The following is a 72089-nucleotide window of genomic DNA, read 5'->3' as shown; positions in this document are numbered from 1 at the left end:
CACCTGAGGTTTGGAACTCCCTCCCCACTGACCTCAGAGCTGAAACATCTCTCTTCTCCTTCCACAAAAAACTCAAAACTGCCCTCTTCAACTAACCTTGCTCTCCTAGTTACCTGCTTCTCAATGTATGTATGTAACAAAAGAATAATATCGTCCAATATAACACTGACGGACTTGAATTGTATGTAACTAAGTATAAGCAACACTGTAGCAAGCACCACAATGCCTTCGGTTTGGTGTGCGCTCAACAAATGTGAATAAATAAATAAATAAATAAATAAATAAATAAATAAATAAATAAATAAATAGGGAGATGGGGCAAGGGGGTGAGCAATCACCGGGAGAGTTTCAGTGTCCCTCGGGTGCAACAGTGTTTTGTGTCCTTGCTGATGTCCGCGCGGCACCTCAGTGGTTGGAAGGCATGTGAATGTCTTTCCTGTACCAAACTCGAAGTTGTCTTGTGTGTTCCATGGGAACTAACCACTGACAGATTAGTACTGTGCCAGTCGTCAGCACAATACAACCACGTAATGTTAATAAACATCAGTGTTGGGAGGTGTGGGAATGTTTGTGACTTCACAAGGACTGGTGTTGGATATGGGAATAGGAGGGCCCAAACCAATCACAACGTAGTCTCACCAATGAGCTTTGTAGGCATAGTCCAACCAATAAACTTTGTAGGCTAATCTAACAACTGATAACATTTTGTGTGTGCTGATTATGTGAGAAATACGTAAAAAATGTGTCCACAGGGGGCCACGTTGACAGCTCCTTTCACACAGTTATGATCCATCTTGTGATTGAACCATACTCTCCCAGCTGCATCTGGGCCTATAATAAATTGTACTTCCTGTTTTGTGTACGCTCCTTTTTGGATTACTTTAGTGGTCCAGTCATGACTTCCCTTGGAAGACCCCCTGATACACATCCATCCATTCATACAAACCCCCACCCATCCATCTCTCTACTCTCCATACACCCATCCAATTACACAAAGAAGGGTCATTTCCCTCCCAAGTTCATATTGCAAGGAGGATACCGGAGGAAACCGGTTCCATTTACACTTACATGCTAAACGGTCCTCCCAACAATACAATATTCAGCATGTATGAAACAGAGTGAAAACAAATGTGTAAATCCTGGCAGTTACAGTCAAGTTGATGTTCCACTGCGTGTCACAGAAAAACAACAACTGCAGGAAGCATTTACAAGGGATTCCTCTTGAATCATCTTGCTTTTACCAGGTGGTGTAAATCGGGCGGACTATAGAGGTATCCGTTGGATTGGCAGAGGCATACAAATCATGTGTTGTTTTGAAGAAGATCAGGGGTAGCATGATGCTCCCACTCCCCTTCACAACAAAAAGGAAATCCCTAGATCAGAAAAAAGGTGAAAGACTGGCATTAATGTTCAGAAAAAAGGTAAAAGACTGACATTAATGTGTAACACGTGTATTTAGAACTTTTTTTTCTCCTGATCTGAGGTACTTAGAATATATACCTGCTAAATTGCAGTGGCCCACTCTGCACGTTTGGTAATTTCCAAAAGTGGGTGGCCACGCAAACAGTAAAAACACAGGTGAAAGCGCCTTTGGTCCTAACATTTCCATTTGGTGAAAGTGAAAATGTTGCCTGCAAAATGAGATTTGCAGGTGACATTTACAATGGATTCATTTCGTATCTACCTGCTTTTATGGGAAGGCAAAGTCAGGCGGATTCTAGAGGAATCCATTGTTTTCACCAGAATGAAAAATCTCATTCCGTGCACCCACTCTACCTCCAAATCACATTAAAATCCCCATGAGCATAAAAGCATGGTGTGAAGAGTTTAGGCCTTGATTTTTCGTTTTACTTTGACTTTCTTGTATGTGATACAATGACACTACACGTCCGTCCGGCAGCCCCCGCCACACACGCACACAAACAGAAACACACACATCAGCCACCGACAAAGAAACAACAGTTTCAATATGAAAAAGGCTGTGAAAACATGTAATAGAAACAAGCGTTTAAAATGAAAAGTTGACTCTGTTTAATATACACATATCTCTTCCACAGCACTCGATCGGGCTTCAGACGAAAAGTGTTTCCTACCTAAGGAGATAGAATAATTACTTAGATTAAATAAACTGCTTAACCCTAAACGGTGAAAGGTGGTTTGAATACATTAAAAGGTTACATGTCGGATAGGAATCCATCACTGAGAGAGGGACCCCTGATTTTATTTTCCTGATTTACGAGGGCTACTACAGAAACACTTAAAGAACCTAATCATGGATAACTGCCAAGCCCAAGCTGAATGCCTTTCTTTCCACCTTGAACTGAAAGTTAGCCAAGCATATTCCTGGCTTTTTCGTCCCTATCTCCTCGTATGTCTTCTCTGAGCTCTTCCGCGCATGAAGAAGCAGTCATTTCAAGGAGTAGCCAGCAGCTTGACGATCCTGTTCATCAAATCCACTGCTCTGAACAGTGATGAGAAACATATATAATTCTGCGCTCGCTTCTCTTCCATAATGCAGCAAACATGCCTCGAAGATGCTCGGTTAAGTTTCCTAAAATAAATCTCATGAAAGCCGGTACTTGACGTGTGTTGCCCTACAGACCCCGAGATGCTCAAGGGGAAATGTCAATATAAGGCATTTTATAACTTGGCCAACTTCCTGAGCAGACAGCTAGAAATGCAAGAGCCAATGGACCTGGTTCACAAAATCATGTAGTGTTATTTGCACAATCCCAATGTCACTTGGCCTAGTAAGATCGTTAAAAATAATAAGAAAAAAATCACATTTATATAGCGCTACGAACCCTCAGGTATCTGAGCGCTGGTGTGCTGTGCTCATTTATGGACCTCGGAAGGATGAAAGACTGAGTGTGGCCCTGCCGGGATTCGAAACTACATAACCAAGCTCTGCACGGTATTACCCAAATTGTTTGTTCACAATTGTTCGAATGAACAATTGACCGAATTTAAAGGGTCACAATTGACCTTTTCACAATTGACCGTATATATATATATATATATATATATATATATATATATATATATATATATATATATATATATATATATATATAGGGGTTTTGGGGGGTTTGGCGTTGGGTGGGGGGTTGTGGGGGTTTCCCCCACATATATGTTACAATTGACTTTCACAATTCGGTCAATTGTGAAAAGGTCAATTGTAATTCGAACAGTTGTAAAATAAACAATTCATATACAACCCTCTGCACAGAGCAAGCGCTCTACTTGTTGTGCCACTTGATCGTTGTCGCTGTCCTGCCCCTGTTTCCACTTCCTTGCCTCCTTGCGCCCTGAAACACTTGTGTATAGGCGCATTACAAATGCCATATCATATCATATCATATCATATTGCGCCCACCCTCAGCCAAAGCACATTTCATCGATTCAGTACATTTTGTGTGCTCTGTATATACATCACGCTTGACCCTTGTGTGTGCCAAATAAAAACCAATCAATCAATAACTTTATTCGGCTAATAGGCCATCTAAGTACATCATAGCACAAATCAATAACAGTAACAAACATCATCCAGTGTATGAATACATCGTGTGACCACTGTACTGCACTACTTATATCCACAGGGAATTCACTTCTGTGGTAAAGGGTGTATTGGCAGGGAGCAGGTTATTTGCAGGTTATTTTCCCAATCAGAGTTTCTCAGAGTCCTGTTCCACAATGGCACAATGTTGGCGCCAGAGAACACAGGCCCAGAGGGACCAGTTAGGAGGTGAACTTCAGTGTATCCCCCATAATGCGCTATGATTTCGATCTCTGTCGTGGCCGGATTCTGGTATCTCCTATCGAAACCCAATATACTATTTCCCAGACTGAACACACTCATAAGCACATTCCCACTTTTCGGGCAACCTGGTCCACCTTAGGATCATTTTCTGTGTCACAAGCAGGCAGCCTCGCACTGCCCGAAACCAATGGGTGCACTTATTCACAAGGGCCTCCCTGGATTAATTAGAGTGTCGGGACAGTTTGTGCACTCTGTGTAAGTATACTGCCCTTCCCCTATTAGTGCCTGGTCCCATGCTGTGCATGGTGGAGTCATTCTATGGCACAAGGTATATTCCGCTAGTGGACTTACCCGTAGTGGTATTTGGTCTGGGGCCAACATTCCCCCTCCCGCTGATGCCCAATATAGATTGGGGTGGGATGGCATTCTGAGTACTTAATGGAGGATCCAACTCTCTCTGGGTTTTGGAAGCCAAGAACACATTATAAAGCAGGACACTTATTGCCATTGTGTCTTCATTATATTCTCTGAGAGGGCCCAGACTATCAGGGCTGGGGTTTGTATCTTTAGGGGAGGAAACGTGATGGACAAGTATTGCAGTCTCTAGTCGTTTTGAGCTGGACATCTTCCACAAAGTCTCTCTCCTCCCGCTCTGTTCCAACAACAATTGGAGCCGTTTTTTTAATTGAGGCCAATTCAAGCAGAACATCATTACATTTGCATCTGTGGGCCACTGTATCCTTAGTGCCATCTCATTGCGGATTGATCATAAGTGTTGGCCCGTGGCAGGGGAGGGGGGCTGGGCAAGTGATAAAATAGGAGGGGTCAATATTGAGGTTGGTGCTACCGTTGAACCTATTTGTTCTACTTGTAAGACGGCATGCCAGAGGTATTGTTGGATGGCTGGCGAAGACCCTCCTTCTTGCCGGTATTACCCAAATTGAACTTTTACTATTGACCTTTTGTCCTAATTGACCTAATTATAGTGGTACTAATTGACTTTCAGCACAATTGACCTTTACATTATTTAAGTTATTTTATATTTGTATTGGGTTGGTTTTGGATTCTAAATGATATAAGGGGTTTGGGTGGGGGCTTGCCGGGGGGTTTGGATTGGGTGTGGGGTTGTGGGGGGTTTCCCCACGCATATATGTCCAACATGACCTTTTAAATTAGGTCAATTCACCCGAAGGTCAATTCTCCCAAGGTCAATTGTGAATAGGTCAATTAGTATACCACCTTCTTGCCTACCCTTCCCTCAGGCTAATTTGAGTGGCATTCTGCCTGGATTTGGTCTTGCTTTCTTTGACAATAAAATGTGCCCCCTCTCTCCTCAGCCATTTACAAAAGAACCTGTGTTATCAAAAATAACAGGAGTGTCAATGTTGATGAGTGGAGGCTAGTTGAGGGACAATCCAGTGTGCACTGTGGGCATGCTGTCTCACTTGTCTCCAAGTACTGTTGGGCTAGCCATGGGCTTTGCAGAGGCCTCATGGACCTCAGAAACTTCATTATCCCAGTCCTTGTCTCTATTGCGGTTGCCTCTGTCTCGCTTAGTATCATTGCGCTTGGTTGGATGCTTTGTCACTTTGCCCCCCACAGGGGCCCAGGTTTACTGGGATATTCATTTTCCAAAGGAATTGATGAATTATACTGATCAATACATTGGCCTCCCCCGCTGCTTCTTGGATACCGTTGGGCATATTGTTCCCCACGACTAATAGCGAGCGAGGGTGGGCTGTCAACTATTTTCTCCTCAAAGTGAGTATTTTTCGTTTTGGTGAGAGCAGTGGCAGGTGCATTGTGGGCATTGTAGGCATTGTTGACATAGCTGGCAAGATTGCGAGGTAGGTGGCAGAGCTGCTGGGTGCTTGATAAATATTTGGACAATTGTCTCTGGGTGCTTACTGCCTTTAAAAGTCATTTGGGTCCTGTTATGCCTGACACCCAGAGCCCAAAACACAAGGGCCTAAGCGCATTTCTAAGTATACTTGCATGTGGTTTGCCAATTGAAAAGAAAAGTGTAACCCCCCCTGCCAAGCCGCTCACCTATACCAATGCTTGTATCCAAAGGTAGTCCTGACACACAGTACACAGTGCTCAGCGTCCTCTCTCCTCCTCGAGGATGCACTGGGCTCTCCGCTGCTCCATAAGAGGCTGCTTCGGCCTGCTGACTCGTTGGCTGTGTCCTGGTATCCTTATGCAGCGGGCACCGAACATCGGGCAAGGGGATTATGAAGGCAGCAGCAGCATGAAGGCTTCTCTCCTTCTCTGTGGCAGTCTTGACTGCCGGCATGTCCCCTCACACTCAACAGGCTTGGTTTCATGTCTATTGATTTTAATGCACGTATTTCATTGGCACTTTCTCCAAGTGTGGCTCCTGACAGAGAAAATAAACAGGCATGGCATGCTTTGGAATACTGTCTGAGGTCAGCATGAGTGCTGCAACAGATTTGTTTTATTAGGACACCCCCAAAAGAATGCAGTTCCTGCGGTACCAAGGAATCTTACAAGCAGGAGATAGGATGTTCATAAGATTGGTCTCTTCAAGTTCCCTTCAGGGACCAAGCGTGAATCATCTACATTTTGGGTGACTCCTCAAGCCTTTCACCCTCGATTTTCCTCTTGGAACTAATTATCTGAAGTTCATCTATGCGGCTTGAAGGGGGACAAAGGGTTGGAACTCCCATTCAGTGTCAGGCAGCTTTCGAAGAGGCAGGAGGCAATTGCTGGAAGCAGGTTTAGGATATTTAGGATTGTCCCATCAAGCTTGAGTGCATTTAAATTAGTTGTACAAAGAAAGGGCAGGGCAAGGAAGTTTGTGAAGGGGACACAGTCAGAGAGCAAGTTCTGTGGCTGATTTTGCTCATGCAATGTGTGACGCTTTCAGTGATTTGTAGTGGGTGAACAACACAAGTGCAGCCACCAAAGATTTGGGGAGGTAGCGAGTGACACGCCAATTAGTACTCATCTTTTGAAGTGAAGGGGCTAGATGCATGCCCTCAGGAGACAACTGGGAGGAGAAGCTGGTGGGGCTGGGAATCCCTGAGAGGTGCTTGTGGGAAAGTCATGCTCACCTGATTTTGCTGGGAGGGATCAGCACAGAATCATCAAGGAGGCATTAAGTGGAACCCAGTGAGCATTATTTTCTTGAATTTATATATGAGACATTTCTCATCAGGTAATAACTGGGAAGAGGAGTGGGCCTAGCTCAGAATCCCTGAGCCCAGCTTGTGTGAGAGAGAGAAGCATTCCTGATTTTGCTGAGATGGAGAAGAAGAGATTCAAGGATTTCTTGAGTGAAACAGCTATTTCATTTTCTTGAAGTTAGGATATGAGACATGTGCAAGCTTGTGGGAGAGGCAAGCTCGCCTGATCTTTGGGAGGGAATGGATGGCGGAGATTCAGGTCAATGAGTGACACCACAGTCAGTATCAGTTATTTGTACTGAATGGGCAAGTCACATGTGATTGGGTGATACCTGGGAGAAAGAGTGGGATGAGTTGCAAATCCCTGATGGTAGCTTGTACGAGAGGCACACTCACCTGATTCTGCAAGGAGAGGACAATAATGGTTCAGAGCATCAGGTGCCACACACCAGTAAGTGCTTGTATCTTGAAGTGAGTGGATGAGCCATTTTGATGGGAGGGAGCAACAGTTATTCAGGGAAGCTGTATGTGGCAATGATTTGGACACATTCGAAACAACATGTCAACACACAAATGGACCAGTGTCAAGGGAGACATGCTGCTAGCTGTTTTTTGTACTATTGAGCTGCATTGTGCTATGTGCACTGGGGTTACTAGAATGTCAAGTGGTCAATGGAGAGTATCATACAACACATGTGCCACATCTCTCGTCAAATGTCACTCTGGGGTATAAGCGCAAGTACGGGACAATGCAAGGGTATTGCACCACAGCAATGAATATCCACCAATACCAATGGAGAAGAGTCTACTCTCGGTTGCATACTCTGCCTCAGGGGATGAAGAAGGAGGTGCACAGATTGTATCTAAGGAATATCAGGGAGGTCAACAAACGGTGTACCTGGGGGGCGTGGCTAACCGCCATGTAGAGTGGACGCGTCTCTGGTGAGCTCCGCTCGAAGGACATCGATAAGCTGCTTTACGGGACACTTAAGCAACACTTGAGCCCGCAGAAACATCGAAGGAGTGGTGGAAGCCTGCAGGAGGCCCTTGGACTTCTCATACAAGGAAATCGCGGCCCTAAAAGACCTAAACGCGGCTTGCGAACAACGGCGTAATCTGAGACCAAGATGGCGGCCGCATCCTACTAAGCCCGTGGAGCCCCGCGCTGGCCTGGAGATCCGCGCCCCCATCGCAAGTGAGAGAGAAGAGGCTCCGGAGGAAGATCGAAGGAGGCCTCACCGGGTTCGAGACGGTCCCTGCGAGGGCATATATAGTGGCCCCGCGGTGGGGTCCGACGGGGACTGGAGAGTGAACCGGGCCCGCCCGCTGAGACGAGGGAAAAACACAGGCGCGCGGCCCTCCCGCCGGGGACCTGTAAACATGGCCAGCCTGGACAGATCTACGGGCAGGGGAGCCAAATCTAAACAGCGACAGACCACCCTGGATGTGTATGCGGCTAACGACCACCCAGCCCCTGGGTGCCCCGAAGCAACAACGGCTAATAAGGACCCGGGCCCCGCCGCGGCGCCGACCGAACCCAGCAATACCCAACTCATGGAGGCCATCGCTTCATTCCAAGCAACGATAGTGAACAAGATAGATGCCGTGGCCATCGACCTGGGGCTCCTGCGCCAAGACGTCCGTGCGCTAGCGGACAGGACCGAGACGTTGGAGACCCAGGTACGAGAAAATACTGAAGCAAAGGCCCAACTCCTACACGATGTAGACGGCCTACGGCAGAGAGTTAAGAATCTGGAAGACAGAGCGGAGGAGGCCGAAGGGAGGGCCCGCCGAAATAACATCCGGCTGCTAGGCCTACCTGAAGGCATAGAGGGCTCAGACCCCACCGACTACGTAGAAAATCTCCTGCTACAAGAGATCGGAGCGGGGAAACTTTCACAGGGATTCACCATAGAGAGGGCCCACAGATCACTCGCTAAGAAACCGCCACCGGGCGCCCCACCCAGGCCCATGATAGCGAAGGTGCTAAATTACAGAGACCGCGAGGTCATCCTGGCCTTCTCGCGCTCGGGAGGACAGATCCAGAGGAACTCGGCCAAGATTGCGATCTACCCGGATTACACGTTCCAAGTACAGATGAACAGGGCCCAGTTCATATACACTAAGGCTAGATTGAAAGCGGCCGGGGTGAAATACATGCTCCTGTACCCCTCCAGGCTAAAGGTACTACACAACAACAGGGCCCTCCTGTTCGACACCCCGGCACTCGCTCGTGACTGGATGGACGAGCAACAACTGCCAGACATCGAAGATAAGAGACGTAAGCAGAACTAAACCACCCATCGTAACTATAACGAAAAGAGCTCTTCCACAGATGCACAACGACACGGAATCGCGCCCTACAAGCAACTGAACGGATCATACCACGCGGAACACCGAAGCACCAGCTCCCTCAACCCCCTGGAGTTCTATTCCTCTTTTAGGGTACGTTTACCCGCCCGTAGGGCACCCGACGACCATGTTTGGTCCTAAGGAGCGGAAACGGGACAGTCATGACGGGGTTCCCTCCGTTAGACCAGTTTTTTGTTTGGGAAGTTTATTGGGGGGGAGGGAATTGCGGAGGAGTTGCACCCACGTTGGGACTTTGAAAGGGAAACGCCGAGACCCCAGGACATCCTTATCACAGATACATTGCCAACTAAACCCCCCGCCCGAGACAGTGGGGGAACATTGGACCCAACCATGCTCATGGCCGGAACGATTAAAATAATGACGTGGAACGTCAGAGGCATGAACAGTTACGTGAAACAACGCAGAATACACACATACTTAAGGCGCTGTAAAGTCAGGATTGCCATGATCCAGGAAACACATTTAACAGAGGAGAAACTAAAAGCCCTGGCCAAGACATGGCGAGGGACCCTGATTGGATCCTCCTACTCTTCATACGCAAGGGGGGTTTTGATATGGATAGACCCGACCGTCCCCTTCAGGATAACGGACACCAAGACGGATGATGAAGGTAGGATGGCCCTGGTGCGGGGTACGGTGGAGGGGAGGGAGCTGTGCCTGGTTAGCACCTATGCCCCAAACCATGATGCCACCCCCTTCTTCCACTCCCTATACACCAGACTAGGCCCTCATGCAAACTCCACGGTGATCTGGGGTGGGGACCACAACTGCACCCTCGACCCGCTCAGGGACAGATCTGATGCCAAACACTCCCGCCCGTCCCCCCCAGCCAAAGTGTTGCTCAAGCTAATGACTCAACTCTCGCTCTGCGACCTGTGGAGGGAGCTGGGCCCGGAGAAGCGTGAGTACTCTTTCTACTCCCCACCACACAAAGTCTACACTAGGCTGGACTACATGATGGTAAGTTGCGAGTGGCAGGCCACTTTCAGCGATGCACAGTACCTGCCTAGGGTCCTGTCGGACCACTCCCCCTTAATGGTCACATGGGAGATGCACCCGCCTAGACCCCCGGTTCCCACGTGGAGACTACGAGCTGAGGCCCTGCTAGACGTAGCCTTCCGGGACCATATACAGAACAGCACAGATGAATACTGGCGGGTTAACCTGGGTAGCGTAGACAGCATTGGTACCGCGTGGGAGGCATATAAGGTGGTTATGAGAGGGGACATGCTGATGGCAGTGGGGGGAGCCCAGAGAACTGTCGCGAACTCCCTGGCGGAGGCAGAGGGGAAACTGGGCGAGCTAGAAAGCAAAGCGGACGTAACCCCCGAGAGCCTGCGAGAAATGATTCAACTGCGACAGGCCTGTCTGACCCACTGGGAGACACTCGGGAAACTGAGCTACACTAAGCACGTTGAAAGGTCACACGCCCTAGGAGACAAACCTGGCAAACTCCTTGCCTGGCTATATAAAAGAGAGACCCCCAGCGCCCCTATCTGTCACGTGCGGAAACCTGATGGCGGCACTGCGCACACACAGGTAGAGATCAATGAGGTTTTCTCCGAGTTTTATCGTGACCTCTACTCCCAGACCCCCCTTTCGTCGGCCACCGGAATCGAAGACGCCCTAGACTGTATACAATTGCCCAGATTAGATCCACAGATGACGGAAGCCCTAGACGACCCCATTACACCTGACGAGGTGAAGGCTATAATCAGAACACTACCCTCGGGTAAAACGCCGGGTATGGACGGCCTTCCCGGGGAATTTTATAAGACATACGAGGAGACCATCGCCCCCTTGCTCGCACAGGTATACAACGAGGCCTTTGAGCGGGGCTCCCTCCCGGATTCTATGAGCGAGGCAATAATAATTCCTATACTAAAGCCTGGCAAAGATGGGACGGAGTGTGGAGCGTATAGACCGCTCTCTATGCTAAATGTCGATAGCAAAATACTCGCGGCACTATTAGCAAGCAGATTGCGCAGAGCACTCCCCCTCCTGATCCACCAGGACCAGACGGGATACGTGCCAGGACGCTCCATCACCGAAAATTTACGTAGATTGCACCACATCATACATGGCACCGAAGGGAAGCCCCAGAAGTACGCTGTGGCATCACTCGACGCCACTAAGGCCTTTGATTCGATCAGATGGGATTGGTTGTACGCCACCATGGTCAAGATGGGGGTTGGACCTGCCTTCCTTAAATGGACCCAATTGCTCTACACTCGCCCCACTGCCAGGGTCCGTACTAACAGGACCTACTCCGGTAAATGGCCCCTTCACAGAGGTACACGGCAAGGATGCCCCCTGTCCCCCATGCTCTACATCATAGCCGCAGAACCGGTGGCCGCGTACCTCCGCCAGGAGTACGGGGACGGAGGCATCAAGCTAGATGGGGTATCACACCTTATTTCTATGTACGCAGATGATATGCTGCTCTACCTGCATGATCCCGAGCTCCGCCTGCCCTACATCCTAGAGACACTAGACTGCTTCCACACACTTACGGGCATACAGATAAATAAAGACAAGTCCTGTCTCTACCCCCTAGCTGCTCTCCACAGTGAGGGGTACGGCTCCCTGCCTCCGCTAGCTCTCCAATGGCAAGCCACGTCCTTTAGATACCTGGGGATCACCATCCATCGCCACCCAAACACTGAACACATTCTTAATACGGTTAGGGCAAAGGACGCGCTAGAGAAATCCATGGGGTTCTGGGGGAAGCTCCCACTTTCAATGGCCGGGCGAGCGGGCCTCCTCAAGATGGTGGCGCTCCCACGCCTACTGCACTGCTTTACCAATGTACCCTTTAACATCCCCTCTACCTTCTTTAGAGATCTGTCCAAGCTCTGCAGGGGATTTCTGTGGCAGGGCGGCAGGCACAGGGTGGCACTAGACATTCTCCAGAGGCCTTACGAGAAGGGGGGACTAAAAATCCCCAACTTTGAGCTGTACTTCCTGGCTAGCCAACTAAGGCACGTAATGCACTGGATGGCAGATGAGACCACTGCTGACACTAGACTCCTCCAGCCAGCCCTGCCGAGACTGCTACTCAGGGACCTACTCTGGGTTAGATGGGGAAACACGCAACGCCTCCCTTACCTGATCAAACTTGGGACTCAGCTTTGGAGAAGGGCCTGCAAGGCAATAGGGGCAGCGGACCCGTATTCCCCACAGATCCCCATCGCAGCTGTCATGGCGAAATCCTCATGGGGTCACGTGGACACACGCACGCTGTGGGAACCATATGGTGTAGCAGTGCTTGGGGACCTCATCCAAGAGCAAGAATTTGTGGCTTTCGGCGACCTCTGCGAATCCACTGGCCTGCCACCGGGCCAGTTCCTGCTATATGGAGCAGTAATGACAGCCCTGAAGGAAAGATGGCCGGAGGCCGCCAATCGGTTTCAGGAAAACGAGGCTATCGAACTGTTGCTAAACGCTGCTGAAGGAGGCCATGAAACCTCCAGAATATACGAAACTCTCCTGCAGAGCACGACAAATGACGTATTGAAAAGCAAGAGTAGATGGGAGAGCGAATTGGGGATCGAATTTGAGGACAAATCATGGGGGAAAATAACACACTACCACAAGGCAATCTCTAGGAATGCCCGCCTCCAACTCATACAACTATATGTCACCAACAGAGCCTACCTCACGCCCGAAGTTATATCGAACTTCAAGGGAGCCACAATTCAAACATGCCCCAAATGCCATGAGCCTAGGGCGGGAATGACCCACATGTTCTGGAGCTGCCCGATAGTTCAGCAGTTCTGGAGCGGCGTAAGGGAAAAAATGGGGACCGCTGAGATCGAGCTGGTGACCGATGAGCCGGCAGCCTGCATATTGGGAAGCTACCGACGGACCAGCAAGAACAAGCCCCTAAATAAACTCAAGGACTTGGCATATATAACAGCGAAAAGACGTATCGCCATGAGCTGGAAGAGTGCAAGGGGACCGAACAGGGCCCTCTGGTGGAATGACCTCAAAAAATGGATAGCTGCTGAGACGGCGGCTTGGGAAACGGCAATCCAAACACAGAGACTGGACTCTAGCGCAGATTTGAACCGATGGGTGGCTTTAACGATGCCATTACTCCACCCAGTGTCACTGGATAGCACCCCGAACAGTCCAAGTGGCCCTGACGAGATATGAGCCTGAGACGCTTTCCTCTTGAGAGTTCCAATGGGGTCTCGGTGGGGGGGGGGAGGGACGGGATAGTTGGGATAGTTAAGACCTGCTGTTCAGGCCTACGAATATTGCACTGATTAATGATTGATTGTTCTGATGTTGTAAAACCAATAAAGAAATTTAAAAAAAAAAAAACAAACGGTGTACCTGAGCAGTAGGAGGGGGACCCACGTCTCTATTTCCAATGCTCCATCCTTTATGTCAGACAGTAATGATGATAAGATCGATGATGACCAATACAAAGATGATGTGCCATCAATGTCCAGATGGGATCAAACATTGCTTCTGGAAGGCAGTGATACTGGGGAGGCAGTAGGGAATGACACCTCTACCATTTAAAATCAGACTGCACATCACATTACTTGGTATTCAGAACACCACCACCACTGCCACTACCATCATGCGCAGATTAATCCAGCATGTGTGCTACCACACTACATAAGTCAAAAGTGTTTCAATACTTTTCAGAGAATAAACAACAACAGCATCTTGCCATTTGCACACTACCAGAAACCGGTGTGCCCAAATGATGCAGTTGCATATGAAGTGGCATAATGCACAGACATTGGAAAAAGGTTTAAACAATCCGAGATGCATCCAATCCCATAACATCAGACATGCAGCATTAATTTATTAGTCCACACAAGTTACCCAGAAATATACTTCAGCTGTATCTGTGCTTGGGAACAGGAAACCATACTCCAGTACCACAGTGTTGCATAGAGTAGTTCTACATTATCTCAGTGCAGCTTTATGCAAGTCTTTCGGAAAGGCCAACAATGCCACGTGTCCAATGACAGACAGTGCCTGCTTGATGCTGACCAGTGTAGAATTTTGGCAACAGATCATTTTCCATATTCATTTGAGGTAATGCCTAGATTGCAGTGCCTTATGGAAGAGTAAATCACAGCTGGGAAGTTCCCACCTGATGTTTTTTTCTCTTGCAAAGCGGTAGTGGAATTGTACAATGGTGTTATGGTTATAGTGCAGTGGGGAGGCTCTACAACAGCCAGTGGAGCAGAAAGCCCACTTCACCATGATGATGAGTACCAGTGACCAATGCAGTGACTACATGACTGTCACAGGACATTTGTTGGCCCTGCCTTCCTCCAACAGAAAGCTAGGTCCCGGAACAATTCAAGGAGGTGGCACATGTCTGATGTTTAGCACCCTCAAGAATAATTCCTGCAAGGGCTTTAGGGCAAACACCACTAGTGCCAGTAGATCTGGGAGAAGGTGTACAAGGTGGTAACACAGTGGTTAAGTCTTCATAGTTTTCATCTGAGCTATGTTGCAGCAAAATCAATAGATCAAGGGTCCTTTAATAATTATCGATACAATGCACACCATCTACTTGTCCTTAATCTCATGGTCACTTGCTATATCAGCAATTGTGAACCTGAGAAAGAAATTGTCACTGTAGCCCAGAAGGGCAGCTCTCATTTAAACTGGACCTTCCATTCCAAACATCTACCGTGCCAACTGTCAGTGTGCTTCAAGTTGCTTCTGCACAAGCTGAAGATCCCATTGGTCAATCACTGGACCTCACCGTTGTTATGACAGACAGGCAACGTGAGCAGTACAATGCCATCACAGATTAATGCAACAGCCATCGCAGATTAATGCAACACTCACAGCTGCAAAGCTCAAGATGGGATTATTGTAACATTGTGTCAGTGGCAGCTGCTGTCCAATGTATATTAAGTGGTGCAAACTTTTAAGGAGGTCACAAAGTCAGTTATACATACCACACATCCTTGAGTGAGTTTCTATCGCGTATGTCCCTGCTGGAGCTCAACTTGATCAACATGGGGGGGTCCCATGCCTTGGAAGATGAGGATCGAGCACACCTGATGGGGGCATGCTTTTAATCTGGCATGGTGATGCACAAGTAGTTGCATTTAAAGGTAATGGGGCGTGCATTCCCATAATGAGGAGACAACATACAAGGATGCTGTGTTGGAGTGCTTGCAATATCAGCCGGTCAAGTGGCACAGTGAGTAGAGCACTGGCATCATGACATCAGTGCAGAGCTTGCTAACAGGTTCGAATCCCAGCGGGGCCATACTCAGCCTTTCATCTTTCCGAGGTCAATAACAGATACCTGAGGGTTCAAATTATTATCATTTGGAAAAAGAATGCATGCTGAAGTAAGAACACTAACCATTGCAAATGTTGCCAACTACACCAGGCATTTCTAGCTCACAGAAGAGGATGACATCAATGGGCAGTGAACCAATGATAGCTGTTGAAAGCTTTGTGAGCAGCGTGGACACAGTCTATGGGTGGAGAGTTTGTGGGGCACCATATGAGCGACGCAGGCATCTTGAATATAGACAGGCCATCAACCTGAACCAACAGCAGTCCCACAGCAGTTCCCCAGCTGCATAGATGCTTCTTGCCTATTTGTTTGTTCCTTCACCCATGAGAAGGGTTTATAACCCATTTCTTTATTGGCTCAGCAAAGAGTGTGTGACCAGCATCATGTGTAATAGTTTCTGTAGAATTACTAAGCTATAACCTCCTGCAAATGGGCAGTCAGAGAGAGTTTTTGGTTTGAAAGGGAACAACTGTAGCAGAAGCAATGCCATTTATAAAAATGAATGAGCATTTCTTTGTGGAAAACTATGGAACAACCTCTCTGCATAGCCAAACACCAATTCAGATGATGATAATGATTTTTTGCTACCCGGTGCATGTTACAAATGAAAAGTGGAGTGGGTTATTTCATGGTGCATGTAGTTGGGAAACGGATAGTTGGAGTATTAGTAACTGTGAATGAGAGACTCTGCACCGAAATGACCAATGCTCTTCAGGAGTACACAGACTTGTAGTGATTAAACCACAGGTTCAGCACCATATTAATACAAAACCAGCAGTACTACGTTAATCTGACAAAGCCAGACGGGTATACCTCCTTTGCCTTTTGTGGCAACGTGGGGCGATGGGAGGCTATACTCTTCAAGAGGAGTTTGTTTCTTTGTTTATTTTATTCATATAGCGCGCCTGACCCATGGGTATCTGGGCGCTAGTAGATAAGATAATGGTTTCAAGATACAATCCTTTAGAAAAGTACAGAGGGCACTTAAAACATGTTACAGCCATTTTAGAAAGTGCAGAGGTCACTTAATATAGATCATACAGGATAGTACATGTGTGCAGAGGTCACTTAATACAGATCATGCATGATAATACATAGGCCATAGGATACGTGGCATTAAGTTCAATCCGTACGTTATTAAAAGCATAAGTACGATCATCCATGAACAATAGGGGGTATATATAGGCAGGGGGTATATATAGGCAGAAGGCTACGAAAGGAGATTGGGTTGTTTTTATTGAGTAGCCAGGTGATGGCACAACTTCTAAATTTATCGAATACTTGGGTAGTTTTTATTTCCTGTGGGAGTGTGTTCAATAGTTGGCAGGCCAGTATCGGGAAGCTGGATCCGCCTGCTCTTTTGAGGTTGTATCTTGGTACCAATAGGCAGGAGGTATTCGAGGATCTTGTGGTACGGGTGGATGATCTCAGGGTGAATTTGTCTGTGGGATAGAGTGCGGCTCGGTGGTTCAGTGCTTTATGGGTGAGGCAGAGAGTTTTCAAGTTGATTTTGTCTTTTATGGAGAGCCATTTGCAGAACTTTTTAGTTGCTGATATGTACTCTCTTCTGGGTATGTTTAGGGTGGATATGAGAGCATTATTTTGCAGTATCTGCAGTTTGTTCAAAATTGACTTGTTGGTGCCTAGGTAGAGACCGTTGCAGTAGCCCAGTTTGGATTGTATAAGTGTTCTAGCTAGTATAAGATAACTATTGGGTGACAGAAGGGGTCTTTACGCCCTGATCAACTTGCCTGTGTAGGCGGTAGCTGAAGCACCCATATTTACGTGTTTACATCTTTGGCAATGGGTATGTTGTTCCCGTCTGTGCAAATGCTGGTATAGTTTGGGTTGAGTTTCTGTGTGAGGTGATAACAATAGCAACCCAAAAAACGTAAGTAAAATACGCACAAATAAAGCAATGTCTAATCAAGGTTCTATACAAATATAGGCTTTTAATTGAACAATAAAAAGTCAAATACCTAACTAAAAATGCAAGAAAAAATATACTGTGTAAAGAAAGACATAAAATATGGGGGTGCTGTTGCGTGCAATCAAGATGGCCGCCTGATCGGAGAGCTCTGATCCCACGAAGATCCTGAGTGATAAATTGATCCTATTTGGGGCCAAGGCTATAGAAACTGGTCCTCCCAACTGGCACTTTATAACCCATAGCACATCCTGTGCAACTTGGGCCGAGAAACCCGGCGGCATGGAGGAGTTTGCAGAACTTACTGTGGAGGCAGGTGGGCCCGCCTGCTGGTAGCCGCTGAGGAGATCCAGACAGAACTGGGGCTGCACCGCGGCCACGCAACCATCACAAGGCCGCGTGGGGGGAGGAGCGCTATCCTCTGCGTGTCTACACAGTAGCACCAGATCTAAACGGCAATCAGAGGCGATTCAGACGTGCCACCGGAGGGGTTCCGGATTGGGTGGGGGTTCGCCCACGTGACACATCTGAATTTTATTCCACCATTCTTGGCCGCTATCCGCCTGGGGTCCCGGGCCGGCTCCGGCTGCCGCCCCAGCGCCAGTCGCCCCCCCCAGAGGCAGCGCAGCGGGGTGCTGCGAAAGCGACATCCATGCATAGCCCTACAAGTGAGGAAGAGGAACTGTGCAGAAGACGTACCGTGAGCTGTGGTTGCACTGGGGAGCGGGACACGGCCCACCGCCATTGTAGGGGTGCACGCCCGGCACCACGGGGGGGAAAGCCGGCACGAGTAGCAACAGTGCCTCTCATGCTCTCATAATACGTGGGAGGATACAGTCCATCCAGGAGAGAGCCAGAAAGCTGTGGACAATTTGAAGCCCTATATATTGATGCCAGGTGTGGGATATTGGTGGAACAGCTCAACAATACCTTATATCACGAGGGGCCAATAACTTTACATACTTGGGCCTGTGAAAAGAGAAAAATAATATGAGGCCGGGAAACCCAAAGGAAACACACCAAACACTGGTTACAAAGGAACATACAAAGTACTTTATTTTAAGGTCAAGCAAAGACAAAGTAAATGGCAAATCGGATAGCTATCGGCCCTCAGTACAACACAACGAACTTCAACGGGGTTCGATGTATTCAGTGAGAGTGTACATTGGGACATTCAGGCTTATATACATTTCTCCAGCCTGTTGTCCAACCCCTTCGTGGGTTAACCATTCCATGAATGTATTACTGGTCTAGGGTCTCTGCCAGGTCAATCTTTTAATATATACATCAGTATGCGCATAGATCAGTTCCGTTGATACAGGTAATCCATTTACACACAGGTCAACAGAAGGACAAGGTCTCAGTTCACGACCCTAACAAGTGGCTTGTAGGCAAGTTGTACATTAGCTGTACGGAGGTCATGTCGACCTAGATTCTGTTCGGAATGGCATTGTTCACCATTTTGATGTACAAGGTGATTTTTACACAGCAAGAGAACCTAAAATAGCGGCTTGATTCAAGATGGCGGCCTACATCAATTTCTAAGGTTAAGACCTTGCCGTAGAGAGTTATTCGCGTACAGTTTTAAGCAACTTGGCGTAGGTCAATATACATACAATCGTTACAATAGGAGGCATAATTTAATATCCAGTTTGACAGGTCTGCATTTGGCTATAAATCAAACTTGCATGTGGGTGGACCACGTCGATTACTAGAGCAACTCTGGCCCTTAGCACCTCCAGCAGCACCCCCGACCCGAATACAAACAGTCCATGCCTCACAGGACCACATATTTCCAGATAATCTTTTGATTAATCCTGAAGACTGGGGATCTTCGCGCTTGGACCACGGGGTGTCCCAACAAGAAAGGGGATCATAGCTCCCCCATCACCATTGACCAAGTCGAGGTGCTTGAAGGCCACAGGACAATTTACCCCTGCAAATAAGGTGGAACAAAAAGAGGGCCTGCCTCCAAAAAATCAACCAACATTGTCCTCGGCCCATAGCAGAAATCTGGCCCCTGTGAAGGCGAATCATACATGGAAGCTAAACAACTACTAGGAGGGCCCAGACGACACGGCCCAGGGACAAGGCACCCAAACACCTTGACTATAACGTCATCGGCCTGCAGAGGGGCCTACTGTGCAAGAGCCCAAATAAGTCGGGAAACGCTGGCAAGAAAAAATCCACCCTGTATTGACTATATCGAACCAGTATAAATTCCCACTACATTGCAAGAGACGGGAGAACGTTACCCACCCTAGCTGGACACCTGAGACACATGGGTCACCACGAGAAGAAAAACTCCAATGGACTCCTCTGCCAGCTCCCAGCTTCATGGAATGCCTGCCACCACATTGGTGGGGGAGGACGGCCCTGGCGAGACATCACCGGACGCGAGAGAGGATCGCCTCATGACTATGGTTCAGAATGGCTTCCTGGCAGTGAATGTCAAACTAGAATATTGTTGCAACGATTAGCTCCCTCAAGACTAGAGTTGACAAGGAAAGCTCCCACATCACAGAAGCCTAACATAGGATAAGCACAAACGAAGACACAATAACCCAATATGGCTGGGACATAGCACAATTGAAGGGAAAACTACGCAGAACTCAAGCTAAATGCGAGGATCTCGAATCGAGATCAAGAAGGAACAATATCCGCATTGTTGCCATTTCAGAATCCTTTTGCAAGGGCTTGATGGAGCGTCATGTGGAAAGCTTGCTGAAAACACTTCTGGCACAGAACCCTTTTCAGACCACTTTCTCATTGAAAGGGCACACCACACACTGGCACCACTTCCCAAACGCGGGGCACCACGCCATACAATCATTGCTCGTCTCCTAAACTACAAAGACAGAGACACGATCCTGAGAATGTCCATGGAAAAGGGAACCCTACAATATGAAGGAAACAGAGTACACATTTATTCGGATTTCTCGACCGGTGTCCAGACACAAAGGAGATCCTATGAACAAGTCAAGAAACTGCTTAGGCTCCGCCACATCCCCTATACTCTCATCTTCCCGGCTAAGCTGCAAATCCAACATGGAGGAAGGTCACATTTCTTCAAAAATCCCACTGAAGCGACAGTATATACTGAGGGATCTATCTCTATTCCCCCCAGAGAGCGAGAACGAGATCAGAACATGGGGGTCACTCAGATATTACACAGAATATTCATCCCATTCCAGAAGAGTTCTCACCCTGATACATCCGAAACTGGGGTTCCATCTCTGAGATACCAAAATTGATGTCCATGGAAGATATGTTTTAGTCTGGGAAGAAGTGGCGGGGCGGGGAGTGGTCATAGTCAATACATACGGTCCCAACATTGACAACCCCGATTTCTACAACACCATACATACCATGTAGACAACAGCTGATGACGCGGCAGTGATCTGGAGAGGAGATTTCAACACGATCCTTGATACGGCCCTTGATCGGTCCTCAGCTTCTCTTATATCCCCAACTAAGACCTCATTAGCCATACGGCAGATAATGCAACAAATTTCCATGGTAGATATATTGCGGGAACTACACCCCCAGGAAAAGCGTTTCACTTTTGATTCCTCACTGCATGATTCCAAATCCCGCATCGACTACTGGCTCATCAGCTCAGCCCTTTCGAGTGCGATCTCGAACTGCGAGATGTACCCCCGTACACTCTCGGATCACTCCCCAATATCAATCACCCTCAACATCTGTGACACTAAGCCACGGACTAAACGCTGGAGAATGCCCCCCGCTATCCTCAGAGACCCACATGTTTGTGAATCACTACCCTTTGAAATAGAGGAATTCTTCCAACTAAATGAGGGATCTGTTGACCGCTATGCCACGATATGGGAAACGTTCAAAGTCTGGGTGCGGGGCGCAATCATGTTTAAGTCCACTGGCCTCCTGCAATCTGTTAGGAGTGAACTAGATACTATAGAAGCCAAACTTGAACTACTTGAGTTTGAGTATACTACCACAACAGCAAAGAAGCCCTCTTCGACATACATACGACATTGGTTGAAATCAATAGACGCGCTGAGAGGGAAGTCCAGTATATGGCTGTCCCAGCCCGGGCTCGACGATATGGGGAAAGCAATAAGGCAGGGAAATTCCTGGCCAGATGCTCAAAGCCGAGAGCGGTCATGCCCCCATTGCTGCCATTCAGACGCCCATCAGGAGCATGGTAAATAGTGATTGGGAAATCAATGATATGTTCACCGTATTTTATAGGACACTCTATTCCAACCAAGACACCAAATCGAGGGAAGAGTTAACAGAGTATCTACATATACTCGATCTCCCAACTCTCACCCCAGAAATACGACTACTATTAGATAACCCCATATCATTAGAGGAAATAATAGAGGCAATTAAAACGTTAACCCCGGGTAGGGCCCTGGGATCCGATGGTCTGGAAATATACAAGGAATTTCGAGACCTGTTAGCCCCGGCCCTGCTAAAGGTTTGGGAGGAGGTGATGGATAGCGGTATTCTCCTGGACACTATGTGTGAGGCAGTAATAACGGTCCTCCTCAAGCCCCATCGGCCCCTACAAAACATGGGTTTATACAGGCCCCTCTTACTCATCAATACAGATGTGAATATATTTGCGAAAATTCACACTATTGCCCTACATGCCCATACTGGTTCACCCCAATGAAGCTGGCTTCATACCGACTAGGTCCACTGCCCTGAATTTGCGACGACTCTTTGGAGTGATGGCACAAATAAATCTGAGGGCGAATGCAGTTGTAGCAACCCTAGATGCCGAAAAAGCGTTTGACTCTGTCTCCTGGGAATATTTATTCTTGGTCCTTGAGAGATTCAGGCTGGGTAGATATTTTGTAAACTGTGTCCGATTACTCTACACGTTCCCCGGTGCAAGGGTGATGTCAAACCATACTACGCCACCATTGTTGTTGCTGGACAGAGGCACCAGACTGGGCTGCTCCTTTTCTCCCATCCTATTTGCGCTCACAATAGAACCTATGGCTGAATACATGCAACATAACCACACACACAGGGGACTCAGGATGACTGGAACACCGCAAATGATCTCCCTCTATGTAGACAACACCCTATTATACATCCAAAACCCTCAGGAAAACTTGGCACCCATTATGTCAGAGATCGAGAAGTTCTCCGAGTACTCAGGATACAAGATCAATATATCTCGGTTTGAATTGTTTCCACTTACCCCCAACACCAAAGACATGTTCAACACGCAAGGGTTTAAGTGGTCCCCTGAACATATCCGCTATCTGGGGATCATGATATCAAGAGACAAGAGCACCTTATATGCAGATAATCATGGGGAATTATTACAATCCCTCTCCATTAAATTACAACTTTGGACTAAACTCCTCATATCTCTTAATGGCCGAATATCGTTTCTCAAAATGGTGGCTCTCCCCAAATTACTATACCTTTTCTGTAATATCCCAATCTGTCCTGGCAGAACTTTTTTCACAAAACTCAATACGTTAACCACTGCATTTACATGGGGGGGGAGACGGCCAGGCTGAAATGGTCCAAAATGATGGAACCTTTTGCAAAGGGTGGGATCTCGGCACCTGATTTCAAACTCTATTATCTAGCATCACAGGCACACTTTGCGAAAACACTGGTTCGACTTGGGGGATATTGTAGCGCATATCCCCCTGGAAAGATACGCTGAGTCCCACTTGGAATTGCGAGCAGTAATGTTCGACCCCAAACGAAAAGACTCATGTGAATATGACCCTGTGAGTACTACTACACAAGCCTGGTTCAAGATATATAGGAGAATCGATCTTACGACCCCATATGACCCAGAAAACCATTATGGAACTTCCCTGGTATAACACCCACATTTGACAAGGCACTACAGAGTGCATGGGACCCGGATAAACAGTTTACGATGCGTGACATGTTCCTGGGGGGCAAGTTTTGTGAACTAGAAGACTTTAATGAGCTAGTGGGTGGGGGCTACCTTAAACAATTTCAATTCCACAGAATGAAAGCCGCCTTTACTGCCAAATGGCCCTCATTCCCAGCAGAGCCACCCATTCACGAATGCATCGCGACCATGACAGAAACAGGTGGTCACAGGAAAAGTGTGTCAGCACTATACAAATTGGTCCAAACACACTCCAAAACATGCAACAACATTAAAGCAACCTGGGAGCGTGATTTAGGAGTGGAACTGGACGAAGCCACTTGGCTAAGGTACTGCCAGCTGACCAAACATATATCTATGAACTCAGGGCTGCGCCTGATCCAATTTAAGGTACTAAATCTACTTCACTATTCCTGTTCTAAGTTGTCCAAGTTTGTAGACAATCATTCGGGGAGATGCCCCAAATGTGATGCCTCTGAGGCAGACACATACCACATGTACTGGGCCTGCGCACCCGTACCTAAATTCTGGGAGAAGTGGCAGAAATCCTAGAATACATTACCACAATTCCAGCCACACCCTCCCCACCTATTTGGGGACATTGACAAGGGGGCAGTAACCACCAGACTTCTGTTAAACGTAGCATGTGTTGTAGCAAAACGTAACATTCTGAAATGCTGGAAGTCAACAGAGGCTCCCTGGATGGTTGACTTTCTGCAAGACTTGTCAATGATTAACAAATTTGAGGAACAATTTATTATAACTTTACAGTCATTGTGCCGACCTAAGGACATATGGGCATTATTAAGACTTTATTTATGTAACATGCTTTCTGAGGAAGAAAACGACACGCCATTGCCTTCCTAAACACATGTGAATAATAATAAATTTGGGAAAAGTTGTGTGTATATGCCCCAATATTATTTCCATTGCTGTAATGTGCTGATTGTTGGCAAGTTTAGCCTCGATGTAACTCTCTTTGAACAAAAAAAAAAGGAAAAAAAAGAAAGACATAAAATGTAAGCTGATGTAGAATAGCATTTTGTATAGATGAGAAGGGGTGTTCAGGCACTTAATTGGCACAATGGGCCTCATTACAGGGTCAGTGGTAAAAACCTCTGGTAGGCGGTGGGATACCGCCGACCCCGTAACACTGTTTCCGCTGCCTGATATCCTGGTGCCAGCAGGATATCATAGGCGGCAGCAGAATGGTTATTTTCTATTCCTATGTCGTCCCATAGGACTCCATGGGAATGGGATATCTGAAGCACTGGCACTGTTAGTAATGGTGCTGGTGGTCCAGTGAAAAGGCTACCGGTAGGGGACTGAACTCTAGGCAGGTAAGGCCTGCCAGGAGTTCTGTGGCCCCACTGGCAGACTCTTAGTTTGGCTTTCCAGAAAGAGTGCTGTTACATTGCTACCAGCACCCTTATTCCCAGACCACTAAACATTTAATGAAGGCCAATGTCAGTGTTCAACAAATTGTTTTTTTAGAAAAAGGCAGAGAAAGTGGCTAAAAAGTCAGTGGAGCTCATTTTCTGTAGTGGTGTAACATGAATGGAAGTCGTAGAATCCTTGAGTAAGGCTTTAATGCTTTCCGTTCATGCCACACTGCATTTTAATTCATTTATATTGTGGAGAGGAGGGGCAGAACGCAACTTGCATTTCCGCCACCTCCTTCCTCCAGCATTTGGGATGACATAGAACTTGATGCCAGCGCACATGCTCAAGATCCCTATGGAGTCTGCCTGCTTTATGCAGGCGGGCCCCTGCAGGATCCATTGTAAATGCTGCCTGTACAATTGTACATGCAGCATGTACAATTACAATTACAATTGCTTGCTTGAATGTCGGCAGAGTTTAATTGTAATTGTGAACACTGCTTACCAAGCGCTCATGGTAAGCAGTGTTCACAATTGAAAGTAAATCGAGCATGCCAGGCAGCGTTTACTTTCCTTGCACAGCAGACCACAAAAGTGCAGGGAAATTGGCAGTGTACACCTGTGTTCGCCACCTCATAATGGCTCCCCACTGCCAAATTACTAATTTCATGAAAATGAGCTCCAGTCCAGCTGCACAATACCTTATTTCTTTGTCTCGGGTGCTCTTTTTACACATTCCTGTGAATTAGACGTTGTCAGTGTAGGGACGGTCAAGCCAGGCTGATCCAGCATTGAGTCATTGCTGAGTCGTTGTCAAGACTGGGTTCTACGTGAGTCGAGTCGTAACTCAAGATGATGTGGGTCCATAGGTTCCAATAGGTTTGAATCAGCAACCGAATTGGGTTTAAATGATACTTCTGCTATGTCGAGTCGGCACATTGTGCAATGGCTTACAACAGGTCACTCCTATTGTAGGGAGTTGAAATTGAAAATAGCATTCTTAAGATCATCTTGACGCTCAAAAATCTGAACTCAATGTTTCCTTAACTTTTTATTGGGATAGTTTGGTGTCTCCAACAGGATCAGAATTGTCACCACCGTTTTTTGGATTAGACTATGTGGTATTTCCCACTTGGGTAACTATAGGTTCTTGATGAAAGATATTTTGGACATGAGGAGCAGTAATGATGTGCCTTGGTTGGCTCATTTAAAATCTTGTTTGGAGGTATCCCTGCTCATGGCAATGTACAGGCCAACCCAAGTTCTTTTGCTACCATGCAAAAACAAGTGTAAAGATACTTATTCTACTACTGCCTGAGAAGTAATTCTCACCTAAGCCTCGGGTGGGAGAGTTGTTCCTCACTCCCTATCACATAAATCGGCTTCAGTGTGAGAAAAGTGCCTGGATAATTTCAAATCTTTTAGAGCCCAAACTTTGTATGATGTCATTACATATTGCAACGTTTGCAAGCACGTGGTAACCAAGTCCCAGTCCCAAGCACTTGCCTTTGAGCCTTCCTTCACTGCCACCTGGCCTTCCTTGCACTTCCGGGGCATGTTCAATTTGGAGGCCCTGCCTTCCTTGCACTTAACCCAGGGCACTGTTCCACTGGGTGCACTTGTCCCCCTTCCCCGCCCCGGAACTTCTTGTCTGCACACTTACACGATCTAAATCATACTAGGCCTAGTAAGATCGTTGTCTTGTTCTCCTCTGTTTCCCCTCACTACCTGGTTACACCTTCAACCACTTGTGTATAGGTGCATTATAAATAACCTATCAATCAATCCATTTATGACTATTGGGGTGTCTGGACGGTCAACTAATAGAAACACCTGCTGTGTTGTAATTAACCAATAAGATATAACAGACATCCAGTGTAAATAAAGATATGAAGAACTTTCTTTGCACTTGCCCCATATAACCATGATGGTATACACGCATTTCACTGCGGTATTTTTCATCGCATGTTTTTTCCTCGCCGTTTTTATTTCGAAAAAAACTCATCGTTTTTTATTTTTTTTGGGGGGGGTTAAAAAATTAAATATATGGTTGTGGGTGTAAGGGAATATAAAAAAAAAAAAAACAATGAGTTTTTTGAAAAAAAACAGCGATGAAAAAACCTGCGATGAAAAATACTGCGGCGAAATAACGTAGAACCTGTATGATAAGGAACACAGACATTGGCTTAAGTCTTAATTTAGCAATTTTGGTCTGGGGACAAGGGGTGGTGATGAATTCCTCTGCAGATCAATTATCACAATTATGTTATCTTTGCTAGCTCCAGGTATGTGCATAACACCTGTGAGAAGAGGGATTCTTTCATATCAGGTCAATGCTGAAGTCTTGGATTTGCCAGTTACACCCTTTGATAAAGGTCTAAGATGTATGGTTCCAGGTTCATGTTTATTTTGTGACAAGTCCTACTCATTGGCCTTGTCAGGGGAATGGGGTGGCCCAGATTGAGAACCAGGGCCCAGAGCCATAATCTGTGCCTGAGTAATTGCGGGCAGCAAAGAGTCACCCACTGTACCTTACTGATGGGGAGGCTATGGCATATGCCACCTGTCCCATGGGTGGGATTGTCCCTCCCTCCAACATCACAGTGCGGCCAACTAAAACCTGAATGGAGGCAAACAAATCAAAGTAGAATAGCCGGGAGAGGAGTTTTGCAACATGGAACCGTTCCATCACGGGAGGTTCAGTGAGCCCCAATGAGACCTACCACCAGTCGCAGCTCCCTGTCCTCAAGAAACCCAGAAGCAACACATTCATGGACCGTGCAACAATTCCAGGGGAAAATGGTATACAGTTGAAACTCACCAGCGATGAGTGGGCAGTGCTTAGCCCCTGGTTGAAATCCATTGGTTGCACACACAGTCCCTGCGATGGAAGGCGGGGATCATATTGGGGAAGGACAGTGGCCCAATCATGATTGGGGCAGGAGGCTATGGGGGATATGAAGTCTGAACAGGAAAGAAACATTGTGGGATTTTTGGGTGGGATCAGAACATGCGTGGCCAAGGGAAGGAGCAGAGGATTTTGGCGGAGACAATTAGAATCGTACTGGAAGGAGAGTGACCATAGGTCTGCAGTTTGAATGGGCATATGTGTGAGGTGAGTGGAAGAAAGAGTTAGTGTAGGGGGTGACTGTGAAGTGAGTGAGTGTAGGCGAAAGACATGTGTTGGTGTAGTCCAGCAGAAAAGAGTGATAGTAGAGGGAGGAGTGCGTTTGTAGTGGTAGGAGAGTTTTAGAAGATAGTGGAGAGTGCTAGCAGTGGGAGGAGAGTGTCAGTAACCAGAGAAGAGTGGTAGTAGCAGTGGGAGAGTGATAGTAGTGGTAGCAGAGTGATAGTAGCAGGAGGAGAGTGGAAGTAGCAAGAGGGAGGTGCTAGTAGTGGGATGAAAGTGGTAATAGATGGTGGAAAGTGGTAGTAATGAGAGGAGGAGTAGGACGAATGGAACATCTGAGGGACATTCTGAAAGAACTGTGGGAGGAGTAAGGGCAGAGGGAGTATCAGCTAGTATAGACAAGAAGGATCTACGTGATCACAGCACGTCCCATTTTACAGAATCCGAAAATTTCAAATCGGAAAGCGGAGGCACGCAGTGAGCACATGGATCGCATTGTGCTGCTTTTCCCTACCCACAACTCTTGCTCCATACTTACCTTTGCCTCCTCACACTTACCTTCATACCTGACTGTTCCTCGTCCCCTTATCCACCCCCCTGTGACATGTCTCCTTCCCATAAAGTGCGTAGGGACTTCTGTCGCAGCGTCCTTTTTTTCTTTCTTTTTTTTCCGGCGCCACACTCCTGGCATTGGAAGCAGGGGACACCCCCGCAATCCCGAACCCATTCAGTATAATGGAATTCAACATTTTTGGTTGTGCCGAATGCGCAGTAAATGTGGATTTAGCATTTTCTTTTCAGTATTTTGCAGCAATACCGACAATGAGAGGTAAGAAAGCACGTCCAAGTACAATGTGCTTCTTTCTTTTCATGCTTGCATAGTCTTGTTATGACTCAAGCAAAAGCTCATTTTGACTTTGACTTTATTTTCTAGCATCATATCAACTCAGGAGCAAAACAATGTTGCAAATGTATAATCCCCTGAGAGTGTTTTCATTTCTGGGTAAACCAAAGATGCAACCTGGAGAAAAACACACAGAAATATCATACACACTTGATTTACAAACCTCCAACACAGCAGTAGAGTCCCCAGGCTGTTTTTACCACTAGAAGAAAATGGGGGTACATTAATTAATTGCTGACAGGCCAGATAAAGCCTTGGTCCTTCCCCTAAACTACAATATACACTCAGTTAGTGCCAATTAAGAGCACTCTTCCACAGTACATTTCCTGATTCAAGAAAAAAGATGACGACCCTCAAAGGTCGACCAGTCCAGCAGGAAGGAACACCGCCCAATAGAAACATAAGGGCTCAGACTGAAAGTGTGAGATTTTGAAGTAGGAACTGGAGACTGAAGTTTGTTTGGGAAAAGGTTGGCGGAAAGAGCAAGAGTTTGCACAAGAACCAGTTGACTCAGGGAGCGGTCCAGGTGGCTGGGAAATATGTGAAACTCAGGAGACCAGACAAAGGAGTCAAGAGAGTTGGAGCAAGTTGCAAGGAGCAGGAAAGTGCTTGCCAAAGAGGGTAACATTATTGAGAACAGAGATGCCCAGAGGTGCGGAGAAAGTGCCCACAAAGTTGGTGAAGTTGTGATTTATCTGGAGACCACTGCGCTGGAAAGTAGATAGATAAGTGCGAGGAAAGCACAGTTTTGTGCAGTCAGGGGCAGATCGGGGTTTCCGGGATGGGGGGAGATTTAATTGACAGGCATGAATATTCAGCTGGTCCCTGTAATATTGTCTTTTTAAGAGGGAGGTAGGTGAAGATGCAGAACTATAACCCTACAAGTCGGCATGCAATTCAGACTGATTTAAGTGTTTCTCTTCCTCTGCAACACGGCCACTCGATGGGAGGTTTCACCCTCTAGAGAACAGCCATTTGGAGGACCGGAGCAAAAGAAGATCACTTCTTTCTTCAGAATATTCTTTTCCGTTGATGAGGGGAGAAAGAGAGAGGGCATGTCAGCTAATTGCCAGCGCCTCCTGACCCAGGTGTATAATCAAGTTGAGTTGGGCAATTCACACAATATCCTTAATTCACAGAAGGGGGGTGTTCATCCTTCATTATAAAGGAGCTTTCTAATATGAAAGAGCTAAATCAAGAATGCAGCGCTCAAATGCCATTTATCACACAATGGAACAATGGAGGTGCAGGTGATGTTTCCAACTACTTGGAAGGCAGAGATGTATCCAAGTCACGTGACTTGAGCATATCATTAACGGGTGGCAATGTTTGTCCCCCACGTCCTAAAACACCAGCCCTTTTTGTACTGAAAGTGCTACACTTGGTTTTAAAAGCATAATTCACATATTCTCCAGACAAGCCATTAGAGGTGAATAGCAGTACCATGAACACGAAAAATAAAACAAAGGAATGAGACTGATATAAGAATTGGACATGCTTAGAATCCAAATCCCAGGTTAATATATCATTTTTTGTTTTCATGGCATCAGGGCACCATATTAAAATCTGTCAGGTATTTCCCCAATCTAATTTAGACTGAATATGTAGGAGACACTGCAAGTAATAGGTGCTAGAAATGGGATTCCCAGTTTTCTAAATGATCTGTAGTTAGAGTGCAAGAGTCCTAATATTGAAGAAACAATCAAACATCTTTTCCTAATTTGCACTACATTAGGAGAGGATAGATATGTTTTTTTTAGAAGCCTGTACCCGCCCCAGAACAGGCTGAATCAGAGCTCGGCAGGGACAACACTTAGGGTTATACGTTGCTATTTCTCACTTTAGGCTGTTCATTTAACTAAATTAAATACGTCAGGCACATAGGGGTACGACGTATGAAAATATATGGATGGAACATATCAGCTATATATATTGTACTCATTTTGATTGTATTGGTGAAGATTTGCTAACTTGTTAAACTGCTTTCAATTGTTTTCTGTAATTATTCTGATGAGGGAAACAATTGTGTACTGTTTAACTTTAAACAAAGTACAATACAATAAAATTAAAATTAAAAAAATAAATAAGACATAAAGATGGTTATGCCCACAGGAGAAAAGATGGAGCCCAGAACAGTCAATAAGCTGGGAGAGACATACACATCTGTTTGCATAAACATGGGAAAGAAGGTGATGCTGATTGGAACAACAAAGGGGTGTATATGGTGAAAGAGGTCTAGAAGGCATTAAGGTTGAGAAAAGGAAAGGAACAACTGGTGCTCACAATAGTGATGGAGTTGCCCAAAGTGGTGAAAAAGTTGGGAGAGAAATGAGAGACTTGGAAAGTATTTACAGTAGTAACAAAATAGATGAAGAAGAAGAAGCGATAGAGAAAAGAAATGTAACAAACAGTGACTGTAGTTCCCAAAGGAATGAAGAAAGTGAGAAGACGAGGTGAGATCTGGGGAGTATTAATAACAGTACCCGAAGGGTGGACGAAGGTGGGACAGAATGTAGATACTTTGAAACTGATGGCAGGGGAAGCAGCAATGCACATAGAGGTAAAGAAGATTGAAAATAGAAGTACGAATGGATGGAGGTGAGTTTGTCGAGGACGAAACAGCGGTCAAGGGCAGAGGAAGTAACCTGACTTCCCTAAAGGATGAAATCTTAGGAAGCGCAGCGTTAGGCAAAGCAGCGGGCCACCCTCTCATCCTGCCAAGCTCGCCTGGATCCACATGCAGGACTATGAAAGCTGCCATGCTTGTTTGCCACGTCCCTTGTTCCTTTGCAATGGGAGACTAATCCACTGAGAGAAACTATCTTGAGGGGCAGACAGATGGGGGCCTGGAGAAAGACACTGACATCAGACCAGTAGGACCTGGCCAAAATAGAGCAGGTGTAATGCAAGGGAGACATTGCCATAAACTAGCACCCTCTGGGAATCAGCAAATAACCCATAGGAAGGCACCCCGGGACTTTGTTGCAATACATTTTTACTGTGACTAAACCTTTTCCATTTAGGGGAAACATGGGCTCTATCTGATGCTGAAAAGAAGCCATTATGTAACTTTGTTGTTTTCCTAAACTTGTATTTAGTCAAACCCATCAATCCACTCCTGATATTTCAGTTGTGCTTTTCTCCTGCACTGTAAAAGATCCTTGGTAAACCACCTTAAACTCAGGTTTTCTGTGTTGGTCTGGTCATTTGATTTTATCAGGGATGTGACAGATCACATGACTAAATATCATGCTTCACCCCATGTACAACTTCTATTTAAGAACTACCTACTCACTGACTTATATCCTACCGGCTCTAAAACCACAGTGGGCGTCACCACATTAAAAATCATCTGCTGACCTATTTATTACCAGTGCAACCACCCCTTCTTTTCAGGAATCCCTTTTTGGCCAAAGTTCTAGAAACATCAATCTTCAGTAACCCACCGACTAAACCTCTATTCTCTAAACTGTTTGGCAAATGTAGTCCTGATTTTGTGATCTCTGATTGCCTATGTACAAATAACCCGTTTTCTAGCTTGTTTTATAAAGTCGGGATCTTGTTAAGACTTTGAGTTGAGGATTATAGTGTCTCTTATTTATTTTCAAGAGTTGAATGAAAAATCACTTGGACTACATGTACCATATTCCAACATTTCTCCTATTGGTCTAAAATAACCCCAACAGGAGAAATCTTGGAATATGGTACATGTAGTCCAAGTGATTTTTCTTTCAACACTTGAAAATGAATAAGAGACACTATAATCCTCGACTCAAAGTCTTAACAAGATCCAGACTTTTAAGTGGACTTTGCCTTGGTTCATCCTTCTTTCCTGGCTGATATAGACCTCCGCAGTCTTCTGAAGTTATGCATCACACAGATCTTGGGATTTGCATCACCAGGTACCCTGGGTCATCCACACCTGAAATATAAATACACAGTTTGGAAAGTGTCAGCATGGGTGTTAGCAGATCGGCATACTTGTTGATGGAAAATTCCTTGCTGCTGAGACTAAAATCCTGCATTTATGTCATAAACTAGAAAAACATCTATTTTATGGCATGAATGGAGGCCTTGTAATATGCAATTGAAAAGCTGTGACATGACCACAGCTGAAGAACGCTCCACTGGTCTACAGTAGAGGCTGCAAAGTAAATTCTTATTTGACCAGCCCATAGATCTGGATACATTTTCCAAACAATCTCGAAGGCCTAATGGGCTATCACAAGTGAGGCTGAATGAGAGCCTAAAGATGGAGAATTCACTCTGCCTGCAACAAAACCTTACAAACCAATCTTACCAGGCAGAAGAGAAAGAGGAAGAGCCCCCTCTGTGGTCCTTGCTACAGTGCCATTGTAGAGATTGTACCACTCGCAATGTAGGGTGGTCTGAAGATTTTGTGTACTGTACAAACATGGACATTGTTTTTTTTCTTCTCTGGGAGATCAGATATCGAATGCTGCCATGGAAGTATGATCATTCTTTTAATTCTAAAGCCATGATATCTGATATTCCTCAAAACAAAATTCACTAACTTTTCAGAGAAGGCCTGCAAGGATAAATCTACATTAGCCTGGTAACCCAAACACAATGTTAAAACCACATTCACATAACAAGTACATACTTATGAGATTTGAAGAGATTCTTAACACAGATGACCACAATAGACACGTAGTCCAAGGTTGTTCCACTATTGTCTTACTGCACAATAAAGTGCTATGCCCCACAAAGGCCAGCCTGTACCCAATCAAGGATTTGTATTAAAGTGTCAATGCCAAATCTCGCAAAAATGTAGCTGTGCACAACAGTGGCTGGAAGAGGATCCACACCTATAGGTATATACTATTGTAGTGAGGCGTTCCAATTGCAAATGTAAGACTTTCTATACCTGGGATGCATGAGTTCCATAGGACGCTTGCAGCCATCTCTAAAAGCCACTGCTGGATCCTGCAGATCCATAATTTCTCCAGGCCATAATCTGAAGAGACTCCTCCATGTCCAAAGGGTACGAGGAGTTTGATGGGTCTGTCCGTAACCCTAGAATCACTTGAATCCTCAATGGAGCACCCATTCATATTTGGAGGGCCATGCCATCCATTGTTACAGGATATGGGTATGGCAGGAACATCTTGGCAATTTTATATTCAGTCTAGAAGCAAAAATATCCATGACAATTGGACACCAATAATACGAAAGAAGCACAGAACATGAGGTTAAAATATGACAATAACTGGCATCTCTGGGCCCCCTAGAGAACAATATGTCTTGGTGTGGCATTATGCTGAAGGAGATTTTAACCTTACTTGAATTTGTTGAGAGGAACATCTTGGAGAGTGTCATAACCAAGTGTGCTAGGGTGTTGAATATTGTGTCAACTGCTGAGTGATACATCACACTGCTGGGACATCCATTCAAATAGGAATGAGACATTGAGGTATTTGTTTTGAATAAGTCATTATTGGCTAGGAACCTGCTAGGAGGCAAAAACAGTTGATGAACTCCAAAAGATAGCACAGTCATCGAGTTAAGGTTGCTGCACATCTGGCTACCCAACCTGACTGGCTTGCATTGCATTTTTAGATCTGGGGTAGAACAAAAGAGTGCTCTTCTATTCAATGCCTCAGTGTAATGCCATCACAAACCTGCCTCCTGCTTTGTGTGTGATGAGAGTTGGAGCATGTCTTCATAGGACATCTCCTGCAAGAATACCCTATATTCAATATGTGAAGTTCCCTGGAAAAGAAGGGTCCTGGAAATGTCCCCTATATTGGGGGATCATAGTCCAATTATTCTAGCAAGGAGCTGGGGGAAATTATTGACATTCTCAATACTATCATTAGATCCTTTTTATGCAACAGATGTGTACCAGGCACATATAAAGAGAGCCTTGGTGAGAGCAAATCTGAATTTCTCAAACTCCATGGGCAGAGAAAGAAATGTGTCAGACTTGTCTTGATTTAAGGAAACCTTGAGACATAAAGGAGAGTTATCATCTGATGTAAGTGGTAGAGAGTCCTCTACTGTGATTGGGACATGAACAGAATAACATCAAGGAACATGATTGGCTAAATGGTAAAATAGCAGGGATCATAGGTATGCCCAAACAGCAGGCATGGTCATTGATAACCATTTCCAGTATATTGTAGACTTCCCCAGCTATCAATTCTTTCACTTCTTCTTTTTAATAGCTACTTTGAGGAATCTGGTGTCTGGACATGGTGTCTTTATACATCAGTAACTTGGTGGCACAAAACTTTATCTAAAAGTGTAATTGGTGGTGGATGTCCACCACCCGGGGAGATGTCTTATTGAAAATGAAGCCTGGATGGGACAAGTCAATTTAAAATGCTAAAATGTGAAGGCAGAATTAATTGCATTTTGACTCAAAAAAACAAAACCTGACTGTAATATGTGTACAACAACAACAGTACTTTAAAACTTTAATTTGAAGCAGCATCTCTAGGTTTTTTGTTAGACTCAACAGTCTCTGTTTTTACCCACTGGTTGAAGAAAGCTCTGTTTGCTCAATATGAATTAATTTGATTCGGAAACTTAAATATAGTCTGCCTCAAGATCCTTTTTGTTCATCAGTACAGACAATTTTGCTGTTTCGTATTGATGGAGGGAATGCTTTATTGATTGTAATTTCCAAGAAAGTAATACACCCTATTCAATCTGTTTTTCATTCTATAGCCATTTGGTATTAGAGCCTCCGAAATATGAGAATGTTTCTCATCTGTTGGGTTCTCTGCACTGGCTGCCATTTCACGCATGCTTTCCTTTTATGCTGGGTTACCTGACTTGTAAAGCTTTGACTTTCTAATAACAAAGCTACTAAGAATCCAACCTTTCAAAAAAGGTAGCAGGCGCTCCTCTCCAGAAAGAACATGGCATGATAACCTGCTCTGAGATGAAAGTTTGCAGCACACGCTGTTTGCTCACTGTACCTTTCACAGATGGTAAATAACCCATTTGCATATCAGTCTTTGTCCCGCCCACATGGGCAGTCCAGCACCGAAATGCTACAGCAATTCCTCTCTGAACAAGAGTACCAAAAGCAACCCCATACACGTGTTTCAGCCTTGTTGGGCCTCACCAGAGAGGTGAAGCTGTGCCTCTCTGAGCACAGTGAGCAGGGAACCTGCAGGTTTTGCGAGGGAATCCCTTATCAAAGAATACAAATCTACTTTTTTTATTCCAAGAGTTAAAATAAGTCAAAAACAAAAACAGGCCATCTCTCAGGTTTTTTGCATTTAGAATTCCTTACCTTGCTGTTTGTGAAACTCACCCTCTATTTTAGTTTTTCATCAAGATCTGAAACATATCTATTCCCAATTTATGGTATGTGTATAGCTGTAGTTACATGTTTTAAAAGATAGGCATTTATTCCCCATCTCAAGTGATTATATTTCCTGAATCTGGTATGATTGGGAATTGTTAAGTAATCCTTCAGATCTAACAATTCTGTGTGATGCCCTCAGTGCAATACATCTGATAGAACTGCTATTCACTCCATTTTGAAATGATGGAAGCACAATACTGGTTGAGTGCCCTGAGATTAATTACTGACCATTTGGTGTTGTTCTACTTGTGCACCAAAAATAGGTTCCTTAATAAATGCAAGTGAATGAGGAGAAACACTCTCTATTGCCACCTTACTGAACAGAGGCTACACCTACTGAAAAATTAGAGAACTTCCTTCCCTGGAGAATTAAAAGTGCATGGGAGATCGATCCAGCAGTGGTAACTGAGTGAATACTAGACAAACGTTTATGGGGCCTGAAGTACCCAGCAATCCTCAGATATCTGTTCAAATTGTTCTGAATAATCCATGTTCACCCCAAATCCTTAAATGGGAAAGCAGGCAGGGAAAACTATGAAATGTGCTCCACTGTGCCTCCATGGGAAATCACCTTTGAAGAACTGAACCTTTTGATGAAAAAGGGTAGTCTAAGTCCTGGATACCTGGACTTCTACCGCTGCCTATACCAGCCGGAGAGTTTGCTGCGCATTATCGTTGGCAGGTGAAAAGCACCTTCTTTGGTTGGCATGTACAAATCACCTGGATAAATGATGCAACAGATGGTCACCTGAACCATATCTAATGATATGATAGATGCAGGGCAAACATCCTCCCTTATATATACTTTTTCAGAGGGAAAATGTTCTTTGTTGGTGGGTTCACTACCTGAAAGGTTTCCTCATTTAGGATTTATCTTGACCACTCTTCATCCATACTGTAGGGTATTTTGTATAGATTTGGGGCCTAGCAGTATTTTCTTACCGCCAAAATGAAAATAATTCAGTAATAATCACTCTTTGCATTCAGATTAGATTTGGTATATATTACTACAGTATACATACATTATTTCAGCACACTGATGCATTTAGTGGTATACATTATGTTGGTATGCGTCATTGGTGGTATTTCTGGTGAGCATAATTCCTTTGTTTTATGTGTGGCCCCAATATCCAGAACCCCTTATTTTTGCTTAGTTTGTTTGTGTGATCACTAGAGAGGCCTCAGGCTTACATTTCAGGAACACCACATTTTCAATTGGAGTGCCACCATGGGCTGTCCTCGCTGTCTTATCTACGGCAGCGAGCTAACATGCGGTGTTTATCACCAACTTATCTACATCGGTGAACTATGTCCAGGGCCTCTCTTTCTGCTGACTCATGTACCTCCAGCAGCAGTCTATTTCATTATATTATTATTATATTCCATTCAGAAACATACACTTATATACTAAATGGAATCATGCACACAGCTACCGCTAAGTCTTATTGTTAGCTAGCTTAAAATGACAATTGCACTGTCTAAACCTCTCCCCATATTATCAGTACTGTAATGGTAGATGCACAAATAAAAGAGAAAAATAAAACGCACTATCCGTCTGCTTTCAGATATTTTTTGTGTATTATAAAAATTGCATTTCAACACGATCTTACTCTTTTTACAGAAATAAATGGAAATTGCACAGTAAAACCTTATCTGTAACAAAATGAGAAGAGAGCGGCGAGAACATACCCAATTCGCAACATTAAACCTGTTGATAAAACACTGGAGTTCCCTCTTCCACGCTGACTGAATAGTTTTGCACACATACACACTGCCCCCACACTCTGTAATATAATTACCAGGCCTGTCAAGCATGTGAAGTTCGTCGGCTGGTTGCCTTCTGGAAGTGGTTCAATGAATTCTTCTTAAATCACCCCAGCAAGGACGAGCATCTGCCGTCATTCAAACCGGGGCTTATTGACTGGAATTCCCAGTCTCTGCAGCAGTGCACTGGGATCTGCTTTTTCAATCAGGAAAATCCCCAGCCACCAGCCAGGTCTTTCTCCCAGCTGTGTAAAATGTCTTCTCCTACTCTTTTTCCCCGAGATTCATTATCAAAGCTCTGTTACAGCCTGCCAAACGAGTTCAACTAATGAAATTCTATCATGTCCTACCCTCTTTTTCTTTAACAATGGCTTGGCTTATACAATTGCAACTGTAACCAAACTGATTTCCTGCTTATTTGAGTCTTTGCTTCCTGCAAATACTGTTGATAGAGCACAGATAGAAGCAAAGAAAAACAAATCTGGATGCATGTTTAAAATGACTTTCAGAGCCTGTCATTTTCCATCCCATTTTGCACTGGAGAACACATTATATTATTAATGAGTTAGAATCATTAGTATTGTTAATAAGGTTAGTTCATTAATCCTCAAATGTGTCTCCTGCAACAGAGGAATTTCAGGTGAGATAAAAAAAATATGCTTTTAACTGTGAAAAAAAATTATTTGCATTTTAAATGTAGAAATCGTTTTTGACGGAATAGCCTGTTTTCATTTACATGTCCATGTCACACTGGCAACACATGCCTTGCTGTACCGCATTATAGCAATGCACCAAACCCATGCAGTGGTGTTGCATAAAAATAATGCTAAATACTCTTACAATACTTAAGGATCCGACGTTGAACATAGCATTTCAAAATATCAGAACAAATGGAAATATATTCATGTTCGTGCACAGAGAGTGTGGTGGACTACTGTATGTAATAAACATAGAATTGAGCAGACTCGAACCAGTATGATGTAGAGTCTTCCAAGTTTGAAAGCTAATGGCTACCTATTGGAAGGCTTTCTCAGTATGAAAGCATGTGCAGTTAAAAACCACTGTGAAGTCTCACCTACCTCTTTGTTTACTAAATTCTGCAATGAACTATCAGTCTTTGATTATGAACTGTTTTGATCTGCTCTGATGAACTTATTTTAGCATGTGCATATGTTTATAACTAATTTTAACTGTGACGCGTAGTCCATGAGCAACAATTTCTTTATGTATTTCAATAACTACTTATTTCCCATTTCCTCTTCAACTAGGTGTAAGAATTGAGGCACCATCACGTGATATAAATCCAACCAGGTAAGAATTGTATCATATGAAATTCTTTTATTATGAGAACATTTGACATGCTATATCTTACAGTGTTATAAATGAATTGCATTGTTCTAGCTTTTCTTGTCTTTTATTGTTTCCTAATGCAACAAGACAGCAAGATTTAAAAACAATCAAATTAAATAAGCACTGCTTAAAGGAAGCATGACTAGTATTATTATTATGCTTATTATAATTGTTCATTTATAATGCAGGTAATGCCAGGAGTGGTTTCTAAGCGCTTGATCGGAATTCGAACCGGTGTTGTGTTGTCTTGCTTCCAAGACAAACGTGTTCCCCCTGAGCTATCCTTCCTCCGCCAATTGGGTGCTTTTGATAGCACAGAGTCACAAACAATTCTGTGAGTTGACAGCTGCAGTGAATACAGCACATCAGCAAATAAATTCATAAGTTTAAGGACTCGTCAATCTAATGTACTTGCGTATCACCTACACTGTACAATGTATACACCAAACCTCTATTCGACTTCCTAGACATCCTCAGCGTCTCGTACACCAATTACACTGACGACATGCAGATCCTCATCCCCTCTGAATAAAAGTTATCTATGAAACCATCCAATCCTGGATGGCCACACGCAGCTTAAACCTCAATGAAGACAAAACCAAGCTCCTCATCATAGGCCCTCCTGCCCGCCTGGCCAAACTTCACAAGGCCTACAAAACCTTCACCATCGATGGCCACAAGATACCTGTTGCTTCCTCTGTCAAAACCCTAGGCATGTACTTGGATTATTCGCTCTGCATGACTCAACACAATAACCACATTGTCTCCTCCTCAGGGTATGCCACCAAACTTGTTAACGCTAGCAAGCCATTCCTCACTACCCAGAACCGCCTCGAAATTGCCCGTGCCCTAATCAGATCTGGATTGGATTACTGCAATGCCCTACTTTGTGGCACCTCAGGAAAGAACCTGCACAAACTTCAAACAATCCAAAACAATGCACTCCAGGCTGCGCTGGACATTGGCGAGCATGCCCACATCTCAGAGGCAAGAAAGTCGTCCCACTGGCTACCGGTCCCGGACAGAATTAAGTTCAAGATTCTATCCATAACCTACTGCTGCATTGCCAATGATGCTCCTCTATACCTGGCAGTCATTTGTTTCAAAACCTCTTCAACCAGACCAGTAAGATCATCCTACAAACATCGTCTTCTGACACCAAGCTGCAAGAGGGATAAAGCGGGAGGGACTTGCTTTCAAGTCCATGCCCCCACACTCTGGAACAAGCTCCCTCCTCGCCTGAATGACAAACCCTCCTACAACACCTTCAGGAAACAGCTCAAAATTGACCTCTTCATTTGACACTACTGCTTTCTCCTTCTGCAACTAGCGCCTAGATGCCTATGGGCTTTGTGCACTGCCAATAAATGTACTAAATACATAAATACGTATTGTACCTTACTATACTCTGGATGAAGACAGCTCTCATATTGCAGCTCACAATGAATACAATACTAAAGTTTGAAAATACTATTTTGTAATAAGGGGCTGGCCTTTTAAACGTATTGACTATAAACTCACCAGCTAATCAATTAGGTTTGTTATATGCGGTAATAATGATACAGCGATCACAACAACAATTGGAAACAATGAACATTTGTCAGAGGATACCTCCCAGAAGTCTGCTTACATCCTAGACATTGGGCATAGTTACACGTTTGGAAGTATTCCTGCAGTATTTTAGTGGAAATGTAATTAAACTCAGTTACCATTACCACCATGCCTTCAGGTGGGTTTACTTTCAGACTATGAGTGGTGGGATGGTTGGGGTAATCGACAATTCTGAACTACAAAGGACACCTTCTGGGATTGGTGGCTTTAACATGGACAATCATTCTTGCATTTTTTTATGTTTGGATTTTAAAGTTATAGGCCCTCATTACAAGTCAGGCGTTAAGGGTTTAACGGCACCGTCGGCGCCGTTAACCCTTAACGCCTGATTCACACTTTAACGCCTGTTTTTTGCAGGCGTTAAAGTCCAAAGCGCTAAGCGACCTTGGTGCTAATTACGGCACCGTAATTAGCGCCTTCCCCATCCCCATTATGCCCTATGGGGCAAAAATGGGAATGGGGAAGGGCAAAAGGTGAATGGGGAATTACCGCCCCACTCACCTTGGAATGGGGCGGTAATTCCGCCATCCACCATGGCGGAATCCGGCATGGACCATGGTGCTAATAGCACCATGGGCCACCGCCTGACTTGTAATGAGGGCCATAGACTCACAGAAGAGTGATCATAGCTTGATTGTCCTATAATTAGAACAAGTCCATTGAAAAACCTTGAAAACCCTATAAATCTATTTGTTGAAGTTCATCCAAGAAATCATGAACTTTTGTGGAAGCCACGTATTGCATCTAGAGTCGATATTATAGTGTTAGCTTCAGCCATTTCCTTAAAGGATTCAATGCTAGACCCCTTCACCTATGAGAATGCGGTTCTATTGAGGGGGCCTGTTCATTGTTAGCCCTAGAGGCTGCACTATGAATAGGAATAGAACACATAAGCATACTTCTGATGAACGGGTGCGTGAAAGGAAGTGTCTCTTGTATACATTCCTAAGAAGACTTAATAAGTAAGATCCACATTTCAAAAAGGAAGCCAACTCCTGAAGCAAGCATATAAGAACTGGCTTAAAAGTCATCGGGTGATATTGTATGTTGCTGATGCAGAAGCTATGCTATATGCAGTCAGCAAGCGAGATTCAGCCTTCTTTTGGAGGCTCATTAAGGTGCCGGAATCTCAAAGATCGTTCCAGGTACAACCGATTGAGGCTTCAAAGTGGCAACATCACTTTTCTAATTTAGACTTGTTGGTTTGGACAAATAGAAGGCTACCCAAATATGAAGCAAAGTGGAGAGATATGTGGTTCGATCTGGTTTCAGCGCAGTCTTGTATTTCTTAAAGCAAAGCGTCCAGTGCTCCAGAACCAGACGGTCTAGCAAATACTATCTTCAAATCTAATGTCCTCCTATGGTCTGCAATTTTATGGGGGCTGTATACTAATATTTTTTTGTTAAATTCTCTTCCCCAATCCTTGAGGGGGGCCTTGATTGTCTTGATCTATAAGCATGACGATAAAATGTTTGTTGGCTCGGGTGTTTGATGTTTTTACTATGACGAGTAGCGTACCACAATGATGGCATGAGGCAGTTACTCTGCCTATTTTCAAGAAGGGAGACAAGAAAGTACCAGGAAATTATAGACCTATCTCCTTGTTGGTTACCATGGGTAAAGTGTACTCCAAAGCCTTGATGACTCGCCTGCACCCCTGGGTAGCCAGTTGGCTCAAAATCAATCATCTCCAAGCTGGTTTTCAATAGGGGGCCAGCAAAGTTGACCAGTGTTTCCAATTGGGACACATTTTGGCAAAGTATGTCTCTCTAATGCACACTAAGGTTTACACAACATTTGTTGATTTACAAACAGCATTTGACTGTGTCTCTAGAGCTAAGCTATGGGCTAATTTGAAAAGCTACGTAGTCCCAGGGAATCTGTTAGCTTCTATCCAAGCACTGTATACCTGTTATAAGTCCACGGTCAGATGGGGATAGAGAGGGAAAGCTACAGCATACTTTGAGGATGAAAGGGGTGTGCACCAGGACTGACTGCTGCCCCCCCCCTCCTATTCTGTCTTTATATGGATGTGATTGTTGTGGATTTACTGGTCTGCTGTCTTGATCCTCTCAAATTGAATGGTGACAGGTTCCCTGCATTGTTTTATACTGATGATGCAGTGATCCGGTTGACCACACCAGTGGGTTTGAGGCATAATCTGGCAGCCTTCAATGGCAAATGTAAGGAACTTGATATGGTTTTAAATACTCAAAAAAAACAAGGTGATAGTGTTTGGTCATAGAGCAAGTAAGAAAAACAAGCTGATGTTTCCAACGGAAGGTAGTCTCCTAGAACAAATTAGCTCCTATGAACACCTAGGAGTCAAAATATCTGAAGACCTGTCTTGGATGGCCCAACAGCTCAAGACTGTAGTGTTGCTTGAAAATACAGTGAGAGTATCTTCCATTGCTTTTATAGTCATATTAGAGGTGCAATCTCTCCAGCAATCCAGTTAAATCAAAATTAAGAAGAGCTATACTGGTGCAACCCTGTGGAGCCCTGATGGCTAGCCTTCGCTAGGATTGCGATTTTCTGCCTATTTCTGAGGTTTTAGCAAATAAACCTAGAATGTATTGGATCAGGATCTGGAGTGTCCCTGAGTTGGTTTAATATAGAGTAGCTTTTAGGAATTTGCTGAATGTGTCTGGTTCTGGGTCGCTCCTCTGGTTCAAGTTTGTCCATTGTAGGCACATCAAGCTGGACCTAGTAGCGGATATATGGTTAAACCCTGCATGAATGGCCCCGGGGGCTAAGGCACTGGTCAAAGGGCTTGTACCAATGCTTGCATCATCAGGAGGAGGCAGGCATGTCAAGAGCTAAGTACAGGCTGCTTGTTTTACCAATATATAAGTAGTGATCTGCAGAATCTCTGTCATTACTGCGACCCCCATTACTGTGACCTCGAAAATGCGGACCTTTTTTATTTAGACTCCTTTTACACCACATATATATGCAGGGGAGATCCCTTTGCAGCCCCTCCTACTTGTATTATATACCATACCCCCTCCCCCATATATATATGGTGTAAAGGGGGTCAACAAAATAAAGTTGGCATTTTTGGCAATCACAGTTATAGGGGCCCAGTAATGGTATTATTCCGGTCTGCACATCAAGTTTCAGAGTTGGTCCAAAGATTCAAGGAGAATATATCATCAGTATTAGGGTGTAGGGGACAAAAACAAGACTCTTGCATAGTAAGTCATACAGTAACATCAAAAAATACAGTGTCCTTAGGTAATGGACACTCCCATCCCCTGCACACCTTCTTAACTGGAAACAGTCAACTCTTAAGTAAGATAGTTCTAAGTATGTAATTTATCGTATTTCAAGGAATCCTACTACTAGGTAATTCTCAACAACATAACCAAGCGTATATTACTGCTCTTCTCCTACTATCGCATTGATCTTTTTTAGAAAACTAAAAGATCCCTCTCACCCTCACAGTTACAAGATTTAACACACAGACAGGTCCATTCGATGGACATTGAGACAGAGAGTTAGCCTTCACTAAGATATCAAGTGGTTTTACTCGATTTTTCAATATTATTTTTGTTATATTTTTGAATATGTTGCTTTTTAAACATTTATAGTTGAACCATAGTAAGTTAATTACAGCCACTTTTTGATTATTCGTGATTGGTACATTTTTGTAACCTTGGAAATTATTCCAGTCCCGTGACTTTAACAGATTCAAATGTTTCATTCAACAATGACCATTCCTCCTAACCAGGTGATTGAAAAGGGTATTCCTCTATAATGAGTGTACTCAGCAGATATTGTGCCTACATCACAAATGTATATCATTTAAGATATATTGATATTCTTTACCGGTTTATGGTCTTTCCATCTAAAACTTTCCAACCAAAGAATTTGCATCGAAAATGCAGCCATCGAAAATATTTGCATCAAATGCTTTTTTTTCTGTATTTTTTTTGGGGGTGGGGGTCCACCCCCAAACCCCTGTTTTTTACCCTTAAAACCCCACCACAATGATAATTAACCCTTTACCCATCACACATATGCATTTAATGCATATATTTTTGATAGATAGGTTTCGATGGAAAAGGTTTTGTTGGAAACCTTTTTGATGGAAACACTAGATACCTTCTTACCTAAGGAAGGACTCTGTATTTGTTCATGTTTTACCAATATAAACAGACCTAAGGCTTTGAAATGTATCTCGACTGTTTTAGTCCGGGTTATGCCTGTGCGCTCTTCATACAGTTACGCATCCATACTTTGAGGCTTGCCTCATTTACCTCCAAATGGAAGCAAGAGAATGTGGCAATATGTCTGGTTTGCAGTACTGCTGAGGAAACTAATGTGCACTTTTTATTATGTTGCCCTAGATATGCTGACTTGAGGGCTCGTTATAAAATCCTGATTTTTAAATTGCAAAATGTCAGATTGACTGGTGCTGCTGTAGATCTTTGTATACGTACTGTTGAGCTCAATTCAGTTTATTTTGTCTCAAAATCCGAGTATCAGGCATGGCTACGAAGAATAAAATTACTTATAGCCTGAACATGGTCATTTTATCATGGATTTGTATGTTCTTTTAGGCGTTTATGCAAGGTTATTTATTTATTTATTTGTTTATTTATTGGACATTTGTATGGCGCCTATACATACGTGTTTCCAGGTGCCACAAGACAATAAGGGGTAGGGGGGAAGGAAATAACCCAACAGTAACGGTCATACTAGGTCTTGTGACATTCTTACCGTGCAAGTGCAGAGAAACAGAGCAAGGGAAGGAGGGAGTATGTGGAAGGGCAGGGGAGGGGGTGAAGTGCAGTAGTGGGAGGCAACGTGGCTGAGCAAGTGCTCAGGAGAGCCACAAGGGCAGGTGTGAGGGAAGTGGGAAAGGGAGAAGTGCTAAGGTGAGTTGGAACAGATTCAGGCTGTTACGGGAGGGGTGCCCAAAGACAAGTGCTGGTTGTGATGCTGGGGTGGGTCCTGGTCAGGGAAAGGCCTGCTCCCTGTAAGACTCATAGGGGACCGGGCACCAGTCGCAGCATCAGAGGCACATTAGCATGGGTGTGGGGGAAGGAAGGAGGAGGAACAAAGGAAAGTCAGTGAAGTTTCCAGAGTTTAAGGAGATCTAGCTCAAGTCTGAGAGGCCATTACAGAGGGAGGCTCCTGCTGAGGAAAGGGATCTACCTCTCTGCTTGGAGAAGTGTCTGACCTGTAGAGTGTTGCAGCTGGACGACCAAAGAACTCTAGCCGGGAGGTATTTAGGGAGAGAAAGCTGGATGTAGAGAGGTCCCAGGCCCAGACAGCCTTGTGGATGATGAAAAGGGTCTTGAATTTGATCCTTGCGGTCCCCTGGAGCCAGTGGAGAGCTTTTAGAGATGGAGAGATGTGGTCTCTGCTCTTGAGGCCAAAGATAAGTCTTGCAGCACTGTTCTGGATTAGTTGTAGAGGGCGAAGGAAAGAAAGAGGCAGATTGAGGAAAAGGCTAAAGCAGTAGTCCAGTCTAGAGAGAACCAGAGCTCTGGAAACATTGAGCTTCTGGGGGAAGGTGAGGAAAGGGAGAATGCCTCTGAGGAGGTTGAGCTGAAAGTTGCCCTTGGCGAGGTCTGTGATGTTCTTATAAAAGGAGAGAGAGGAGTCAAAGATGACCCTAAGGTTTAAGCCTTAACAGAGGGTGAGAGGAGGGGACCCGAGGATGAATTGTTTTATCCTGCTGCTTTTCTTCAAGAATGTTCATGTTTTAATTGTTGTATTTGTTGTTCACGCTGTGCTTTTATGGTTTTGATGCCAACTAAAGATTTTGTACATTCAATCAGAATGCTTCCCACAGACTACTGGCCGATATCACTTTTGCCTTGGCAAGCAAGATTATTGGTAATTTAATTTTGCAAGAACTTCAGAGCTGAGTTAGCGAAAAAAAGTGCTTGGATGTTCATCAATCAGGGTTTAAGGGTGGCATGGGGACAGCTTTGAACTGCTTTCTGATCCAAGCTCAGTGGCAAAAATACCTATCTATTGCGCATTGGTAGATATAACTCAATCATGTATTTGTGTAAATAGAGGCGTTCTTTGGCACAAACTAGATAAATTAGGCTGTCCTCTGTATTTTAACTATTTTACTTTCTGAGACAAGAAAAAAATGTGTCAGGCAGGAAACACTAAGAAATGGATTTATACTCATTGTGGGCTTTGCCAAGGTTGTATGTTAGCCCCATTTGTGTTTAATATTTACATCAGCAACCATGGCAAATCCATGTACAGTGTATCTCATATTCCTCCAAAATTAGGAAGTTTGGCTGTACATTGTTTAGCTTATGTGGACAATGTGTCATCCTTTTCGATTTGACCCCTGTTGAATTGCAACAGGCTATTACTGCAATTAATCTATATTTCTTGAATTTTGATCTGAAATCAAGCATAAATAAGTCAAAAAAGTTAATGTTAAATTATACCAAGCATTTGAACAAACATTTGTTTGGGCCTTGGACCATTCTCGATTTGAGCTAGATTCTAGCTTCAAATATCTTGGGGTATTCATTCACACCAAGAGGACTAAATTCCTGGATCGGATTGATTTAAGAAATCAGGTCTCCGTGAGCGCTACTGAATTGTCCCTAATTGATAAGAAATGTAGTCACTTTTCAGTTATTCCAATTCTATGTTACTATCACCAGAAAATTATTCCTTGTTTGCTTTATGATTTTGAAACAGGTTTGTAACTCTCCAAATGGGATATGGATGAAGGCTTATTGTGGAGAAGAACTCTATTGGTGCCCGAGGGAACACCTGTCCCGATTAACAGACACTAGCTGGGTCTTCTCTCTTTGCAGGTTCATGAGAATTGGAAACTACTCCAATTATTTAGGAAACCCTTTGTCCCTCCAGAGAACAGTCTGTTTGTTAACTTGAAAGTGGAAATTAATAATGAAACGTGCACCTGTTGGAAACATTGGCCCGATCACATCATGAGCTCTCATGATATTTCTGAAGAGGAGCACATAATTAATCCCAAAAAGGTCAAAAACAAAATATTTTAGTTGAGTGGATTGGAAAATGTGCTCTGGTTATGAATTACCATGTGTGTTATCATTTTAGATATTAAATTAAAGCTTTCAATGTGCTACCATATGATTTTCAAAAACACGCTCCAGATTGCACAGAGGTGACATGTTGAGGTTCAAAGTAAATGTGATGCCCACCAGAGAAATTACAGGAGCATGTGCTAAAATATTGAGAATAAACAAGGTGTATGACATTGTGCCCAACCTGTAGAAAATCTCTATTACTTAGTCATTGACTGCAAGATGCTCCAAGGACTTCAAATTGACATGTTTAGCAGATTTCTGTCCTGTGAATTTTCTTTTAGCTTTTTTGGTCTAGAATTTTAAATGTCCAGGAACCAATTTTAGATATTGTGATACTGCAATTTTTAATTAGGTTTTATTGTAAACCAATTTAAAGCTGTTTTGTAATCTCAATTGATTATACACTGTGTCTATTTCTATTGTAAGTATGCAATTTATTTTCTTTGGGTAAAAAGTTGTATAACTTATATGCACTACTAAATATAATATAGACGATAAATCTGCTCTTGGGAATTTAAATACTTTTTGTCATTGAAGTGCAGGATTTCCTGCTAGCATTCCCCACTTCAAAGTAAAATTTGGTAATGTGGGGTTGGGGAGGTTAATCTGGCTGCTATGCCTATGTTCTTCCCCTTATTTTTTGTTGTGTTGGGCGTACCGCTAACCAGGGTACAACACCAAATTTATAACACACAGGAGCGGTAGCCTACCCCTCCCTCTATTTCAAAACACTGGAAATGAGAAAAAAAGAAAGACATCAGGTGAGACAGAGGGACGAAATAGGTATGGAAAAGCCACAATCATAGGATAAAACCCTGGGGTACACAGTGAGGTAATGGGGTACAAACAGCCCAGTTGCATCTGGTAAGGGCGGTTAGTAAGGAAAACAAATCAGACAGTCCAGTACCCGGTCCATGATGCTAATGGTATCATGTAACTGTTTGATGAGGATACAATTATTGACCGTGTGAAGGGTTGAGGAGACATCAAGGAGCATCGTCCTCAATTGTACTACATTTATAAATACCATATACTTTAATTATATCCTTCCACCATATTACAAATGTTGTATACTGCCACTCCATTACCTAAAATTACCATGCACATATCACTACCGTGTTTGTGTCCAGTGGCCAGATTCTTGGGTGCATGGCCACCACAGTAGAATTAAACCACATGACAAGTACGTACAATACACCTTCAAATAACAAAACTCTCCCTAAACCCCCTGCAATCCTAATGATGTCCTTGGACTCAGCGGCACGTGCACACCCTTTTTTGAACCAGAAAAACAGCTCCATATCATCTTTATTCCACTTCCCTACCCTTTCCACACCCTCCTTCTGCCACCAAATAAACCCAAATCCGTTTTCCAGACTTTTTTTCCACCGTGCTATTCGCGGACACCAGCCGCAGTCCATATTTTCATTTGTGAGTAGGGTACTGGGGCGTGCATTTTTCGCCATTGCACCTGCTCTGAATATGTTTGGGACATATGATGGTGATGAAGTGTATCATAATGAAAAGTAGTTTTAGAGTGCAGTTCCCATCTCTTTGTGTTACAATGTGCATTAAACCACACATGGTCCATTTTGCCTGTTTCTTTGGGGCCCATGGTATGCCTTAGATTTGAAGAAGCTTTATTCTGGCAGTTACTCCACCCCCATTTAGAAGCTTTTCTGTTAAGAATTTGTGGACGCGTGATCCTTGTTATATCTTGTCATATGAGGGAGAGACCTCAAACCATCTAGATTATGGCCTTCAAGAGGGGGGCTGGGTCTACATTGTCCAGTCAAGACAAGAGGCTCTTAATCTCTCTCCACCCGATTCAGGATCTCAAAATGACAGACCTTATAATATGAGAAGCAGTCGACCATACTGTAGTCTGTGACTGAATCCCAGGACCATGCAATAAATGTGGCCTTCGGGGGTATATGTCCTGGGTATCTCCCATTCACTTCCACCAACAAATGGTTGCTCATAACTTTGTCACTAAGATGCCCTTTTACATCCTGTTTGGTGTGTTCTATATTTCTCAGTGGGATCCCGCAGGTTTCTTTTGGTATCCTTAGTTCATTTGACCTGCACACAACAGATCACCTGAAACAGCATGGATTTCTCCACTTAAAAAAATCCTGGATTAGATCCTTTTGATGCACTTAATTACAGTCCCATAACCAACACCCCATTCTTATTGAAGATCTTAGATCTGTTTGAGTATATCCAGATCTCAGAATTTCTGAATAATCATAATATACTACATGACAGACAATCTGGTTTTAGACAGGGCCATGGTACAGAGACAGCTTTACTGGACCTTAAGTCCCATTTGCTGTGTACCATGGACAATGGTGGAACATTGCTTCTGATGGGATTAGATCTATTGGCCTCCTTCAACCTGGTCAACCATCAGCTATGAGTCACCAGGTTGAGGGAGGTAGCCAGTAATAGAACACTTAAGCTGTGTAGCGACATTGTAGAAGAAACCCCCCTCCCCCACGTATCTTGCTTTTTTGGAGTCCCCCAGGGTGCTTGTTTATCACCCTCTCTCTATAATATCTTTACTGCCCCCCTTTTTGAGATGTTAGACAAAAATCAGGTAGAATCCACTAACTATGCTGATGCCACGCATTGGGTCATCCCGCTGTCAGGAAATTATGAGCAGAAATTAAGTTTATGACATCATCCAAGCATGGATGGTTGAAAACAGACTTGCATTGAACAAAGAAAAGACAGAACCTATGGTTGTTGGAACCCCTAAGAGAATAGAACAGTTAGGGGAACAAAATACAAAATAATTCACTTTGGTAGGACACCATATAGAAACTAAAACAAAAGTGTAAACATTAGGGACTGGGCCTCATTATGAGTTTGCCGATCCAACTACAACAGTACTGGTAAGCTTGCCGGTAACGCTGTATCCATACCGGCAAACTCCGAGTTGTGCTCACGGGTGCCTTCCATTCCGCCAGGTTTGACCTGGCGGAATGAAAGGCATCCGCGAGTACGGCATGCCTGTAGCACAGGCACTGTAATGATTGGTGCCGGTGCTACATGCATCTGCAGTCCCAATGAGCACTATGGGGCTCAAGTGGGAATGGGGTTTACTGGCACCCACAAAAGGGCAAATTGGCCATTTGCGGGTGCCGGATCTTTTTGCAAGTTTGGAGGTAGCCTGCCTGTATTACAGGCATGGCTATCTCCAAACTTGTAATGAGGCCCAATGTATTGGATCAGCATCTTTACATGAGAGAACAAGTGAGCCACTAGGTAGCCTCATCTGTATACCTTCTAAAGTTACTTACACAGATCTGTCCCTTTTTCTCAAAAGCCAACTGCGAAATGATAGCTAGAGCGATTAATTGGATCTAAGATAGATTACTGTGGCCGTCTTCTTTTGGGCATCAACAAGCAGAGTTTTTAATACTACAGGTCATACAGAACAGTGCACTCAGAGCCAACGCGGGACTAAGGAGATTTGACCATGTAACCAAAGCAAGAAGAGACTTACATTGGTTACCCATTGCAAATAGAGTGCAATTTGGGATACTTGTTATGACACGCAAGTGCCTCACAGGCAAGGACTTGTATATCTTTAAAGGAACCAGCATGTGAAGTCTAATACAAGAACGCTCAGATCAAATGGCACAGTACAGATCAACGAGCCGAGATGCACACTCTTACCGGATTAAACAGAGCACTTTTAATGCAGCAGCCCCAAAGGCATGGACCTCCCTGCCAGAAGAAATTAGCAAGATCAACTTAGTTGAAAACTTTAAGATAACATTAAAAACATATCTGCTAGCTGCCTCTATGATGACCATGCCCCCCAGTTTCCCATGAGCTGAGCTCCATGTTTCTATGTTTGATTGTTAGTCCTTGTTGCACCCATATGACTCTGGGTTCTGAGGAGCATGTTGTAAATGTGTAAAGTAAAGAAAGATCTCCAGGGGCTTAAATTTTTCTACACCCTGGATCTCAAGGCAGGATACCTTTAGATCTCCTTACACGTTGAGTCCCGAGCAATATCGTCATTCCCTTCACATGTTGGACTCTTCCATTACAAGCGCCTCAGTTTCGGAGTGTCATCAGCAGCTGCAGTGTTCCAGCATACTATATGGGATGTGCTGGCAGGACTCCCAGCGATGATCAATGTGAGCGACGATGTGCTGATACACTCACAGTCACCGAAGAAGCACTTGTCCAGACTTGAGATGCTACTCGAGAGGTTTGCTCAACAGAAGCTAAATCTGAACTGAAGAAAGTGAATATATATAGAGCCCAAGGTTGACTTCTTCAGATTCGTATTTCACGACAGGGGACTATTGCCAGATCCACGAAAGGTTGCAGATATCAAAAATGCAGCAGCCCCAGCATCTCATTTGGAAGTCTTTAGATTCCTCTCGATGGAAAACCTTTGTGGAAGGTTCATCTCCAATCATGCTACAATTACGACCAAACTTCTATGTCTGCTGACCATGAAGGATCAGGACTGGTGTTGGGGCACAATGAACAGGAGGCATTAAGGACCACCAAGGAGGCATTGGTTGCAGACACCACTATGGCGTCCTTCAATCTGGCCAAGGATACCGTGATTGTGGTCAACACTAGCCCTGTCAATCTGGGCGCAGTCCTGGAGCAGGTTTCGAGCAGGTGGAGCAGAAACATGCCGCCTATGAGAGTAAATCACTGACCCCCACCCAATGCAGGTACTCCCAGATAGAGAGGGAGGCCTTGCAGTTCTGTGGGGTTGTAAGCATTTTCACATCAACGGCCATCTGGTCACAATGGTCATGGACCACACGTCCCTGGTGCTTATCATTGGAGGGTCGGCGCCTCGCCTGCCAATCAGGCTTGATTGATGGTTGCTTCAACTACAGGAGTATGGGGTCATATTGGTGCTCAAAGCCGACATAGACAATCCTGAAGATTATCTGTCTCACCATCCTGTGTCACAAGAGCCTGCAGGAGTTCTGGGCGAGGATAAAATGGAGGAGTTGGTGGCACGGATTACCCCGGCCACAGTGCCCCAATTCATGTTGCTGCAGCAAAACGTCAAGACACAAGAATGCAGGAGCTGCTGAGCCTATTGCAAGCAAGACAGTGGAAAGGATTCCTCACCATGACACAGCACAGGACCTCGAGGCGTAGGTGTTCCTGCATGGGCTCTGGAAGGTGAGGGACAAGCTGTCCATAGGTCAAGAAGAGGTCCTCCTTCACGGAAACTAAGTGGTCATTTCTGTTGCTTTACAAGATCAGGTGCTAAGTTTGGCACATGTCAGCCATCAAGGGGCCAGCAAAAACAAAGCTTGTCTCCGCAAGAAGATGTGGTTTTCCGGATTTGGAAAGGAAGGTGGAGGATGCATATCAGCAGGTGGTCGTGGTGCCAGGCGGCAGGGCTGCAGATGAAGGGTCCTGCGACAGCCTCGCCGGAAAGTGCATCCTCTCTGTGGAAGGTGCTCAGCCTCAACTTTGGCACCACTTTGCAGTCCCAGAACTTCCTGGTTGTGTTTGATGAGTTTTCACGCTATCCTCTGGTGGAGGTCATGGGCTCTATGGCAGCTAGCACAATCATCCCCATTTTGGAAGACATGTTTGCAGAAATGGGATCCCTGAGTCGGTAAGGTCTGACAAAGGCTCATCATTCCAGAAAGAAGAGTTGGCAAAATTACTGGACTCCTAAGTGCATAACCCCCTGCTGACCGAGGGCTAACAGTGATGTGGAGAGGTTCAGGAAGACCCTGAACAAGGCATTCTGCATAGCCCTGGATAGGGGTCAACCGCTGGGGCCAATGCTCATACATTTCTAATGGCCTACCGCACCACACAGGCTCCACCATGGGAGTGTCACAGGCAGAATCTTTTCTGAGCCGGAAAGTGAGGTCTCTTATCCCAAAACATAGCTCCAGGAATGTGCACATGTCAAGGAGTCAACCCAGGGAAGGCTGGTGGAACAGCCAATGGAGATCAGCGATCAGGTTTTGGCAAGGGCCAAGCGTCCTACACACAAGCTATATAGCCCCATGACACAGTGCCTTGGACAGTGGTGGAACATTAGGGGACAATACTCATGGCAGTCCAGGGGCGGGAATCCCCTGCAAGAAACAGCAGCTGGTTCCAACGTCATCAAAGTACTCCTGGTGTTGAAAACAGGCATGTAGACAGCGGCCTTGATACGTTGGGAATGGATGGCAGGAGCTGCCCCGCAATGGATGACCTGTCTGAGGAGGTTGGTGACCAAGTAGGCTCAGAGGGGCCTACCTCGACGCCTGCCACAGCCAGATATCCCCAGCGGCCCAGCAGGTGCCCTCACGAGAGACTTAGAGACTAAGGGCCTCATTACAAGCATGGCAGTCAGGGAACTACGGTACAGGTAAGCATGCCAGTACTGTAGTTCCCGGACCGCCATACTACGAGCTGTGCTCGTGGGCGCCTGTCAGCCCGCCAGGTCTGACCTGGCGGGCAGAGCGGCACCCGCGAGCAGAGCACGACGGATGCACCAGCACCACTCTGAATAGTGGCGGTGCATCCGACGTCCCTTTCCCATTCAGCCCTTTGCGGCTAAATGGGGATGGGGAGTCCCTCATTACTGGCACCCACAAATGGGTAATTACTGTGTCCGCCAAACTCGCCATGAACCTGTAATTGCCCATTGGCGGGTGCTGGAAAAAAATGGATACCGGCGGCAGCCGTGCCCTACCGCCAGCCTCGTAATGAGGCCCTAAATCCTGAATTGACCTCTTACTCCATACATGGATTGGGCCTGATATGTTTCAATACTAATGTGTTGTGTTAATTTTGTTGAGTTGTTTGTGATGGTTGGATGGGATGTTATGACACACGCCAGCACCCATGTCCACTGACGGCCTGCGTCACAGTTATAATAAATGGGCAGGTCCACCCACTCAGGAGGAGAGACGCCCCGTGACCACAGAAGCAGCTGCATCAGTTATTTAGCAGGCCACACTGCCAATAAACCGCTAGTGTCAGCACCGCTACACCCACAAGGAAACAGTTATATGAGGTTTATTTTCTATGCGTGCGCCCTTTGAATGTACAAAGCACTTTTAGAGTCATCCATCCTTCAAGAAGGTCCTTTTGGGGGTTTATTGTCTTCTTTCAGGCTTCTTCACTTAGCAGGGGTACGTCACTGAACACCTCCCTTCTGGAACCCAGCAGCTTGGCAACACTGACGTTATCGAAGCTCGAAGCTTTGCAGCAGCAGTCACTCATGTGCATGGCACTCTGGTGCTTGATAAAAAGTCAGTCTTGCAGAAGCTGTCACGCATGGTCGGTTTTGTTATTTGCCCCCGACTGCTGCCATGTTTCGTAGAGGGGCTTTACACTTATTACTGGAGGAGCAATATGCTAACCCGGCCTTCTACATTCTGTGAGATCTTGTCTTAGAACTTGGCTCTCGTATGTAGATCACCTTTGGTCTGGCTGTCGTTAACCTCTGAATGGCGGCATTCACTTTGGCCCTGCACTCACCACGCTGATATCAGAAACAGCTGCATCAGAGTGCTTATAATTTCCATGCATCCATCTTCTCTTTGGAGTTCTGTACAAGTAGGCTAGTTTTGGCTGAACGTTTTTTTTTTTTGGGGGGTTAAAAAATGTAATGTATGGTTGTGGGTGTAAGGGAATAAAAAAAATAAAAAAACGATGAGTTTATCGAAAAAAAAAAGGCGATGAAAAAACCTGCGATGAAAAATACAGCGGCGAAATAACGTACAACCGTACCCAAAACACAAGGCAAAACAGTTGGCTTTGTCAATAAACAGTTGGCTTTGTCAATGCTTGTTTTAACAGGACTTCAGACAAGGAACAGCTAAAAATACAGTATCTGAAGGCATACATAATTAAGACATTGTTATTACACCTGTGGTGGTTTTGGAGTTGCAATTAAGCCATTAACTCTCAGACTACTTACAAATAACCACAGGCCAAAGTTTGCTTTTACTGCTGGATAGAACTAGCTCAAAGAGATCAAGGATGACATTTTTTGGGCAGGATTGGCCAGGTTCTGTGTGAGAATGGCCACGCGGATTAGCATGGACATGAGCAATCAACAGGTGTGTAAATAACCAAACAACACCCACACACGGTCTACCCCTTCTAACATGGTATTTGCCTCCTAGTTGTACTCCCATGCAATCATTTCGGCTTGAAGGGGGCACTTCAAGTTTTGGGGTGATAGCTCAGGGGCAATGCACTCGCCTTGAAAGCAAGACAACGTGGAGCAACACAGGTTCGATTCCCAGGTCTGCTTAGAAACATCTGGGTATTAAGTGCCTTATAAATAACCAATTACAATTACTTGAGTCCAACAAAAAGCCAAAACTTAAAAACACTAGTGAAACACAGAGTATTTCCTTCTTTTTCTTTTTCTTCAGTAACTTGGAATCGGGCCATGCTCATGTACTATTATTACTCCTTCTAAAATTATGTTTTGCCTGAAAGATATCTGCTTATCACCACGCTTCAAAATAAGCTCATGAGACACCAATTTCCCTAGTAACAGCGGATGAGCACAGCTAAATTAATTGGGAATATGTCACTTACACCCTCCTTTCCACCTCCACGCCTTCACACTCCCACTTCCTTCAGCTTCCCAGGGGATGCGTCCATTGATAAGTTTTACTGCTTCATTACCGCCGGTGCACTCACAATTTTTCTTCCACCTACGGATAACGAGCTCATTTGAAATTATGTCAGCAAGAATTCTATTACACAGCGGCATTCCGTCGAGATATTTAAAATTCCCCACAGCACGTAGTTAAGCTCATTTAAAAAAGTAATTATTATAATTTGGCCCTCTCTTTTTTTTAAAGGCAGGATTGATTATTTTTGTGTGACGATGCGCAGTGGCATCAGGCGGATCTATTATTCTCTGTAGCTCTCAACATAGCTTTCTTTCAAACAGAGGCTGGGGATTTTGGTATTTCATCAGACATCCAGAGCAAAGGAGCCTGTCAGTGTAATTTCAAAGTTAATTCTCAATATTCATTAGGTGCAGGGCTCTGCCCTGGCCACACGAGACCTAATCAGCTCGCAATAAATTGAGATGATGAGTTAGGTATGATGTGTTGTTTTAATCAGTGGAAGTGGGGATCAGTGTGGTGAGGGTTCCTACAATACCTATTAGTGTCTTATTGAACATTAGTCATTTCTAAGTACCAGGAAAGGCGAAGTGCCTGGCTAGAGTAAGTGGGACTGTTGACTTTGAATAGAGGTGGCATGTACTTTTCTCTGGGCAATTTAGGGAGCGAGCCCAAGCTGTGTGTGGCGGTTGTCGCACCCCCCCCCCCCCCCCCCCCGCTAATCAAACCCTCAGAAAAATTACATAAAAAGCATTAGGTTTGAGATACTAATCTTGGTAAATTATTCTTACGTATGCAAGTCTAATTACTGGCATTCATATGCTGTGAGGGCCAATTGTTTCTAATGTTTTGTAGCAATTGAACTCCTTACAGAGGACTTTTAATGTTGCAGCAACACCCAGTGTGTTTACAAAACTCACCATCTCCTCCCAGCAGCAAGACCCATCCTATTTAAGAGCCATGGGGGTGGGGGGGGGGGTCTTTCCTCGTTGGATGGTGATGTTTGGGGCTAGGTGAGCCCGGTGAGACTGGGCTGTTCTTTGTAATGTACAGGAGGCCCGCAGATTACCATGTGCTAATGCGATCCGCATAGGGTAAAGGAGCTCATCAGAAATGTACCTGACGATACAGCCCGGCACCGGGCCTGTCAGGGTGTCTGAAAACCTGCCCTGGGTTTGTGTATTGGCTGCCTGGGTTTGGAAGAGAGGGGAGGTGGCAGGGTCCCTTAACCACAATAAGTACAAGCTGCTATCTATGTGTCTATCAATATAGCTACCAATATATATATATTAATCTATATAGCAAATAGATGTATGCATCACTGATGTCTGCTTGTGTATCTATCTACCAATAAATACATGTATCTATACAACAGGAGGGCATATTTAATTTGAGGTGTTGATTTTGAACTAGAGGCCGCAAGAGGAGACTTGTTGGCAGTGGGAGATAAGAACAAAGCTAGAAGCCTGTGCATCCAATAGTCTCCCCCACTAGCCTTCCCATGCATTGCAATATTGATGTTACAGTGAGCATTAATGCACATCGATCTTTAATCTGACACAAGCCTTCTCTTAGGACCGCTAGGGGAAGTAGAGGTCGCAGAGCGACCTCTGGCCACTGCATTTCTGTTGCGTCCCAGGGTTACTGTCAGGGATGTCATATCACCAAAATGCCAGGAGTAGCGGAAGTGACATCGCATGACCCTTGACCTCTGATGACATCACAGAAAGTGATGTCATTTGACCCCACCCCGAAGTGAGATCACAGGAAGCGATGGAACACAACCTTTTTTTACCCCTTGACAAAGAGGAAGCTGCATCACATTGTTCCTAAGTACACTATAAAATATGGTTACAATATCACTGTAACATGATATACATTTCATACAAGAATGAATCCCCATAGGTATCGGCAGAAACACTCCTGGAACCCCCTGTTTTTTTTAAAGAAGCCTGAACAAGAAAGACAGCCACTCTAGAAACAAAGAGCCACATGGCATTGGCCACAGCCCAGGAGATTCAATGTGTAAAAGAACAACAACAACAAAAAGAATAATTTCTTCTTTTTAATTTAGGGGTAGCAAGGGAGACCACAGGGGTAGCAAGTGAGACCTCAGAGGACCCCTGGTAACCCCTACATGACGTCCCTGGTTACTGTCACAATACTGACTAGCACATGGGGGAATATGCATTGCGCATTCGATCTGGGCCGGACCCATGTACTAGACACACACATAAACTTGTTTTTTTTTTCCAGAACCCCAGACACCACTGGGCCAAAGCGAATTCTTGTTACCACCACCGTGTTCTTCCGTGGTGCTAGAAAAGAATCATTCTGCTAACACATACATGCAGAAATGTTATTTTGGCAGCCCTGTTGCTACGTAAAAAACGCGGATGAATTTTACAGCAATGCTCGACGGCACACATGGTTCACAATTTAGACAGAACTTATCACCAACTCATTCCAGCTCTTACTTTTGCGCAACAAGATTTTTTAAACAACTTTTGTCCGGAATGTACTAAACAATCATTAACTCTTTCCGCACTCCCACAGCCCTCAAAGGTTTTTTGGTGTTCACGGGCAACCTTTTGACGATCTGCAAGTGTACTAAAGCACTTGCAATGCCCCCTACATGCAGTCATAATTTAATAGTGTCACCGTTCAGAGATAAACAGAATACACTTAAAAGTGCAGCCATAGCATTGCTGCATATCTTAGCACATTTTCATACGACTAGCTATACGGTACAATGCAGTAACATGTGTAGTAATTGTGTTTCGGCCTACCGCCAAATGAGGCCTGAGGTTCTATATCTCTCAATGAGAGTAGCATCCTGTGGTGTGCTCTAAAGCTGACTCGGAGAATTCATATAGAGTAACCCCAAAATAGTCTTTTGCACAGCACGAGCAATGGGTAGATACACTAAATGAAAAAAGACCCCTGGCTTAAATTCTAAGCAGGACATCAACAGTAGTGCGTAATCAGGAGTAAAGCTGGACACCACGCAGGGTGTCTGTGAGCAGGTAGCAGGTGGAGTATGGTAGCACAAACTATCATCCCGAGACTCCTGACAGTCCTTATACACTTTCTCCGGTCAATTTGAAGTACTAAAAGCCTCGTGCTGTGCAGACAGTTGTGACACAGTTGTCATCGCTGGAGAAGCCACTTACCGGCATTGCACCAGTAAGTAACCAGAGTAGGCCTAGGAGGCAGTCCAGACGCCCCTGTTCTGCATTGTCTTGGGAATGAAAGCCGAGGCTGGGTGGGCACAAAGTTAAGTATGTGAAAGTCCTCTCACACACTGTACACATTGAGAACTAGGTCCTGCATTCCCCAGGGCAGGGCTCTAGTCCAGGAGGACCAGGACGGTCCTGGGCTGAGAGCACTGTCCTGGGGAATGAAAGCAAGCCCAGTCCTTTCACGCACTTAACAGAGGTAGGCCGTATGATGGGGACCCTCTGCTGTTCCTTGGTCTGGCATCTGGGCAGCTTTTTAGGAGGCTCTTCAGTCTTCACTAGTGAACAACTCCAGAGTCCACACGAACTGAGAAGGTATAACTGGATTTCCGTCACCACGTATGCCCAGCCACTCATCAAACAGCTAATCACATTCCAGTGAATTGTTGCTACCCCGAACGAAATTAAGGAGGTCCTCAGCAGGTGTGCTGTTTGTGCAAGATTAATACTGGCGGGGCCACCCCTTTTGTGCCCCGCCAGCCTCTATACTGCCATGGGGTTACGTAGAGTGCGTGGCGCTATGAGGCATTGGAAGCAAGGTGAATACATCCAAGGAGATCCCAGCCCAAACTTGAAAATAATTCATTGTCACAGAGCAGTAAGAACAGTTAGCACAGCACCATTCTTTCAGCCCAACTTACTGCATAGCATAACCAGACCTGGCAATAGCCTAGTCCCAGACTCTCTATTGGTCTCTGACTAGAGACAGAAAAAGCACTGGGAGAGTGGGGGTATTATCCGCCCTAGACAAAGGAGATGCATTTGCCTATGTTGGGCCTAAAAAGTGCTGATCCTGGAAAACACACTGTGCTGGCTGACAGAGGCCTACAAAGTGCAGAACCTGGAAAACATACTGTGAACTGACAGATAAAAATACAGTGTTTCACTCACATCTGACACATATCAGAATGCTGTCTTCAAACAAGGAGAAATACACTACTAAGTGGGCCTTGCATGCAATTGTAAAGCTTAAAAACAAAGGCCTACTTTTCATTAAAGGTGACAGATGCCCAAAGTGATCATTGTAAACACAGAAATTGCTATCCTGGAAATGTGTGCATTAGCAGCCTAAAATAAAGCACACATGAAATCAGTTTCCTGGTTTTGTTATGTTAGCACATTTCTAAAGTGCTTGTTTGCCCAAGGCATCTTGGTGCTGGAAACCAACAGGGACCGATTGTGCCACCATGCAACAAGAATTTCTAAGGAACGCCTAAAGACAAGATGTTTCCTGTGGCTCTAACTGCTCGGGGCTAAGTATTCCTAAGTTTAGCAGCCGCTTCCCAAAAAAGCACAGTGCCCGGTTGTGGGCAACTTGTAGCATAGAATCACAAGAAAGCAGGCATCCTGCAAGCAGAGAGTGCGAGTAGGAACATAATGCTGAAATTTAGCCTGAATGTACTGTGCGCCCTGTCCATGAAAGACTTGGGGAGCGGCACAGAGTGATTTCAATTCAGTTCATTTCATAACCAAAAGCCAATGGAGATTGAGTAGAATAGACAGTGAGAGCCATAAGGGCAGCCGATAACCACTCTGCCATACAGATATTGTTACCGCTGTAAGTTGTTGATGAGATACAGAGGCTGTGCCAGGTACAGAGAATTGCAATAATCAATGTGGCCCATTACTAATGAGGCCACAAACGGAGCATGGAATTGCGTAGGAAGGAAAGGTAGAACTTCCCAAACAATCTTCAGCTGAAGATGCCTGGCACGTAGCACCTATTTGAGCCTCCATTGAGAGTGTGGTGGACAGCTTCACCCCCAGATCTATAACTACTGAAACATGAGTGGGAAACGGTCCTGCGGTCAAAGGCCACAAAGATGGGTTCCAAAGGGCTTGAGCCAACAGAGGACTTGCTACAAGAACCTCCATCTTGTCATCTTGTTCAATCTAAGCCAGTTGGTACTCACCCACCACCCCACAACCTCAAAGCAACTCCTAAGCTGATATGACATATCCGATTGCAAAAGATTCAGTTGGACTAAAATATGTGGTCCTGATTCACAGAAGTGTTGTATAATGGCAAAATCCCACTGGAAAACGCTATGTGAATCAGGCCCTATGTGTCATCAAAATAGGAGTAGCAACAACATCTGTGGGAGTGAATGCGACCCACCAGCAGTTGCACATACACATTAAGAACATTTGGGGACAAGGCAGAGCCTTGGGCAATACCACAAGAAAGAGAGGTGTAGCCGGAATGGAATGGAAAAAGAGATCGAATGTGTGCCCTATCAGAAAGAAAGGAAGAAAATCAGGACAGTTCCGGGCCTGAGAGGCCAGCTAAGGCTAGGTGGCCCAACAGGATGGACTGGCTCACCGTATCAAAGACAGCTTAAAGACCTAAACAAAGATCTAACAGGATATGCGCCCCACTCCACCCTGATTGGACAGCCACACCAGATAATCTATAGCTGAAACAATAACACTCTTGGTCCCTCAGCCAGGGCAAAAACTAGACTGGAAGGAACTAAAGAAAGAACAGCCTGACAGAGCCAGGGTGAAATTAAAGTCTCCAGAAGCTTTATAGGAGCAGAAAGAAGAGAGATAGGACGGAAATTCACAGGGACAGACAGATCAAGTGAGGAACACCAAAGCCTGTTTTAATTTCACGGAAATCCTACCAGAGGTGCAGGAGGAATTCACTGCCTCTGTGACCCAAGGCGCAATTCTTGGCATCATTTTCTTCCAGATCCTCTAAGAACCTGGATCTATGGGGATGCAGATGAAAGTTTAACACTGGCATGCAGAATGTATTGAGCTGAAAAAAACAGAGAAAAAAGACCAGGATTAAGAAGAGCTAGAAATAGAGGTTTCCACATCAGGCACCGACTGTAAACTCAGACGTGGAAACTGTTGTTTGGATGTCAAAGATATGATATGGCATTAATAACGAGCCTATACGCAAGTGTTTTGAGGTGTGCATTTTGTATGAAAATTGTAGAGAGAGAGTCGCATAGAGCTTGCGAGGGAACTACAGTAGATGAAAGATTACTGTTGGAAGTGCACAAGGGAGAATAATTCCTTTGGGTATTACCGTGATGTGTAGGCAGGTGAACGGGTCTGACTGAACACAAAATCCCCCGTAATATCAAAAAACCTGTCTGAAGCTGAGTCAGCCGGACAGTTACTTCTGAAATTAAAATCACCAATAATTAACAAAAACTTGATGTGGAGAGCCACCACTCGATCCATAAACAGAGCCCCAAAAGAAGAATCATATTGAGGAGGGTGATAAACAACTAACATGTGTATAACCATTGAAGTGGACAATGTGTAACACACTAATAAAGCTTCTATTTTGATTCCATGCGTCAGTGGAAGAGCTAGCAACCTGAATTGGGAATTATACATTACTGCAATTCAACCACCAGGATGAGAGGATATCAGAGTCAGTGGAAGAGCTAGCAACCTGAATTGGGAATTATACATTACTGCAATTCAACCACCAGGATGAGAGGATATCAGACCAAAGGGGACAATATGATAATTATCAGGTAATAGTTGCACAATATCCGGGCCGGATGAGTCTGTAACCATGTTTCTGTTACACATAAAGTGTCAGGTGAGTGGTCAGCAATCAAATCAAAGCATGACGCTGAATGAGCCACGAAAGAGTGAACATTTATTAAAAAACAGTGTAAAGCATCACACGGTGAGAATGAGGTGGTAGAATTCACCATTGTAGGACAGGAAATGCCCAAAGTTAACACTGAATATGGTGGAGCAGGACTCACTAAAATATCCTGTGAAAGAGAGCCTTCCACAGACCCAGTAACAGAGTTACAATAGGAAGCTGGACATGGCCCGCACTGTGCATGGACAGGCACAGACGGGCTGGACTTTGGCATGACTTTGGCGTGTGAGGCACAAGCCTGCTTTGCCATCCGCTGTGCCTCCGGGGAGCCGTGTTTCTAAATATAACATAATTATCACCCTGGCAAACCCGCTCTCTTCTGCAGAGAGAAAAGACTGGGAAATGGGAGTGCATGAAAGGAAGAAATTAACACAGCAGCGTCAGCTGGTATTTGCACCGGAGCGCTGTATGAGGCCAGGCAACCTCAGCCTTATTATGGCATACATGGAAACCAATAAACTACAAGAAGTAAAATAATATAATAATATAATAAAATAAAGTGAACCACAGAAATGTGAACATTTGATGGAAAAATGAACATTGATCTTGGATGCGTTTTCACGAAAATGGCCATTAGACCACAGAGGTGGCAAAATCTTCGGCTACCTTAGAGAAACATAGTGGTGGGATCCGGGCATTTTTTAATAGGCATGGTAGAGGTGCAGTAAAGCCTGCCCTGGATTTATATGCAAAGACGCCCACAGCAGTTCCTCTTTTTGGGGCAGAATTATGGGGGTATTAAAATGTAAGTTTGTTGGCTATTGTTGAAAACACATTCTTAAAGTAACTCCTCTTGTTACTGAAGGGCACGACCAATGTTTTATTGCATTTAGAAATTAAACTGAGCCCTATTGAAGTAATTTCTCCAACAAAACCAATACTATACTGGGTTTGGCTCTGGCAGGCCCCAGGTCTTGTGGATTTCAGAAATGATTTAATACACCTATTGAGCCTGGAATGTAGTATGAACCTAAATTCACAACAGAGAAGTGGTCAAGCACACCATGTCTAGTAAATGGTGTTTGTTCAATTCATTAATTAAGAGCCCAGCAGTGGCTCTACCTATATTCACTAATGTTCAGGGTGCTGGGGAGAATAAGCTGACTCTGGTATTGGAAGTCAGTGGCATATATGTAGAACACACAAAGTGTCCATAGTTGATGGACACTCCCGTCTCTTGAACACCTATTATTACTGAAAGGGATTTTTAAGTCAGAATTTCAATGGTACTTTTAATCTGTTAGCCCAATATTTTATATACGTTTAGATAATAAACTGATTTCATGAATCTTCCATTACCATCTTTGGTAATTTATTCAAAATATGAGAGATTGTTGCATATTACAATTATTACAATTATCGACTCTCATGTTTCTCCAGGAAGGTGGTGATCCAGCTTCTGAAGCCATCAAATTAGATCTGAGTGATCTGAACATCAATACGGATTGGTACAAAACCAGTAAATTGAAAACTAAATCAAAGTTTGTACCACCAGTTACAACGGGAAGCACCATAGAGACATTCCAAAATCTGGTGATTGAAGACCTGAAAAAAATGAGACATAAGGAGGCCAAAAATCATAAACCGAATATAGGGTACGAATACAGCAAAGCCCTGAAAGAATTGAACCTCTTACCCAATTGCATTATTAAGGCGTCAGACAATGGTCGAAATATCATACTCATGACCAGAGACCAATATGTGCATGAGGCCAACAGGCAACTTAATGACAAAACTTGCTATGAACAACTAAGTGAAAGTCCCATGAAGGATTTGGAAACAAAGGTACATAACTTCCTTAGCAAGTGGTCTGAAGAAGGAATGCTGGAACACAACGATATTAAATTTATATATAAACCCCACTCCACAATACCAACGATATACTTTCTTCCCAAAATTCCAAAAAGTATCTCTAAGCCCCCAGGGAGACCCATTGTTACACTTACAGGGTCACTTCTAGAAAACATGTCAAAGTACATCGATGAGTCGCTGTTTCCTTTTGTTTTAACATTACCCTCTTATTTGAGGGATACGAAGGATTTTTTGTCTAAGATCAATGAATTACACTGTGAATCAGATTTTTTGCTGGCCCAGATTGACGTGGTCTCCCTATACACGTCCATCACACATGAACAAGGAATGAAGGCCTGCACCTACTATCTGAACACCAGATCTTAGAATTATTCCAAACATTCGGAAATGATCATGGCCATGATTCACCTTTGTCTGACCAATAATGTTTTCTTATTCAACCAGAGGTACGATAAACCAAAACAAGGTACTGCGATGGGCACGACCTTCGCTCCTCCATATGCAAAACCCACAATGGGGTACTGGGAGAAGTATGAGGCATGGAAGGAAAGTAAAGAGAGGTTCACCAACAAGGTGATCATGTGGCAACGCAACATTGATGATTTGTTCATCATATGGAAGGGCACACCTAAAGACTGGACAGATTTTGTGGAACATCTCAACATCAATGAATTCAATTTGAAATTTACAGAAACCCATCGTCACAAGGAAGTAGTGTTCTTGGATGTCAGGGTTCAAATAGAAGATGGGAGAATCAAAACAAAATTATTTTGCAAACCCACAGGAGCTAATGTTCCACTGCATGCCAAAAGTTCCCACTGCCAAAATTTGATCTGGAGTATTCCTTATGGCGAGTTTATTCGACTTCGAAGAAATTGTTCGGAACTCAGTTCCTATGATGAAGAAAGTAAAATCACGGCATGGGGTTTTAAGCAACAATGCTACCCGAAACAAATTATTCAGAGAGCCTATCTTAAGGCATGTAAATGTGTGAGATCTACTCTATTATTGGATCAGCCGAATAGGAATCTGAACACGGACCAAAAAGCCATTACTCGTCTGGTTCTGACGTATGGACAATCTGCCAAATACATCAAAGGCATAATACGTAAACACTGGAACACCTTGGTAGTGGACACAGTTCTGAAACAGTCACTGGGAGAACATCCGAACTTCTCCTTCCGTAAATGTCAATCTATAAAAGATAAACTAGTGAGTAGCTTTATGCCGCCAGACGCCATCTACCATCACCAACCTGGTTAAGTAGTAGAAAAGATGGCTTCTACAAATGCAGAAAATGCAAGATATGTCAATATGCGGAGGAATGCAGCACGTTTTTACATCCGGTACTCAAGAGAACTGTCTCCATCATGGACAGAATAACCTGTGACTCAGAGTACATTGTTTATGCACTCAAATGCACTTGCAACAAATGGTACATAGGGAGTACCAAGTGCAAACTAAAGACACGCATACAGCAACATATCAGAGCAATCAAAAATCAGGACTATACATATCCTATAGCGAAACATTTTTGGGAGAAACATGAAGGGAAAGTTGGCGATCTCACGTTCATAGGGTTACAACAAGTAAAGATTGGACTCAGGGGAGGAGACAGAGAAAAGCTGTTAAGACAAAGAGAAACAAGATATATCATTGACTTCGAGAGCAAGTTTCCATTGGGGCACAATATTGATGAGGAACTTTATATTTTCCTAGGTGTTTAATATATTGGGTTATCTCATAGCCTCTAAAACTCATTGTCCAAAGTAGGATATTGGTCATTCACTGAAAATGTGTTTACTTTTTTCCTTAGAACTCTCTACTCTTAGAGGTTTTCTCCCATCCAGGGAATTCGGTTGGGAGATTGTTTTAATGTAATTCTTAGACACACGTTATCTAACTCATAACAAAAAATATTTTTGTCCCCAACAAAATCTTTTTAGGGCTAACCCGTCTGAAATGAATGGAGTGTTAGAAATCTGCACATAGTACCACTCTGATCTTGACTTTACAAGATTGTGCGTAGTACCTTCAGCTGTAATGCACTATAAATTAAGAGAAAGAAAGGTCCATGAAATAAACATACAGGTCCCAGTATTGGGTTATCAGTGAGATAAGACACTTTAACCCGGGACTCCTTACCTTAGGTGGTCTACAAGCACTAGTCGCGGCAAGACATTTTAGGAAATACTGTGGGTCATGTGAATTGAGAGACCTTTTACATTTCATGGGATCAATCAGCCCTAATCACGTCATGGCAATTTACAACTACCATAGCTGCAACGTACTTGATGGTAGTGATATGGGGAACAATCATGCATTTTATACTGTGGAATCAAATGCACTATGCACTTCACATCGTGGACTGAAGACATATACTATTGATATGTGTTGAAATATTGGAATTAGGTCAGCTTATTGTAGAAAAAATAATGCGATATCCATGTATGATAAACGTTTGCACTATGCGAATTTAAAACTTAGAATTATCTCTTATGCAATGAAATGCAATGATATGGGGTATTGTACATCAAATGCACCATGCACTTTATATTGCGGACCCAATATTTACATTCCACATGTGCTGAAATATTGGAATTAAATCAGTCTATATTATCCCAGAAAGATAACTGATAATACTGGGACAAACAGCATCTTTTAAACCTTAATATTAATGGTATGCATACTCACTCAAACAGGGTAAAATGAAATGTTGTCATTGCACAGTCGAATATAACGTTTTTATAACAACATCATTCCAAGATGGCGGGCGGGCTGTATAGGCATTGTGTACTGCACATATGGTCGTAGTCCTTTGTTGGTTTTAACTGCTTCTTAGTGGGAAAAGATTCAAAAGCTGTGTCTAATCGAGTAGAATTCATGTAATCAAGCTACAAGCCGTAGCGAAACGCATCATCACCAGGATTTTTCCTTTTGTTGCTGGGCGAGGGCTGGAGGTTTCCACATGGAATTTTAATTTTTGTAACTAATAAAGAATACATTTTAATCGCAAGATGTTGCAGCCAGTTTTCTGAGAACACAAACACTTACTCGGATTTTGGCACACAACTCCAGGAGTGTGGCTCAGGACTGCACCGTGTACACAGTACGGAGAACGGGGATTACAATTATATATGTAATATGAATTCATCAAGTGCAAATCAAATTTAAAATTCAAATATAACATTTACTTAATTTGTACAACATAGTTTTCTGAGTTTGGTTTCGTGTTAGTTCACATAAAAAACATAGCTCAAAATAGATTCGTTTTAACAAAAAAATTAAACAGTGAAGCTCTACGCGTTTCGAGGGAATACTCTCTTCTTCAGGAGCAAACATTTTTTTTTATAGTTCTTAATCTTTAGTAATCAAATAAGGTCCACAATTCTAATTTGTTCATCACAATGCTTCATTCATTGTTTAGAATTTGCTGTGTCTAGTATTTCGGCTACTGATACCAATGTGATTTAATGGGTGCATGTCCTTGAAGTCTTAAATTAAATTAATCGCTGGTAAATTGACCCAATCTGAGGATACACCTGTGGGATATACAATAATTGTATATTGATTATTGATGATGTACTATGGCGTTTGATTAGGCAGTAATGGTCAGTGCTAATGACTCAATTATCTTGTAATTGTCTGAAGATATCTTGTTTCTTGAGTCGGCCTCTGAGTAATAAATAATGGTAATACTTCTTATTTTCATGAGAAGGATATGGGGTGTCCTAGAATAGAAATGTTCTCGTTTGAATTTGTTGTGAAGTAATAATAATGTGTTCAATAACTGATAGTGATATGATACTGACCAGCGTGCTGAAAAGTACTGCTGATAAGCTAGTTGTGTCTATAACACATCAGCTTGCGATGTTCACCAGCATCAATACGCACCAGCCCTGTTGGGAATGTGGACGTATTGTAAAAAATAATGGAAGTTTATATATGTTTATTTTTCTATGATAGTCACTATAAGACATAGTTTTGCATAACATAGTTAAGTATTCTGTTATATGCGGCGAGTGTACTCACCCTGCGTTTTCTAGCAAAAACTGTAAAGCCGTACTCCTAGGGTTTACCATCTGTCAGAGTTGTGTCAGTATGTGAAGGCAAGTGTACGTATTAGTGTATGTGCAATGCTATTTTTTTGATTCCCTAGCATATATGTTGAGCCAAGAATTTGTTCATATGCACTTACCATCTGTTTGTTCATGAGTGAAGTAACGTTTCAGGGCTGGCGGAGCCTCAGCAGTCATGTGCTGTGTAAGTATGTTGAAAATTGGGATATTGGGTTTAATTAAAAGCACAGGTAAATCAACACTCACCCCTGAAAATCCAGAAAGAGTCATCAATTATTTGGAAAAACGAATCAGAAAAGAAATAGCACAGAAACTACATGCATCAACCCTGTCAGATTATTATAAATAACAAAGAATTCCCAGGGGACTGAGGATCTATTTGAAACCTACTATTTGCAGAGAAAATAGTGACTTGGTAGCGAAATGGGAACGCATTCTAGAGAAGAGTTCATTAGATCTAATTCTTTTAACAATAGAAGAATTAGCCGTATCATTGTCAAACTTAGACTCAGAAATCACAGAGTTAAAAGAACAATTGACTAATTTGACATCAGCAGAAGAGTTGAAAAACATATTACTATTAACTAATCAAAAATTGGATTAGAATAAACGCAACATAGAGCAAGGAAAGATTAGGAAACTTTGCAGTGATACACTTGATTACTCCTGTGACATTGTGTATTCCTGGCAGGAATTCTATCAACAGAACCAACAACAACAACCATTGAAAAAATATTCTCCACCAAAAACTCAGAGAAGGGAGAGTAAAAGCACAAAACCATAAAGTGACACATCAAGTGTGAGTAGATATGTCCTGCCCAGATCAGCACAACAGTGCTTAGAAGAATTAAAAGCAAGCTTTGTGCTGACCGGCTCAGAGAGAACATGGTGGAACACTGCAGCAAATTGAAATCTGCTTCTAGTTATTTGAGGATAAAAATAATTGTTTGTTTTCATGAAATACCTCGACTTTATTAGCCCACCATATGCACGTGCCTTATACATACATTTTTATTTGAGTACACTGAATCGGGTCACATTTACAGCATCATTGGGAGAAGGGAATTCTGGACAGTGTCCAATCTGTAGCACTAGTGATGAGACAGTAGACCATTTTATGTTTTTTATGTGTAGCAACTCTGGGATTGAGACTACTTTATCTTAAATCTTTATTAAGAACAGCAGGTATGCACATCATATTGGATGCAAAACCTTGGATGACATAGACACAGTTTCTAGGGTGTCCAACAACATCCACCGAGCTTGGATAGCAAGGCAAATAAAAAGAAATTGCACAAGTAACATAGCCAATTATGTAAAATCCTCCCTAGAGGTGTTTTATGTGGGATACTTTAGTAGGCATCTATGCATGATACATTTTATTGTATTGTGCATTCGTTAATCGCTTATTCAGCAAGTCAATTCTGTTTCAAAGCACCCTTTGATTGGTGAGTGGATGAAAACTCTATTTACAGAGTGGCCCTTAAATAAATCACTATAAGAGGACAGGGAGGGATGGAAATGTTATGCTTCCTTTAGGGAGTGGGTGAAATTCTGGATTTGTTAGGCAACTCTGTTGGTTTCTGTGCTGAAGGCAAGGAGCTTTCCATTAGTAAGGTCTGTGATGAGGATGGGTGGACAGGAGGTAATGTGCTCGTCGGACAGAATGTCATGCCCCTTGTATGTGAAAGGTGTTTTGACAACATTTCAGATTTCTCCGGTTGACAGCATAAGAAAATGTAGGTGTGTGATCGCAAACTTACTTGCAGGACTTCTATGATATCCAGGTTTCTGGACTAAATACGAAGCGCATTGATTGCTTGGCGAATTTTCTATTGGATTGGTTGAGCTGCATCAAAAATGATTCAAATACTCTACACCTCTTAATTATTTTAAACAGGGCATATTTCAGGCCTCTAATACTCGTGATGCCCAGACAGAGGGCAAGAACGGGTCAAAGTGGGGTACAAAATACCATGAAAAGGGTAAAAAACATTTATTTTCACTGGGTTCATTAATCTAGTCAAGGTTGTCCATGATTCTGTAATAAAAATGAAAGTTTTGAGTGGTGAAAAGGTGCACACATATCCATTGGAAGAGTGTGCCTGTCTGGGCCTAGGAGAGTTCAGAGGACCCCTTCCTCCTTGCGCCACTGTAGCAAACCATGGCACAATCCCTAGGCAGGCAGCCTACTACCCCACGAACTTGGGCCTCTACATCTTTACACACACTGAAGAATAACAGTAAGTAATGGCAGTACATTGTCATTGCCTCTCCACTAAGCCTAACAACTGTTGAACCAAGGTGTGCCTACAACATTCCGCCTTCCTTGCCCTACTTAATCTCATTTATTCCTTCTATCATCACTTGTTTTGCAAATACGAATCCTGCTTTGTGTTTTGAACTTCTCTGCACCCCATTTTGCACGGCATGTTGCAAATTCGAGTCTGGTGTGTATTTTAACTTCTCTGCACCCCATTTTGTATTGCATTTTGTGTCTCTTTTTACAAATTCGAAGCATGGTGTGTATATTTAACTTCTCTGCACCCTTTTTTGCATTTCAGTTGTTGTCTCTTTTAGCAAACCCAAAGCCTTATGTGTGATTTTTAACAGATCTGCACCCATCTGTGGTAAAAGTATCCCCAGTGCATTTGTTCTCTTGTTTCCCTTGGCTACTAAGCCACTTGGTGAGTTTGTGATTGGACTGTGATGTGCACCCTCTCCTCTTTCTTCCAACTATCCGATGCCACACCTATGGCACTCACCATCTCCCCTATCTTCTCCAACTG

The sequence above is a fragment of the Ambystoma mexicanum genome, chromosome 8, assembly GCF_040938575.1.
Source record: "Ambystoma mexicanum isolate Mex_15411 chromosome 8, UKY_AmexF1_1, whole genome shotgun sequence".
NCBI classification, from domain to species: domain Eukaryota; kingdom Metazoa; phylum Chordata; class Amphibia; order Caudata; family Ambystomatidae; genus Ambystoma; species Ambystoma mexicanum.
This window is presented reverse-complemented; position numbering follows the sequence as displayed.